Genomic DNA, 72089 nt, shown 5'->3' with positions numbered 1-72089 from the left:
GGTATTAGCTGTCAACTTGGGAGCTGAAATGGAATCCTGTCCCATTCTGTGTGCCGTGTGGTCTCCAATGCATCCTCGAATTTTCGTTTTTCTTCTTGAGCCTATATTCTGTTCACAAGCGGGGTTAGCTCATCTCAATAGGTTGTGCCGTTCTGCTCTGTCAAAGGTCCGATCTGGATGCAGTCGCGAGGCTTTCAAATCACCATGCAACATATCAAACCACCGTTGGCTTGTCTTCTACCTATGTCGTGTCTGACAACTCCGTGTCTGATACGAAACGCCTGTTGTTGGATAGTATGAATACTCTCATAGTAAATGTATAGAAGAATTCTTTTCTATCTGACTCGTTCAGTGCTGGATACGCTATCATGCTTGATTAAGCATCCCTGAATCTGAACATGCCTTACCCGCTTGCTAATCAATTTAACGGTTACTTCCACCGAGAAGTATATAATAACGATCTGTGGACCTCCCTACATTTTCATAACCCTTTTTATGACACTCTTTTCTACACCGCTAAGAACAGATTGTTCTTTTACCCCAACACGATTGTTAGCTAATGCTTTCGGGTTTTCACCTACACTTGAACTCCCAACACCTTGCTGTCAAGGCTGTCCTTCAACTTCTCGCTGGATTTATTTAAGTCCAGCATCAGGTTCCCTCTTACGTTACGGTACACACTATCAGTCAATGGGTGGGCTAATGAGTGTTAGATCCTTCCACGCTTGCCGCCTCTCTAGAAAGAATCAACTTTGGTAGGTATTTTTACCAACTGAACCTGCTTGGAAAAAAAGGGGTTTTCGTTCTTTTAAGTTGTTCTGCGTTTCTTTCTTTATTCGTTAAGGCGCTTTTCTCCATCGGTGTCTTAATACAACACAACTTGATCCCGTCTATTAGAGTCTGGATGTGTTGGTAGAGCCCTAGTACTATCAGTATCCAAAGTGAAGAAAGAGAGGCTGGACCCTCACCTGTAAACATAACTATTGAACAACCTGTGCAGCCGATACCTCAGATGACTCGTTCTGTTCCTCTAATCTCGAGCGCGTTTTATCAAGTTAACCAAACATCAGCACCGCAGCCCCAGGCGCCAGCACCGCAGCGCCAGACGTTAGCATCACTCCCACAGCCACCATCGTTGCCGCCGCAGCCGCAGCCATCACCATCTCAAACGTAGCTGACACCAGCATTATTGCCGTATCAGAAATTCAACGAGCGCGACCACCTTTCAACATTGGCAGCAGCAACTTAGGTTATAGATTATTTGGCAATCAATCTTCAAATTTAATTGTTAAATGTTAAAATTGTGATAATATTTCAATAATAATAATTGAAAATCGCTGTAAGAGACGGCGTTAGGTGTTTCACATCGCGGGTTCTCCGTTTCCTTGGTGGTGTTTTTGGTCTGCGCTGGAGAGCGTCCGCTTCGGTCGTCATTTCTCTGTTTGTGCGTTCATTTGTGGGTGCGGCCTGCCGTGTCGGAGCAAAATTCACCGCGTTTCATCATAAACTAACCGGGTGTTCATTGAAAACTATTACTTTTTTTTGTTGTTACTCGAGATGTCGTTTGACAGTAAAGACGCGGCAGGCCCATCGGACCCGCAAGTGACCGCCCTCGCCGTACGCGTTCCTCCGTTTTGGCGGCGGAACCCGGAGCTGTGGTTCGTGCATTTAGAAGCGCAGTTCCAAATGTCCGGCATCACATCGGACGCGACCCGCTTCAACTACGCGGTGGTCGGCCTGGACGAAGAGTCCATTCTTCTGGTGTCCGACGTAGTGAAGTCGGCATCGTACACACAGCTCAAGAGCGAGTTGATCAGGCGCCTGTCGGCAAGCGAGTCGGCAAAATTAGACCACTTGCTGGCGAGTTTAACGTTGGGTGATCGAACTCCCAGCCAATTGCTTCGCGAAATGAGGCAATTGGGTGGGAGCAAAATTGGCGATGACCTGATCAAGTCGCTCTGGCTGCGTCTCCGGTTCCTTGGAGGAACTGGCAGCGACGGCCGACCAGGTGCAGGAGGTGTACGCACGCCCAACCTTGGCGGCCGTTCAACCACCGTCGGATGAGGTGGGTGACTTGAGGCGCGAGATAGCCGCTTTAACAGCCAGTGTGGCCGAGATGCGGGCGACGTTGGACGCTCAGCGTTCGGGCACCAGATCGCGAGCACGCTCGCGGTCTGCCACCCGAAAAGGGCGATCAGGTAGCAGGTCGTCAGGACAGTCCGCGGACCGAGGGATTAGCTGGTACCACCGCAGATTCGGGGATAAAGCGACAAGATGTACGCTACCGTGTAGATTCTCTCCTACCGCAAAAAACTAGGTCCGCGGGGGGTCCTGGCGACGGCCACCCAGAACGCAGCGCCACGTCGCCTAACTATTTTCGACCCCCTCAGCAGGCGCAGCTACCTCATCGATACTGGTGCGGAGGTTTCGGTTCTTCCCGTACTTCGGCAACATCAACTTTTCCCAAAACCACTCAAACTTGCGGCAGCAAATTCCTCCCGCATAAACACGTACGGGTATAGGCAAGTGGACGTGAGTCTTGGCTTGCGTAGGATGCTTTCCTGGCGTTTCATCCTGGCGGATGTCAGCTTCCCCATGTTAGGCGCAGACTTCTTGTGTCACTATGGATTGCTGGTGGACTTGCAAAATAAGTCCCTTATAGAACCCACGACCAACCTTAATTCGTCGGCACAAATGGTATCTCACCCAGGCAATAATCTTTCCGTTCTTTTGGAAGATGTTACCGACTCTCGTGTTCGGGCACTTCTCCAAAAGTTCAGCCAGATTACTACCAAGTGTAGTCTCTCCAAACCAGTGAAGCACAATGTGCAGCACCACATTATCACTACTGGTTCCCCGATCTTCTTGAAGGTGCGTCCTCTACCATCCCAGAAACTGGCTATTGCACGGAAAGAGTTTGAACAACTCGTTCAACAGGGTATCTGCAGGCCCTCAAACAGCTGTTGGTCTTCCCCACTGCATATGGTCCCTAAGCCAAACGGCGAATGGCGCCCATGTGGGGATTACAGAAGGCTAAATGCACAGACTGTTCCTGACCGATATCCAATTCCACTCATCCACGACTTTGCGCATCACCTCGCGAATTGCCGCATCTTTTCGACCTTGGACTTAACCAAGGCTTATCATCAAATCCCAGTAGCTCCTGAAGACATTCCAAAGACGGCAATATGCACACCCTTTGGACTCTTCGAGTTCACCCGGATGACTTTCGGATTGTGCAATGCGGCGCAAACCTTTCAAAGGTTCATTCACTCAGTCCTGCGAAACCTCGAGTTCTGTTTCGTATATTTGGATGATGTTTTGGTCGCTTCTTCCACTGAGTCTGAGCACTTAGCCCATCTCGAGTGCATTTTTCAGCGTCTCCTTGAGGCCGGTTTAGTCCTAAACGTTGAGAAATGCAAATTTCTTCAACAACAGGTGAGATTCCTCGGCCACTCCATTTCCTCTGAAGGAATATAGCCCGACCCAGACAAGGTGCAAGCAATTACATGCTTCCCGCCTCCGAAAACAGTGAGGGAGTTGAGGAGGTTCTTGGGCATGCTAAACTTCTACCGTCGTTTCCTGCCCAAGGCCGCCCATCACCAGTCCGGTTTGAACGCGTACTTGTCTGGCCCCAAAACTAAGGACACACGAGAGATCGTGTGGTCTGAAGAGGCTATCTGCGCGTTTGACAAATCCCGTCAACAATTGGCCGACGCTACACTCTTGGCATTCCCTCTGCAAGATGCACCCCTAGCCGTTTTTGTTGATGCCTCTGACATCGCAGTAGGTGCTGCCGTTCACCAAAAGGTGGATCAAGTTTGGCAGCCGTTGAGCTTCTTCTCGAAGCAGTTGAATTCCGCTCAACGGAACTACAGTACCTACGATCGCGAACTGCTCGCCGCGGATTTGAGCATCAAATACTTCCGTTTCTCCCTAGAAGGCAGGCCGTTCACAGTGTTCACGGACCATAAGCCTCTCACGTATGCTTTGAAACAGAAGCCCGACAAAGCGTTCCCTCGTCAGCTTCGTCATCTGAGCTTCATAAGCCAGTTTACGTCAGACATCCAGCATGTGTCCGGCAAGGACAACATAGTTGCTGACGCTTTGTCTCGTGTCTGCGAGGTTAACATCCCCGCCTCACTCGATTTCTCGGCTATTGCCAAGGCGCAGGAGGATGACGCAGCATTTCAGAGCCTCAAATCCAACCCCAAATACAAATTTCGGGAGTTGCCCATCTTCGCCTCAAACCTCTCTCTCTGCTGCGAAGACTCGGAAAAGGGACCTCGGCCATACATTCCGGCCACATTTCGCAAGGAAGTGTTCCACGCAGTTCACGACTTGGTGCATCCCGGCATCAAACCGGTTAGTCACCGGAAAATACTTCTGGCCCTCCATGAACAAGGATATCAATTCCTGGGCTAGAGAGTACATCGCATGCCAAAAGTGTAAAGTCTCTAGGCATGTAAGGAAAGAAGTGGGCTCATTCCCCCGCACTACCAAGCGTTTCCACACGATACACCTCGACATAGTAGGGCCTTTGCGAGACTCGCACGGTTATAGGTATTGTCTCACAATCATCGACAGGTTTACGCGGTGGCCTGAGGCAATACCTCTGAAAGACATTACGGCGCCATCATGTGCCGAAGCCCTCTGTCGAGAGTGGATACCTCGCTTTGGCGTCCCTGCAGTGGTCATCACTGACCAGGGAATGCAATTTGAGTCCACCCTTTTCTCCGAGTTAGGCAAACTCCTTGGTTTTAAACGCCAGCGGACTACTGCATACCACCCGCAATCCAATGGGATGCTAGAACGTTGGCACCGGACGCTGAAAGCCGCCATTATGACACGCGACGATCCGTCCTGGTCCCAAGTCTTGCCTCTCGTCCTACTCGGCCTACATACAACCCGACGAGAGGAATTTGCTGCCAGCCCCGCAGAGCTGGTATACGGGGAGAACCCAAGACTCCCAAGCGATCCGGTCTTCGACAAGAGATCGGGTCTCACGGAGTCGGGGTTGGTGCGCCTGCTGAGGGACAATCTCCGACGCATCAAAGCGCCACCACCCACTCGACACTCGTCCATACCTGCTTGTTCGCCCAAGGAACTGGACACATGCACGCACGTGCTGATCAGGACGGATGCCGTCCGGAAGCCGCTGCAGCCTCCATATGAGGGCCCGTACCGCGTTCTCGAGCGGGGAGAACATTTCTTCCAGCTCGAGATCGGGGGACACAGGAAGGCGGTTTCTCTGTCCAGGCTGAAACCCGTGTCCGCCCCGAAGCAGCGTCGTGTCCGTTTTGTGGATTGACGGCGAACGAAGTTCCGGGATCAGTCGCCGAAACCCATAGGTTTCATCTGGGGGCGGAGTGATGTGGCGCGGCAGGATTCGCAGCATTCGAAATTTATTTCGAACGTTGCGAATGCGAACGAATAGATGGCGCGGATCTATCCACTTTGCGGAGCTCGCCACGGGAGTGGAGGATCGGCGAGAAAAGTGTGCCATGAGTTAGGGGCAGAAAACAAACACTTGAAGCAAGAGACTCTCTTCTGCCTCTAACGAGCAAACAGTCACAGTCACACAAATTATTTAATAAAGTCTAATCGCTAAATCTATCGAGTATTGATTGTAAAAACCAGTCTATGTTCCGGTGTACCTAAAAGTGTGGTTTGCAAAGAAATTAATATTAAAGTTAAACCCTTTCCAGCAGAAGAGTGTTGACAATGCCATTTCGACTTCTACAAAAGTGATAACATTGTCAACCGTCCCCTTATAGTAATCACCGTAATTTTTCGATTGCAGGTGGTGCAGGTAAGACCGAATATAGCCATGCCTATTCAGTAGTTGGGTTAGATAATAATCAATCCCATCGTTACTCCTACTGCACCACCACACCTAATATAACCTTACTCTTTCAGTCTAAAAAGAAGCTCAGCGCCTCGAAAGAATGACATCCATACTTCAAGCAGAAACGTGCGCAGAGGTAGTGGTCAAAGGGTAGTATAGGTCCCGTGGGTAGGTACCCATGATGGAGCATAAAACCTGGGGTACGCCTGCAACACCAACAGCTCTACTACCAAATCCTATCTCCAGCTCCACGTGGTGACCGCTTGAAGCTTTTTCTTAATGAAAAGCTGCAGACGGAAAAGGATGAAGGCAAGTCTCCCGCACCTAAAAACGGGACAATTTGTACCAAATGGTGCTCCAGGTTGGGGATTGGACAAGGCTGACAAACTTATAATGAAAACAACCCGTTACGAAGCCACAAAAGGAGTCTCGGACTGGATTGACCAGACAACAACGAACCCAGCAACGAATATGGAATAACGATTAGCAGTGTCACACAAAATGGTTGTTTAAAGTACCTGGTTTGCGCGGAAAGCGGTCCACAAATAAACCTGGACCTCTCCAGACGGGACCATTTTGATGTGTTGATCAAACGCCGTCACCTCTCAGCCTTGATGAATGTCATATAGGGGGGCAATACAGACTCGGATCACTATCTCCAGTGCATAGTGCTCCGAACTCGAATAACAACACCACCCAGAATCCTCTCTAACAATCAGGTAAGAGTTGGCACTGAAGCCATCGACAAGACAGCCCTCTGCAACACCTATAAAGGGAAATGGATGCCGCAATAACCACAGTCAACAGAGAACCTGGGGATGAAGCATTAACAAATGATCTTCACAATCATCTGAAGAACGTTATCATAAATACGTTCACAAACGTACTTACCGAATATTGTTGCACATCCTATACCGAGTATTGTTGCATTCTCTAAGGATGGTGGCACGCACAGACTTATCACGAACTACGGCGAGCGGAGAAGCGACTTCACAGACGGAAAAAGAAAGCCTGGGAGAACCAACAGGTATGTGAACTCGAAAAGTACAGGGAGCTACCGCACCAGGCGCGCAAGTTTTACCAACAAGTCAGCAGGATGAAGCCTTATACACCTCGATGTAAATCCTACCGAGACAAAGAGGGAAATCTGATTTCCGACACAATGGACATATTTTAGCAATGAGTTGAGTATTTTGATGAACTGCTGAACAACGAGAATATCGGTCACTTGGAGGTCCCGCCATCTGAAGACGACGGACAAATACTGCTACCACCAAGCATAGAAGAAACAGTCCGTGCAATTCATCGGCTTAAAAACCATAATTCGCCGATAGCCGATGGAATTACAGCTGACCGAATTGGTTGAATGTGGAGGCCACCAACTACACCAAGCGGTTCATCAATTAATGCTCAAGGTATGGGACAGCGAATTAATGCCCGACGACTGGTAACGAGGCATTATCTGTCTCATACATAAAAAGGGAGATACCACGCAGTGGAGCAATTATAGAGGTATCACGTTGCTGAGTACCATCTATAAGATATTCTCCTCCATCTTCCTAGGTCGGACAGCCCCATACGCCCAGAACATCATTGGCCCATACCAAAGAGGCTTCACTCCAGACAAGTCAGCAACAGATCAGATTTTCTCTCTGCGGCAAGTGATGGAAAAACTGTTGGAATATGGACATCAGTTGCACCATCTTCCTATCGACTTTATGAACTCCTATGATAGCATAGCCAGGGTAAAATTGCACACGACCATGAGAGAATTCGGTATCCCAACGAAATTGATAAGACTGACTAGGCTGACCCTGACCAATGTGCGAGGCCAGATAAAAGCAACAGGATCACTCTCAAGACCATTCGACTTCAACAACGGTCAACGACAAGGGGATGCTCTATCATGCTTGCTCTTTAACCTGGCCCTCGAGAAAGTGATCGGTAATGCTGAGGTAAATGCAAGAGGTAAGATCCTCTTTCAGTCCAACCAAATATTGGCCTATGCTGACGATATCGACATCATGGGAAGAACCACCCTAGACGTACAAACTGCCTTCATCCAAATCAAGCAGGCGGCGCGAGATCTTGGGCTGCACATCAATGAAGGCAAGACAAAATATATGGTACCAACGTCAGCACCAAAAGCCAAAAAACCAACAACATCAAACCGCACTGGTCAAACGAATACAATAAAGATAAAAGACTACAACTTTGAGGCCGCTGAAAATTTCTCCTGTCTAAAGTCGAAAATTGCAACCGATAATAGTTACTATGACGAAATCCGCGCACGGTTGTTAGCCAACAGAGCCTATTTCAGCTTGCAAAAACTGTTCCGCTCGAAACGTCTCACCATAGGGTCAAAGCTCTTACTCTACAAGACAATGATCTTGCCAGTCTTCATGTATTCCTCGGAAACTTGGGTTCTTAGCAAGAAAAATTGCAAACTCTTGGCCGCGTTCAAGAGAAGAATCATGTGAAGAATTTTTGGTACCCTACATGAGGATGGACGATTCCGAAGTCTACATAACGACGAAATCTATGAGCGATACCATGACCGTCTGGTTGTGGATAAAATCTGACTCAATAGATTGTGGTGGGCGGGTCATTTAATCCGTATGGATGAAGATGATCCAGCCCAGAAAGCCCATAAGGGTAATATCTATTGTAGAAAAAGAAGTCGAGGCAGACCCTGCCTGAGATGGAACGATATCGTGGGCCGTACCCCAGACAGCTTTTAGGGATGTCGAATTGGGGGATCTCGACGCAAAACCGGGATATCTCGAGTTCTTTTGTGCCGTCGATGATAATGATGCACAATAGATCGAGGAATCGAGCCAACGTTTCGGTGTATTGGCGTTCTGGAAATTAATCTTAAAAACTTTCCGATGTACGTTAGAAAGGTAGGCTCTCAGAACCAAGGTATCTCCAGCAGGAAATATATATCATTTTCTTGCCAGCAGAAAAATATCTGCTCCAAATAGTCGTGGTTGCACTATTCGAATCTATTCCAACAATATCAAGCCAGTTAGTAAACAACTGCCACATGCTGCTGCTGATATGCGCTTGTAGCCTTGAAATAACAATGGTGATCATATTCCATATAGTGCTTCCAACGAACAACAAAAAGGAAAAGAATTGTCTGTCACAATCACAATTTTATGTTTGTGCTGAGATCCTGCTTTAATTTATTAGATTTGAGACAGGGCAGCAAAGGCAGAGTTATTGTTGTTAATGTATCGCTACTACTCCCATATAACACAAAGAACACTAGAACAGAACAGTCTCAACTTGAATTGGTGTTGAAATAACTGCTTCCAGGTTTTAGACAAGGCAATCAAAGCGGATCTATCGCTGTTAATACGTCGGGCAACATACAGTTCGGTGCCGCTTCGGCAAAAACCACGTTTCCTAAATGTATAAATGATCAACCCTTTTGATGATTTGCCCATTAATGCGGATAGGGAGTCTGACTCATCAGACTGAAAATCTTGGTTCTGTGGATGTTTATCTTCAGTTCAACTCTACTTGCCTCTCTTTCCAAATCCAGAGCCATGTAGCCAAGTTTCATGACACAGTGAGAGAGCAAACAGATGCCCAGATAGTCGGGGTGTTTAGGAAAAGATGCCGCGGTCCATTGAACTCCTCCACTTCTTGCGGACAAGCTAGCGATAACAAGAAGAAATAATATCGGTGATCAATTGTGGACCTCAACATCCTATGAGATTTTACCTGAATACAACACGTGGCATTTTCTGCGATTGCTACCATGATAGCTTTTAGTTTGTCCGGAATTCCCTTTTGGGTAAAGCACTCTAGATGTACTCGTTGTTCACACTTCCGAAAGCCTTATCATCATCGACGAAAAGCAGGTGAAGCGAAGATCTAAGCTTCGCCCACTGTTCCAAAATGTTCCGTATTGTGCTGATGTGGTCAACGTAGGAGCATCCACAGCGAAAACCAGCCTAATTTCTATCGATCAAATTTTCGAGGTCTCCGTTGATGCATTCCAGGATTATTTTTACTAGTATCTTTGCGACGGCAGGGAGTATGCAGATCCCCTGCTTCTTTCACTCTCAAGATTTCCACGCGAGTAGAAGTAGCAGATCTGCTGTAATTCCAGGTGCAGGGGTAAATAAAACTACAGGGAGACCGTCAAATCCAGCGGCTTCTTCAGTTGCTCGTCATCGTGAAATAGCAGTCGATCGTTAGTGTCTTTGAAAAATTTGCAATTTCTTTTGCAATGCGGTATACACTTCTGCCCTTCCATGGCCAGCGCAATAACAAATTCCATTTGATTGCGGCGCACATTACGCTGAACCTCCCAGGATTTTGCTCGATATCGAAGTTCGAGCGCGTCGCAACCGCATACCACCTGCAGGGGTCAATAGAGCTTTCAACCAATTCCGTTCATCGATCCGCTTCCACGATTTCGCAGTCAGCCAGATCTTATAATACCCTTTCGGGGCGTCGCCAAGCTGGTTTACTGAGAATCTCAGATTAATCACTGACTTTCCACGCTGAAATCTTCCCTTATATTCGCCAATAACATTTTTGAGAAGGTTCCGCACACTTTTTCAACTATTCTTGTCAGTGTAGAAATGTACGTTATGATTAAGTTATGTATTAAGATACGTTGGTCGGATGAATAATTATTTATTTGAAAGAAGGTTCAAAAAAATAGTAATAAAAAATAACCTAACCAACAAATTGAATCACAAAGAAAAAATATTTCCGAAAAAGTGATAAGTGCATATTTACTCTATTTTGGGCGTGCTATTAATCAAGATGAACCAGGGAAACCACAGTTTTTTTGTATTTCATGCTATGCTATTCTTCATATCTTGGCTTAAATGGAACTTCAGAGCATAAAAGAAAAAACTAAAATTTCAAGATATTCTGGGTTTAAATTTTATGAACCGAGTTTCATTGTATTTTTTATGCCAAAATGTTAAAAATAAACTTGATTAATGTAAAAAATGCTGGTCAATTTTATAAGATTTCTTTAAATTATGTTTGGGCCTCTTAATTTTTAATAAAATTTGGCACATCCTCATGGAAGGACAATTCGGAATACCGGAAGCTGGACGCTTCGACTTTGTGTTTGTATTTCCAAATTCCAACTGCGTCTTTCATTTGAGTTCATTTATGTGATGATGACGTCATACACGTCTTAGAGTGTGATAAATTCGGGTGAAATACACAATTTTGACTTTCTATAACTTTGTTAATAATAGTTGCACTTTTATTAAACTTTCCAAAATTCTGCATTATATTATTACTCATAACCGTACCAACTTTTTTAATTTAGTACTTCTAGGATAAAGTTAAGGGGGCTATGGTTGTTTTCGAGAAAATTTCTAAAATATGGTAATATACTATTATGACTATTATGCAGACATTTTGAGGCCTAGATTTCATGTGGATGCACTATTGTGATTTTTTTGTTAATTTTTCGGTTGGATCGGGTTCTAAGAACAAGACCTGTTACACTTTTTGGGGCACACATTTTAAACCCTCACTCCCCATGTTACACCTAGTATGTCTCTCAAAATTGTCGTTTAATCTGCAAATTTCTTCATTGTGGTGCTTGCACTTCTTCTTTCTGCAGATCTTGTCAACGATGTTTGCAGTGCAGTGCAGAAGTTGCGACGTTCATGTAATAATAGGCAAACTGGGAAAGCTTTCAAAACAATATTTCTCTAATGGCAACTTTTTCTACTGTCTAAACACAAAGCAGTCCAAAAACCACCCTTTTTAAAGACTGTTGACTGCCTGTCTGTCGATTCATTCTGTGCAAATAGAGTTAATAATATTAAAAAGATGGTAATATTTTCAAATTTTACTGGAATTGCGAAATTTAAAAAAAAAAACGTAAAGCGCGGTATAATTGGGGCTATTATACTATTATTAGCAAATATATAGTATATATAATTTTGTCTGTTCCGTCTGAATTAAACTATAATAAATAGTCTTACAAATTACAATACAAACTCATATACTCTATGAGCTACTGGTATATACAAATGAAATCACAGTATAACAAAACATTCTTTTGCAATACACAAAACCTCTCACGATCTAAGTTTAAGCTTCCGGTTTCCGACTTGTTTTACTTTACTTCATTACTCTTGTATTTTTCTGGTTAACTTTGGGACCCAATGCTATCGCTACACTGTCAAAGATCCAGATTCGCTCTGCGCCCAAAAAAGATCTTAACAAAATGTTCATATTGTCGGCATTCACTACAATCTGCTCCTAATAAGGTAATATTGGCCCGTTTATTTGTTTCAATTCTTTTCAAAATAAAAATGGGATGCACTAAAGGGGAGATATCTGTAACTAGTTAAAAAAACCTGCGATTTTTCTCATAAAAAGTGCCCCTAATCTTCCGTATAACAAACCCTGAAAGTTTCAAAATGACACTCAAAATGATCTGATGATGTATAGCCTGTAATGGCATGATTAATTGGACGATGGTCCAGGGAGAGCTATACCCAAAGTCTAAAAAGAATGCTAGAATTAATCGTTAAGATCCACCCATAAATACATACTGAAGCTCTACTGATGTGGTCCGTCCACGCATGGTTGTACGCCCCCTTTTGGACACTTCACTTCTTCACTTGTCAATAATAAAATATTAACGTATCATTTATTCGATGCCTGAGACCGCACGGGAACTTGGAAAACAAACGGGGATTATCTTGGGGAGCTAACTAAAGGCACACGTGAAGCGAAAACTAAAAACAAAATAAAAATATACCTGTTGACAATGCCTACCCGAACAAGTTCGGAAACTGCAAGCTGAACGCTCCAGGTACGAAAGGTTTTGTGTACCTCTTATAAGAACATATTTGAGTCAATATTCGTTCCATTTATACCCAGCACGCAATGTATAAGCATATTTTGCATCAGAATACTCACTTTAGTGTGATACTTAGATCTGCTATGAGTTTGTTGATAATAGTGCGATTTTCACCAAATTTATAAAAAGTGGCGATCATAATGCATGATCTACCAAATTTGGTAAAGCGGAAGGGGGTTTACACACAAATAACTGAAAATCATAGTAATAGGTGTATTATTATTAGCTTTTTTTGAACAGATATGGATATGTAAGCTATTTCGGAGCCTAGGTGCCATATAGTGCAGATTGTTTCAGTTCGGTTGGTTCTGAGAATCGGTCCGTGAAAGAAATGCCCACTTTCCAGCGCTCGTCCTTTCACCTTTTGCATGTCAAAACTGAGGCCATCATTGAAAAGTACTAATCGGTACCTTCCATTTGATACCCACATGAGTATCTTTAATGAAAAAGATTTTACACCCTCCTTTGCATGTATAGAGACTGCCTTAAATTCTACATAGAAAGATGTTACTGACTGCATGCGCACAGTTCCCAGCTTCCCATTAAATTTGACGTGAATCGGAAAGATTTCTGAGAGAAGTTTGTGTTGCAAACAGACATTGTAATGGTCATTATCTCGAAAATATTCTCACCAAATTTCATAACGATCGGTGTACTAGGTCCGAAGTCATGGCTATGAATAACGTATTACCCCGCCGCTCCTGCGTAGATGTACATATAATTTCGAACCTTCATTACGGCATACAATAATAATAATCCTTGGCGCCACAATCCAATTGGATCAGAGCCTTGAACTGTGTACAGGGATACAGTACTCTGTAGGAGGCAATGTAGTCGGCATAGCGCTCGCCCGAGATGATTACCCTGATTTCACTCAGGTACTCATTCGCAGCGGCGTTTTGTTTTCACAGATCGCGATTCTCAGCTGGCAGCAGCGTACTTCAAATTGAATTAAAAAGTCATTGTCCAAAAACCCGCTAACCGAACCAAAAGCGCAAAACAAAAGAAAAGTTTTATTCCCGTTGTTCGTCTAAGAACGAATGAAAAGTCCTGCACCCGTAGTTGCACACTTCCACGGTACACCTCCAAAACACCAAGGAAAAATTTCACACCTTCTGAATTGTTCTCATCTTCCAAAAAACCAAGAAATCAGAGGAAAGAAAAGCCTGAGGAGGTTCTTCCCGCGAAAACGCACAACCACAATATTAATCCCCCCGCCCCACCGCAGTAATACATTAGCCCGAGAAAAAGGCCAAATAAGCGTTTTGCGAATAGACAGCATGACCAAGTATATGGCGGAGAATGCTTATTTTTGAATAATCTGAAATTGATTAATAAATAAAACAAATATATTTAAACAAATTTTAAAGTTTCGAAAAATTTAAAAGGTGAGAGGGCCTAGTGATAGAAATGTTTTCGGTACACTGTGATTTCGGGATGGGAACTAGGAAATCGCCATTTTAAAGAAGGAAAGTTATTATTTCCAAACTCCAACTACGTCGTTCATATGACTTCACTTTAGATGATGATGACAGCATTCACATCTTAGAGTCCGGCAAATTCACGCAAAACACGCAATTTTGACTTTCTATAACTTTGTTAATAATAGTTGGTTTTGTGTGAAACTTTCCAGAATTATGCATTGGGTATGTATTATGTGTTTCTAGTATGAATTTAAGGGGGTTCGGGTAAATTTTTGAAATATGGTAATATACTATTATTAACTTTATTTAAGCAGATATCGGAATGGGATGTACTTTTAGGCCTACATTTCGTATGAATGCACCATTGTGATTTTGTCAGATTTTTCTTCTGTCTGTTGTGAGAACGAGACCTGTTACCATTTTTGTTACCCCTATGTTTCACCCGGTAAAAATATCATTATTTTCGAAAACTACTAATTGAGCCCTTTCATTTGATCTCCCAACACGACAATATTTTGTGCAAACAAATTGACAAAATTAACAAAAATCAGGTGTGACAGACAGATATACTTCGAATCGATTCTAATAAGGTTTTGTTTTACACAAAATCCTGAAAATGGAAATTTATAAAATTGTACAAAGTAAAAAGTAGTGTTTAACGTTCATGATGGTAAACCGATACCTACAGTTGGCCAAGTTGAAGGAAGGAAGCCGACATGCTGTGAAAAAATCCACAGGCTTCCACTATATGATGCCTAGGCTCCAAAATACCTTCCATGCCGATATCTGTTCAAATAAAGTTAATAATAGTATATTACTATAATTTTCAGTAATTGACTGCAAAACCCCACTTAAGTTCATCCTCACACCAACATAGAGCATGATCGCACCAAGTTACCAGTACCAAATCGTACTATCACTTACTTCTTTGCAAATTCAAGACTTTGAATGTCAATATCACCCGAATATTACGTGCTACCTACCAATGAGAAAAATGCACACTCAAATGTTTTTATAAAAGAACTACACCAAACCTTTCATACCAGAAGCGTCCATCTTCTGGTTTCCGGTCTTGTTTTCTTTTTGTAGTAGCTTTTGCCTCTCCAATTAGCGCAATAACAAATTCCCCTTTGTTACGACGCACTGCTAGGCTGCACCTGTCTATATAAACTTAAACGCATCACGTTCGCCCCTGCTTTTGGCATCTCAATAGCCGGCCAGGTTTTATGAAGTTCCTTCGAGATTTGGCAAACAACTTCACTTTTGCTGAAGAGATAAGCACTTTTGACGGCGGCCCAGTGGTCATCAATATTCTCAGGTGAGCTTTTCAAGACATATATCGTAGCAAGATAGTTTTTCCACCACCGAATGGCATCCATCACGCAGTGCAGCAATTATAGAGGTATCACGTTCCTGAGTACCATCAATAAGATATTCTCCGTTATCTTGCTAAGCCGGATAGCCCCATACACCCACAACACCATTGACTCATATCAAAGAGGCTTCACTCCAGGCAAATCAACAACAGATCAGATTTTCTCTCTACGGCAAGCAATGGAAAAACTGTTGGAATATGGCCATTAGTTACACCATCTTTTCTTCAACTTTAAAGCATAGCCAGGGTAAAACTGTACACGGCCATGAGAGAATACGGTATCCCAACGAAATTGGTAAGACTGACTAGGCTGACCCTGACCAAAGTGCGGGGCCAGATAAAAAAGCAGCAGGATTACTCTCGAGACCATTCAAAATCAACAACAGTCTAAGACAAGAGGATGCCCTATCATGCGTCCTCTTCAACCTGGCCCTGGAGAAAGAGATTCCCGATGCCAATCTAAAGTCAGCTACCGGTCTACACTGACGATACCGACATCATGGGAAGAACAATCCAAGATGTACAGTCTACCTTCATCCAGTCCGAGCAGGCGGCGCGAGGTTTTGGGCTGCACATTAATTAAGGCAAGACGAAGAACGTGGTGGCAACGTCAGCGCCAAAACCAACGGAACGAGCAGCATCGAATCGCATGGGTCACACGAAAACAATGAAGATAGGAGACTACAACTTTGAGACCATTGAAAATTTCTCCTATCTAGGGTCAAGAATCACAACCGATAACAGCTACGACGATGAAATCCGCGCACGGTTGTTGGCTGCCGACAGAGCCTATTTCAGCTTACAAAAACTGTTTCGCTCAAAACGTCTTACCATAGGGTCAAAGCTCTTACTGTACTTACTGTACAAGACTATGATCTTGCTAGTCCTTATGTATTCTTCGGAAGCTTGGGTTCTTAGCAAAAAAGATTGCGAACTCTTGACCGCATTCGAGAGAAGAATCCTCCGAAAAATGTTTGGCCCCCTAACACGTTGTGGTGAGCGGGCCACTTAATCCGTATGGATGAGGATGATCCCACCCGGAAAGTCTATAAGGACAATATCTATGGTAGAAAAAAAGACGAGGCAGACCCTGCCTGAGATGGAGCGATGGTGTAGGTCAGGACGTCAGACAGCTTTTAGGGATATCGAATTGGTGGACCTCGGCGCAAAACCGGGATGTCTGGAGTTCCTTATTAAGGCAGGCCTAGACCGGGTACCGGTTGTTGCGCCGTTGATGATGATGATGATGGCAGCCGCGGCCTGTAAGCGATCCCTTTTGAGATTGGGGGGGGGGGGTTGAAGCATCCCACCCGGGCGTAATATGCAAGCAAATGCAAATGATGAGCGCGCTCGAGCCCTATGTCAGCGCCTCCTTTGTTTCCCACATCCGAAAGACAACTTGTAATTCAAGTGCTGATCACTATATGGGCGATTTCATTAGATGTATTCTACTGATGACTTCAAACCAAACTAACCTTATGATAGCCTCTGTGCTCGAAAAATATGTCACTAATTACGAGGCAGTGGAAGCTGCAAGCCTGAGTTTTATGTACATACGTATATATTACAGATAAGTCATCGTAATTTTTTTATTGTTTAAGTTCTTTACTACTCTGTATATGTATGTTAATTGAACTCTTTCAGCATGCTTTAAGAAAAAATATACCTTCCTCTTTCGATTATGTGGCAAACCGTTTTAAATGATGCCACACCCTGTGAATAAGGATATCTGAGTGTCACAAACAGGCAGGGGGCCGACAGACATGGAATGAACTTACAAAGATTTTGTTTTGTACAAAACCCGTGAAATTGTCCTTGCAGTGGTTAATAGATCACACTTCCCTCCTTCTAATCTGTAAAATGAACCACTGATTTTGGAGAGGCATCATCAGTGGAGTGTGGCAAGAACTTTGCACATGTAGGTCTAAGCAACTTCAAGTTTATTTCTATTTAGAAGTATTAAGTTAAGATGAACTTTCATACTTGATTCTTTGTTGACCCCCAACAACGTAAGGCGTCAATAAAGAACCATGTTGATAGTGTCGTTGAGAGCCTGAATAAATAAATGATTTTCTAATTAACCCATTGCCAAGTTGGGAAAGCCGAAACCAAGAAAAATACAGGAAACCCTCCTTGCAACATCTAGTCGGATTCATTTACTTGAAGGTGTGGATTATAGAGAAATTCCTTCAATCTGTTACTCCTTGCATTGGGCGAAGACGTTATTCCCAACCATCGTCCCATTTAGTCCACTCACGTCGGCAACATTCCACACAAGTGTTTATTCAACTGTGCTCTCACGGGCTTTGTTTTCTTTTGTCCTCTTTGCAGTAGTGAGTCATGGCAAACTCGCAGTACACTCAAACGAGACCACTTTATCGGATAATCTTATTTCAATCTAGTTACACCTGAATAAGTTGGGAAAAACTAACCCAGTGGTCAGTTGAGAAAAACAACAAGGTGGGGGAGGCACTTGCAGCACCCGTCAAGTAAGGCTCGTCGCTCCGTCCATGAGCGATGCTTGGGTCAGGGTATAAATCCGCTACCCACACATGTACCGTATATGATTAATCATGTTCCTCATGCGAAAATCTAACCCCTGTATCCGCTTCTAAAGTATGCAGATATGTGTTTGGGGCAAATATTACTCGTTTTTCTAGAAAAAATCCCCACAGTCAGGACGTGTTTCATCTTCCAAGGACGTTTAGTTGCTTACATTTAACGAATAAATGGATCGGGTTATAAAGATTCGATAAATTGCTTTCATCCCCGGCTCGACCTTTTAGTAATCGATATCCAAAGATAATGTTATCCCTTGGCAATTCGAAAATTCGTTCATATTTCTTTTGAGTGGAAATGGCATCCACTGAATTGAACTACCAACTCCAGGAAAACGGCGAGGCAAGGAAATGGAATTATTTTTCTTCGGGAAGAAGGAGTCATCCAATCTGCGAAAGCAGAAGGGAGGACACCTTATCTTGCTTTTTAAACATCGGAAAATCCTCATGAATGCAATTTGTAAAAATTTCGAGAAGATTCGAGTATTAGAAGACGTAGTGAATCCACCTTTGTACGGAATGGTTGAATGGTCCTTTCTCGGGCAGACATCCGCCGATAAGCATTTCAAATATTCAGAGCAATTAGGTATTTTCTATGGTTGAGGTTGCATGTGCCCGTTTCAGGGCTCCTGTCCCAGCATTCGCTATTATTATATGGTATTTATACTTTAGATTGAAAAACCGCTTACGTTTCCTGCAGCACCGAATTTCAAATTGAAGATGGTACGTTACGTTTTTCATTGTTGCAGACATTCACGTGTTCGTCATAAATATTTCGATGTCTACCTTCTTTCTGATTTAGGTCAGAGCTCAAGTACAAGCTCTAGTGCAGGCACAAAGAGAATATGAAGTGGACACGAAATACCTAGAAAGGTTATATTATACTTGCAGTTACGCTTTTGGTGGTACACGTTCTGATGAATGAAACATTAATCAGAATCAAAGTGGCACATGAAGTAATGGTCCACAAAAGAGGTCAGTAGTTAATTCAAAGCTCCGCGCCAAAGCTATATCTCTGAGGACTCAAATGCAACCCTCCCTGCCGACAGGACAACCACTCCGCACTGCTATTATTGAAAAAGGACTAAGCTTTTTCATTCAAGCGTACTTATTCGTGAACGCAAAAGAGTCAAATTAGGGTCTTACCTAGCCTTTCAAGCCATTCGTGTAGAATCTGGAACACAATAATTTTTTTTTATTTTCGAAATTCTACTACTCAGCAAATACATAATAAGTGAAGGATTAATTTCTTAGAGGGCTACTTTGAACAGGCTACGGGACATTTCAAAGAATTAATAAAAATATCTCAAACGGCGCTCGCTTTTTACGTAACAATGACTCGGAGATCGGAATCTGGTCCGTCCAGCAATTAAAGGTTTTATTTAAATATCTATATCTTGCAAGGTCTTGCATCGAAGCAGGGAATAAACAAATCGGAAGCCGGTAGCTCGGAGTTTCAGTTATAAAAGGCAGAGCTATCAAATTTGTACGAAGCTCGTGAAGTGTATGTGTATTTAGCATGCCAAACTGCTTACTTTATTGTAATACAGATATTTAGTATTTCCTGTGTGGAGTTCCCAAATCTCCCATCAGGCGCGTCCCTTCGTGCGGATAAGAGAATGCTCGGCGAATGTGTCATGGCCAAGCACATGCACGCATCCGGAGATGTGCGTGTATGGGCATGTTAATATCAGGCCGGGTAGGTGGGAAGTAAACGGCCACCCGTGGATAAAAATTGGCTATGGGAAGGATACCCAGAAATAAAACCAAACATGGAGGAGCAGAAGAAGAATGAAGTTAGGGTGCAGGGCTTCGGAAACCCAGTACCGGCGGTTTTTGAGAGTGAGCGAGCGGGCTCCCGGCCTTCGATATCCAACGACCGCAGTATCTCAGTATTGGGAACCTTGGCTACTGTGGCATCTGATGTTACAAGCGTACGGGAGGAACTTGAACTGGCTCCAGTGATAGATCCGTTCAGAAGGAGCTCGATTTTTCCCCCCCGCCCGTGGGAAGCGTATAGCGGGAGTCTTCGATGAGGAAGAATCACTGACGCCGATTCACCCGAGCGATGTTTTGGGCAATGATCAGTCTGGAGCTGCCTTTACTGCCCTCGGTAAAAAGACCATGGAGCTGTGTGAGTTTATAAAGGAGCGCAGGAACATTCACCAAAATATAAGGGCCATGATAAGAGGCATCCCTTTGACGTACGGCATGGCCCAGGATGAACGAGTAGGGAAGTCGTCGATTGGAAAAGTGAACCAGGCAACTCAAGTAACGCCGGTTCAAAACACAAAAGAGGAGAAACCGGGGAAGAGGCTGCGCGAGAAGCTGAATGACTCAACAGGCCAGCAAACCCCGAAAAGAAAAAAGGACTCAACTCCCAAAAAGGCGGAGTTCATGAAAAGTACGTCTGAAGCTGCCAGTGAAAATACTACAGTGGCTACCTCGAGAAAAGGGATCAAACCTTCAAAGGCGGATGCGGAAGCTTGGAGGAAGGTAGAACCGCGGAAAAGAAATTATCGGAGGAAGATTAGACCGGAGGTGATTTTTATTTCCAAACGGGGCGAAGGGTCATACGCCGACATTCTCAGGAAAGTGAAGGCAGACCCCGAACTGATCAATTTGGGAGACAACGTCAGCCGCATTAGACGGTCCAAGAAGGGAGATCTTATATTGGAACTTAAGAAATCCAAGGATGTAACAGCGGACAAATTCTTAAGCCAAATCGGGAAGACTTTAGGGCAGGAAGCCGACATAAGAGCTAGCAGGCCGGATCGGCCAGATCACTATAATCTGCAAAGATATAGATGAAATCACGACGAAGGAGGAGGTTCGCGAAGCGTTGGAGAAACAGTTCGATCTTGCCGGACTACAAGAGTCAGTGGTGAAAACGCTAAGGAAAGCCTATGGGGGAACACAAACCGCCATCATCAGCCTACCAGTGGAGAACGCACTCAAACTGTTAGCAGCAGGGAGAGTGAGAATAGGCTGGGTTATGTGTCGCCTTAGGAAACAGGTGGCGTTAAAACGGTGCTTTAGATGCCTTGGCTTTGGTCACATTGCGAAGGCATGCACTAACCCAAATGACAGGTCAAAGCAATGCAGAAGATGCGGAGTGGAAGGCCATATTAGCAAGGACTGCGGAGATGACCCAAATTGTCTACTGTGCCAAGGAAAGGAGGGTGTGGACCATCGGCACATTGCGGGCAGCAGCAGGTGCCCGAAATACAGGAGAGCCCTTAGCACAAATCGCAGATGAGGTTGATACAAATCAACCTGAACCACTGCGAAGCGGCGAGAAAAACATCGATGTGGCCATACTAAGTGAACCATACCGAAACCACGGTGGTAGCGTTTAGGTCAAAGACCAAACGGGCCAAGCAGCGCTGTGGACTTGTAGAGAACAAGCCTTCCTGGAAATAATGGAGCACCCGCAGGAGGGCTTCATCAGAGCGAAGGTGAAGGGCATCCACATCTACAGCTGCTATGCTCCACCCAGCGCTACACTCGTCGAGTATGAGCGGATGCTTGCTGCTCTTGTTTTGGATGCAAGAGGACGTTGGCCGATCATAATAGGAGGCGATTTCAATGCGTGGGCTCTTGAATGGCGCAGCCGGATAACTAATGTCAGGGGACGTGTTCTCCTCGAAGCATTCGCGGAGCTGGACGTGGTACTGGCGAATGTTGGGTCTTCGTACACTTTCCTGGGGTCTATAGTGTACCTGACATACGTGAGTGCCACTTTAGCCAGTAAAATCGCTTGGCATGTCAGTGAGGATTATACTCACAGCGACCACCAGGCAATCTGCATAGAGATCAAGGGCGGGTCGAGCTCGAAAAAGAGTTTTCGCAGAATGCCCGGTGGTATGCTTGGCTGGACAGTGAAAGCTTTCGAGGAGGACACGTTTTCCGCGGTGCTCAAATCCGACATATCCCTGAATGCTACGGCTGGAGAGAAAGCCACCCAGATCACTCGATGGATGACGGAAGCATGCGATGCTACTATGCCCAGAAGTCGATTGCTCCCCAGTAGGCAACCCAACTACTGGTGGAACAACGAAATCGCAAGTTTGCGAGCCGCATGTTTTCGGGCAAGGGGGCTTTGCCAGAGGCTCAGGGGAAAAGCCGGTGGCGACGACCGAGAGGAGGCACCCAAGCAATTGCGTGGCCGCCTAAAGAAAGCCATTCGGAGGAGCAAAAAGAACTGCTTCAAACAGCTGTGCGACCATGCCGACATAAACCCTTCGGGCGAGGCTTACAGAGTGGTGATGAAAAGGCTGCGGCTCCTGAAACAGATTGTTACCACTCTGTTCCCTCACCACGAAAATAGGGGAAGGCAAATTTTTGTCCAGCTAAATGACGGCATAATACCGCCTGTAACTGTGGAGGAGCTGCGGGAAATATGTGGTAGGTTCGGTGACAACAAGGCCCCAGGTTTGGATGGCATCCCCAACCGAGCTTTGAAACTGGCAGTGAATACTAGGCCCGACCTTTTCGCCAACACCTTCGAGGCGTGCCTAAAAGAAGGAATATTCCCTGCCCAGTGGAAAAAGCATAAGTTGGTGTTGCTTCCGAAGCCTGGCAAGCCCCCTGGAAACCCAGCGTCGTATCGTCCTATCTGCCTATTGGATACAATGGGGAAGATGATGGAGAGAGTCATCTACAACAGACTCCTGCCCATCGTAGAAGCCAGCAATGGTTTGTCGGAACGCCAGTTTGGTTTCCGACGCGCCCACTCTACGGTGGACGCAATTGGCATGGTGGTAAACCTGGCAAAAGGTGCACTGATTTCTGGCGGCTGCTGTGCCGTGGTGGCGTTGGATGCCAAAAACGCATTCAACTCGGCCAACTGGAATAGAATTAAAGGGGCGTTGGCTGACATAAGTGTCCCCGGATACGAATTTGGCGGAAAACTACCTCTCAGAGAGGACTCTCTGGTACGGGACGGATGAGGGCCCCAAAGAGTACATTGTCACAGCCGGGGTACCACAGGGATCGGTACTTGGTCCCCTGTTGTGGAATATCATGTATAATGGGGTGCTTGCTCTTCCCGTCCCAGAGGCGACTACGATTGCCGACTTTGCTGATGACTTAGCTGTGGTTGTTGCAGCAAAACACCCAGAAGATGTGGAGGTTTACGTAACGGAAACAATGAGAGCGGTAAAGTCCTGGCTAGAAAAGGCCGGGCTGACCTTGGCGGACGCGAAAACGGAAGCGGTCTTAATAACGAAACGCAGGAAAAATAACACTGTAAAAGTGGAGGTCGGTGGACATACGGTCGTATCAAAGCCGGCTATCAAATACCTGGGAGTAATAATTGATACCAAATTGAGTTTTAGGGAACACCTAGAGTATGCATGCCAAAAGGCAGCCAGTGCCACCACGGCACTTGCAAAAATGTTGCCAAATATTGTTGGACCGAAACATTGCCAGAGGTTGGTGCTAGCCGGAGTAGTGCGCTCCATCCTGCTCTACTCGTCGCCTGTGTGGGCAGAGACGCTTGCAAACTGTCAGAGACGGAAGCAGATGAACTCGGTTTACCGGCGGATGGCTTTGAGGGTTTGCAGTGTTTTTAGAACCACATCAGATGAGGCAGTATTGGTGGTGGCAGGCATGAACCCGGTTGACATTCTGGCCAAAGAAATGAGTGTCCTGTACAATGCAAGACAAACATGGGGAGACCAACAACCACATTACCCAGTTCCTCACGGGAGACGGTGGTTGCTACAGGCAGTATCTGCACCGCTTTGCGTTGGATGATTCTCCGGACTGTCCCAGATGCGATGGCATACCGGAGGATCCAGAGCATGTGATGTTTCACTGCCCACGATTTGCGATGGAGAGAAGGAGCTTAAACCAGGTGCTGGGCAGGAGCGGTACCCCGGAGAGCTTGGATACTGAGATGCTGGAGTCCGAGAAGAGGTGGCTTTCGGTTGGCTCCACAATCATCCAAATGCAGGAGGAGTTGCTGAAGGAACAAAAAATGAGGAAAGCTGCAAATAGGAGAAGGATGAGTGCCTAAGAGCAAACCTACTCCGCGAAGTAATACCTCAATGGTGGTCCCGCGGGGCTGGGGCTGGAGGCACCGGGGGTGGTTTTTAGTGGGTGTGAATCCCTCACGCGCCCGCTGTAGTTCCGCCGTTCGGGCGGCAGAGCGGCGGCGGACGTGTCTTTCTAAGATTTTCCACCTCCGTGTACGCACAAAAAACAAAAAAAAACAAGTCGGAATACCGGAAGCTCGTGCTTCGGGTATAAAGGTTTTGTGTTCATCTTATGTAAGAAATTTCAACGCACACTTTTTTATTCCGTATATAGCTACAAATCCAAAATCCTTCATATTTTTCCAAACTACGCTCACGCTCACCCTAAACAAACAAACTGCCTATTTGCGAATACCGTACACATATATGCACGTATATAAATTGATCGTACCCATATTTCCGATTTACTTCTTATATCTATCGCCTAAAAACGGGACAAATTGTACCAACTGGTCCTCCAGGTTGGGGGTTGGGTAGGGCTGACAACCCTACACGGAAAACAACCGTTACGAAGCCACAACAGGAGCCTCGGATAGGACGGATATTAAAACGACGGACCCGGCAACGACAAAGGAACAACGATTTGCGCATTTTCTCATGGAACGTGCGCTCCCTGTACAGAGATGAAGCTGATAAGCAGCTAGCCGATACCCTGTCCCAATATAGGGCTGATGTAACAGCGTTGCAAGAGATGCGATGGACAGGGACCGGTTTCCTGGAGAAGAGCCGCTACACCATATATTATAGCGGCCATCCAGTAAACCATGTGCTCGGAGTAGGTTTCTTAGTCAACCAAAAAATGAAACCTGCTGTTATCGGCTTTGAAAGTATAAGCGAACGGCTATGCACTCTGCGCTTGCGAGGCAAGTTTAGAAATATAAGCCTCATAAACGTTCACGCCCCTACAGAGGAGACTGCAGAGTCGGAGAAGGATACCTTCTACGAAGCAGTAGAAAGAACCCTCGAAGCCTGTCCCAGATATGATATCAAAATCATACTTGGCGATTTTAACAGCCAAGTAGGGAAGGAGCCCGTATTCAGGCGATACGTTGGCTCCCATAGCTTACACGAAAAAACAAATGATAACGGACTGCGGACTATTCAATTAGCAGGGTCACACGAAATGGTTGTTGGAAGTACCTGGTTTGCGCGGAAAGCGGTCCACAAACATACGTGGGCCTCTCCAGACGGGACCACTTTCAACCAAATTGACCACGTGTTGATCGAACGCCGCCACCTCTCAGCCTTGATGAATGTCAGAACATATAGGGGGGCCAATATAGACTCGGATCACTATCTCGTTGGCATGGTGCTCCGAGCTCGAATAACAATACCACCTAGAATCCCCTCTGACAATCAGGTGAGAGTGAACACTGAAGCCATCCACAACACAACCCTCCGCGACACCTATAAGAGGGAAATGGATGCCGCAATAACCGCAGTCAATAGAGGACCTGGAGATGAAGCATCAACTAATGATCTTCACAACCACCTGAAGAACGTTATCATGGATACGGCCACAAATATACTTGGCCCCAGCCGCAAAAGGAGTCGGAACGGCTGGTTTGACGATGAATGTAAGCTAGCAACGGAACGGAAGAATGCCGCATACCGAGTAATGTTGCATTCTCAAAGAACGCGGGCACGCGCAGAGACTTATCACGAACTCCGTCGAGCGGAGAAGCGACTTCACAGACGGAAAAAGGAAGCCTGGGAGAACCAACAAGTCTGTGAACTAGAAAAGTACAGGGAGCAACCGCACCAGGCGCGGAAGTTTTACCAACAAGTCAGCAGGATGAAGCCTTATACACCTCGATGCTCATCCTGCCGAGACAAAGAGGGAAATCTGATTTCCGACAGAATGGGCATATTAGAGCGATGGGTTGAGTACTTTGATGAGCTACTAAACAACCAGAACATCGGCGAGTTGGAGGTCCCGCCAACTGAAGACGACGGACAAATACTGCCACCACCAAGTTTAGGAGAAACAGTCCGTGCAATTCATCGGCTAAAAAATCATAAGTCGCCAGGAGCCGATGGAATTACAGCCGAATTGGTTAAATATGGAGGCGACCAGTTACACCAAGTGGTTCATCAACTTGTGCTCAAGGTATGGGACAGCGAATCAATGCCTGACGATTGGCAGCGAGGCATAATCTGTCTCATACATAAAAAGGGAGATATCACACAGTGCAGCAATTATAGAGGTATCACGTTGCTGAGTACCATCTATAAGATATTCTCCACTATCTTGCTAGGCCGGATAGCCCCATACGCCCAGAACATCATTGGCCCATACCAAAGAGGCTTCACTCCAGGCAAATCAGCAACAGATCAGATTTTCTCTCTGCGGCAGGCGATGGAAAAACTGTTGGAATATGGACAACAGTTGCACCATCTGTTCATCGACTTTAAAGCCGGAGGCCATGAGGGAATTCGGTATCCCGACGAAATTAATAAGACTGACTAGGCTGACCCTGACCAATGTGCGAGGCCAGATAAAAGCAGCAGGATCACTCTCAAGACCATTCGACATCAACAACGGTCTACGACAAGGGGATGCGCTATCATGCGTCCTCTTTAACCTGGCCCTCGGGAAGGTGATCCGTGATGCTGAGGTGAATGCAAGAGGTACGATCCTCTTCAAGTCCACCCAACTACTGGCCTATGCTGACGATATCGACATCATGGGAAGAACCACCCGAGACGTTCAAACTGCCTTCATCCAGATCGAGCAGGCGGCGCGAGATCTTGGGCTGCACATCAATGAAGGCAAGACAAAATACATGGTGGCAACGTCAGCACCGAAGACGAATCAACCAACAACATCAAACCGCACTGGTCAAACACAAGCACGAACAAGAATAAGGATAGGGGAATACAACTTTGAGACCGTTGACAATTTCTCCTATCTAGGGTCGAAAATCACAACCGATAACAAATACGATGATGAAATCCGCGCACGGTTGTTGTCAGCCAACAGAGCCTATTTCAGCTTACAAAGACTGTTCCGCTCGAAGCGTCTCACCATAGTGTCAAAGCTCTTACTGTACAAGACTATGATCTTGCCAGTCCTCATGTATTCCTCGGAAACTTGGGTTGAACTCTTGGCCGCGTTCGAGAGAAGAATCCTCCGAAGAATGTTTGGCCCCCTACATGAGGATGGACGATTCCGTAGCCTACACAATGACGAAATCTATGAGCGATACCATGACCGTCCGGTTGTGGATAAAATCCGGCTCAATAGGTTACGGTGGGCGGGTCACTTAATCCGTATGGATGAAGATGATCCCACCCGGAAAGTCTATAAGGGCAATATCTATGGTAGGAAAAGAAGATGAGGCAGACCCTGCCTAAGATGGAGCGATGGCGTGGGCCAGGACGCCAGACAGCTTTTAGGGATATCGAATTGGTGGACCTCGGCGCAAAACCGGGATGTCTGGAGTTCCTTATTAAGGCAGGCCTAGACCGGATACCGGTTGTTGCGCCGTTGATGATGATGATCTATCTGAATTAAGCACTACCCGCGAAGTTCATTAGCACGCATATACTATATACCTACATACACACATGTCTGGTTGACAAATAACTAAAAAACTAAAACAAAATAATTCTCTGCGACCCAATTCATAAGAACTCATTTCGTTGTGGTATTGACGAATTGATATGTGATGATGACGTCATGCAGGTTATAGAGTGCACAAAATTCACAAAAAAATGTGAAGTTTCACCCCCTATAACTTTGTTAATAATAGTTGGATTTTTCAAACTTGACCAACTTGTGCCTTATGTTCTTCCTTATACGCATGCTAAATTTTGTAATTCTGGGATGAATATAAGGGGGGTGCCGGGTGAATTCCTAAAATGTGGAAATATACTATTATTAACTTTATTTGTGCAGATATCGAAACCGGATATATTTTGAGGCCTAGATTTTGTAGAGATGCACCACTGCGATTTTTTTCAGATTTTTCGGTTGGATAGGTTCTGAGAACGAGACGTGTTACACTTTTTGGGGGTCATATTTTGAGCCCTCACTCCCCTATGTTTCACCCAATATCAAATACCCCACATGGCTACATTCTGTGAAAAAAAAATTTGCACCTTCCATTCACATGTATGGGAGCTCCCCTCAAACTTAACACAAGATGGCGCCACTTACTGCATGTAAAGGGAACACTAGATTACATACTTCCACCGATTTTCGTGACAAACGGTCCAGCGGTTTCCGAATAAATCGGGTGTGACAGACAGACAGACTGTGCGGAGTTGCCAAATCTCCCATCAGGCGCGTCCCTTCGTGCCGATAAGGGAATGCTCGGCGGATGCGTAGGAATATGCACATATACGCATTTGGAGGTGTGCGTGTATGGGCACGCTTATGCACAGGCCGGGTAGGTGGGAAGTAAACGCCCGCCCGTAGATAAAAATTGGCTATGGGAAGGATACCCAGAAATAAAACCAAACATGGAGGAACAGAAGGAGAATAAAGTTACGGTGCAGGGCTTCGGAAACCCAGTACCGGCGGCTTTTGGGAGTGGGCAAGCAGGCTCCCGGCCGTCGATATCCTTCGACTGCAGTGCCTCGGTGGTGGATTACTTGGCCACCGTTGCATCAAATACTACAAGTATCCTGGAAAAAGAGGCTTTTAAAAGGAGTACATCACTCCCTAGAACGCCTGTTCAAAACCCAAGAAAAGATGGGGCACAAACTGGTCAGTTATTAGCCCATAGCGGGGCAACTACACCTGGTCGAAACATGTCGCAGGACTTAGTGGTTGATCGTGCGATCTCCTCCGAAATCAACCTTGATGAAGGAAGGAAATCAGGGAAGCTCCCGGAAGGCTAATAAGTACATAAGTGCCCAATGTGAAAACCAAGCGGAGGAGCTATGTCAGAGTCCGGAAGAATCATCGTTTGCCCTACTCGGAGGTAAAATAGTAGAGTTGTCTGAATTTATTAAGGACAAACACAACGTGCACCAGGCCATCAAAAACATGGTCCGTACCATTCGGGTACTATACAATGGTGCCAAGGAAGAAAAAAACGCCTCGAAGAAATCAAGCGTCACCCAGGCAACACAAGTGACACCCCGTCAACATCCAAAGGGCGGTAAACTTGAAAAGAGGAGTAGAGAGTGCGCGAACGATTCTTTCGGATCCTCACAGGACGCGAAAAGGCAAAAAGGCCTCTCACCGGCAAAAGGCAAGGGAAACAAAGTTACCAACATCGTGGAAACTGCGGCGCCGGCTCCAATTGACCCAAGGGAGGCAAAGCCTCAAAAAGGGACCAAGGAAGCATGGACCAAGGTTGGTGGAAGGAAAAATACGACGCAGAAAAGAAGATTACGGCCCGAATTAATCATCATCTCCAAAAAAGGGGATATGACTTACGCCGATATCCTTAGGAAGGTCAAATCCGATCCTGAGCTGATGGACCTTGGAGAAAACGTCAGCCGAATCAGACGCTCGCGGAAAGGAGACTTGATGCTGGAGCTGAAGAAGTCTCCGGGCAAAACGGTGGAAAATTTCCTCGGCAAGGTGGAGAAGTCCTTAGGAGAAGAAGCTCAAGTACGGGCCAGAAAGCAGGAGCTTGTCATAGAATGTAAGGACATTGACGAAATCACGACCAAGGAGGATATCCGTGACGCCCTAGAAAAGCAGTTCGGACCACTTGGCTTGCAAGATTCCGCAATCAGGGGACTGAGGAAGGCATACGGAGGCACGCAAACGGCAACTATAAGCTTACCAACTGAAGCAGCGTTCAAACTGCTGGCGGCTGGGAAAGTAAAAATAGGTTGGGTCGCTTGCCGACTCAGGGAGCAGGTATCCCTTAAGCGCTGCTTTAGATGCCTGGAATTCGGCCACATAGCGGCGAAATGCACCGGTGACTGTGACAGGTCAAAATGTTGCAAAAAATGTGGGGGAGAAGGCCATATGTTCAGGGAATGCAAGGCTGAGCCTGAATGCATGCTCTGCAAGCAAAAAAAGGGCGTCGACTGTCGGCACGTTGCAGGCAGCAGCAGATGCCCAGTGTTTAGGCGAACCTTGAATGCAGTAAAAAAATGAGGTTGATACAAATCAACCTCAACCACTGCGAGGCAGCGCAAGACCTTCTCTCGCAGACCAAAAAAAAACACTCCTGTGAGGAGTGGCCAGATCTCCCATCAAGCGCGACCCCAGCTGGCGGATTGGGGCATACCTATTGATGTGTAAATATGTGTTCATGCACTTTTCTTTTCTGACTGTGTATGGGCTAGTGTTTGCTCATCTCTGGTGCGCGGACCACCATGGAAGACGAGAGAAGGAGGAAACTTACGGTGCAGGGGCTCGGAACCCCAGTACCGGCGGCTTTTGGGAGTGAGCAAGCGGGCTCCCGGTCGTCGATATCCCTCGACCGCAGTGCCTCGGTGGTGGACAACTTAGCCACCTTGGCATATAATGCTACAAGTGATTTGGATCTGGAGAAGGAGGTATTCAAGCGAAGTACGACTTTACCGAGAACACCAATAACAAGACCAAACCAAGATGAACTAAAAGCAGCTTTTTGGACAACAAAAACCGTGACAACACCCAGCGCACATGTTCAAGATGCTCGACAGCAGGAGGTGCTCCAGGAACAAGGAAGAGACCCATTCAAAAGAAGTTCATCAACTTTGAGATCTCCACCAATGCCAAAGACGATGAAGGACAAAGTACAGGCAAGGTCAATAAACGCCAAAAGTGAAGGACCGTGTAAAAGGGGTAACCCTGCCGGGACTTATAGGGAACAGAGTCCCGATCTGGAGGAATTACCCTTCACCCAGCTTGGGGCAAAAATAGTTGAGCTGTCCGAGTTTATCAAGAACAAGCACAACGTGCACCAAGCCATAAAGAATATGGTGAGGGCTATTCGAGTGCTCTACAATAGATCACAGATGGAGGAAAAGAATAATAAGGACACGCCGAACCCCGCTGTGCCAACAGTATCACAAGCGACCCAAGTGACGCCTAACCGTACTACCATCGAATTCCAGCGAAATAAGCGAGTACGTGAAAAAGAGGGGGATCCTTTAAATAATCAGCAGGCGCCTAAGAGAAAAAAAGGCGGACAGGACATCCTGAAAACCAACACCAACAGGTCAGAAGGAGGAAACCGTATAGCAAATCTAGGAAACTCGACCAGCGTTGCGAAGCCCAAGACCAGCAAAAACGATGGATGGACTAAAGTTACCAACAAAAAAGCGGAACGAAAAGCAAAATTGCGAACTCGTCCATATGTAATTGTTATCTCCAGTAAGGGCAATCTGTCCTACGCGGAGATACTCAAAAATGTCAAAGCGGATCCCGACCTAAAAGATCTGAGCGGAAATGTAAACCGAATCCGAAGAAACCAGAAAGGGGATCTCATGTTCGAGCTGAAAAGATCCAGTGTGGGCAAAACTGATGACTTTCGCACTCAAGTGAAAAACTCGCTTGGGGAGAATGCCGCAGTGCGTGCCCAAAAACATGAGATCTATATACAATGTAAGGATATCGATGAAGTGACATCGAAAGGAGAAATTTGTACTGCTCTGAAAGAGCAATTCAAATTGAAAGAACTCACCGAGGAGTCAGTTGTGGGCTTGCGAAAAGCCTATGGTAGCACTCAAACGGCCACAATACGAGTACCAGCGGAGGCAGCGCAGATGTTGTTGGCTGCCGGAAGGGTTCGGATTGGATGGGTTGTCTGCCGTTTAAGGGAACAAATTTCACTGAAGAGGTGATTTAAATGCCTTATGTTTGGGCACTTCGCGAAGGCATGCACCAGCAGCATTGATCGATCCGATCGATGCAGAAGGTGTGGGGAGAAAGGCCATATTGCCAGAGAGTGCAATAGGGACCCCAAATGCCTATTGTGCGAAGTAAAAGAGGGACAGGATAACCGGCATATTGCCGGAAGTGGTAAATGTCCGGAATTTAGGAAGGCGCTCACTGCAATGAGAAAATGAGATTTATCCAAATAAACCTCAATCATTGCAGGGTCGCTCAGGATTTACTTGAGCAGGCCACGTTCGAATCTGAGATGGAAATCGCCATCATAAGCGAACCGTATAGACACCGTCACGGTGGCATATGGGTCAAAGATTCGACTGGTGGAGCGGCGATATGGGCTTGCGGTCGACAGGCCATACAATGTACTGCAAGTCAGGCAAGCAGTGGCTTCGTGTGGGCGAAAATAAGTGGTGTATATGTATACAGCTGCTACGCCCGCCAAGTTTGACACTGTCTGAATTCGAGCAAATGCTTGATAATCTTGTTCTCGACGCGAGGGGACGAAGTCCAAAGGTGATTGCTGGTGATTTCAATGCTTGGGCCCTAGAGTGGGGTAGTAGGGAATCAAATGCTAGGGGGCGCAGTTTATTAGAAGCTTTTGCGCAGATGGACATAGTTTTGGCTAACGAAGGTGCTGTAAACACCTTCCAGAAATGGGGGTCAGGCTCAGGTAGACCTGACCTTTGTCAGCCATTCGCTGGCGCATGGTATGTCCTGGTGCGTCAGTGAACGCTACACCCACAGCAATCACCAGGCAATCTTCTTTGAGACATGTGTCGAGCCACAGGCCAAAGAGGTATTATGCCCGAAACCGAAAAAGATTTCAGGCTGGTCTGCAAAATCTTTGGATGAGGAGACCTTCATAGAGGTGTGGTTAGATCAGCCTGATAAAGCGGGCACCTCTACGGAAAGAGCGGTCCATCCCTAGAAGGTGTTCATTCCCCAGTAAAAGACCAAACTACTGGTGGAATGATGAACTGACCGGCCTTCGATCAGCCTGCCACCGAGCCAGAAGAGTGGCTCAGACGGCGGTAGGTAGAGTCGAACAGGGACAAAAAGAGCTCGCCTATAAGGCAGCCCGCAAAAACCTCAAGCTCGCCATCGAGCGAAGCAAGAGGGAGTGCTTTAAGGAGCTCTGCTCAGAAGCGAACATAAACCCGTGGGGGAATGCCTACAGAATCGCAATGGGACGATTCAGAGGCCGTTCATCTCTGCAGATTACGCGCCCCACCCTCTTGCTAAAAATCATCCAGGGGTTATTCCCCCAGCAAGAGGAGAGCACCGACATATTCCAACCACCTCTGAATGCAGCGGCAATTCCGTCAGTCACCAGAGACGAGCTGTTGGATATCTGCGGTAGAACAACAAAACAACAAGGCGCCGGGCCTGGACGGAGTACCGAATAAGGCCCTTAAGCTTGCCGTGAAATCCAGACCGGACATGTTCGCTGAGTTGTTCGAAGCGTGCATGTCCGAGGGGATATTTCCAGTGGCATGGAAGCGGCAGAAGTTGGTACTTCTGCCTAAACCAGGTAAACCTCCAGGTGAACCATCGTCATATCGACCCATATGTCTCCTGGACACGGTGGGGAAAATGCTAGAGCGGGTAATCTATAATAGATTACTCCCGGTTGTTGAGAGCCAAGGCGGCCTTTCGGATCGGCAGTATGGGTTCCGTAAAGCCAGATCAACCATTGATGCCATCAAATTGGTTACTGGCTTGGCCGAAGATGCAATTCACGGAAAGGGTAGTACCAGCAAATATTGCGTGGTAGTAACCCTGGACGTGAAAAATGCATTCAATTCGGCCAATTGGAATCTAATACGGAAATCTTTAGCGAAGGTTGGTATTCCCGCCTATCTCGCTGCTATCGTCGATAGTTATTTAACTGAAAGGAGGCTCTGGTATGACACCGATGACGGACCCCAGGAGTACGTTGTTTCCGCGTGTGTCCCGCAGGGCTCCGTATTGGGCCCGCTGCTGTGAAACATCATGTACAACGATGTATTTAATCTTCCCCTTCCGGGGGAGGCCACAGTGGTGGGTTACGCTGACGATATAGCGCTGATTGTTGTCGCAAAGCATCTCGAAGATGCTGAGTTATACTCAAGTGAGGCAATCGGTGCTGTTAAAAGTTAGCTAAAGAGCTCTGGTCTGACACTTGCGGAGGAAAAAACGGAAGCGGTCCTCATCACTAAGCGCCGGAAGAGAAATTACGCCTGTATTAGAATCGGGAATCATATCATCACTTCCAAGCCGACCATCAAATACTTGGGAGTGGTGATAGACAGGAAGCTTAGCTATAAGCAACATGTGCGGTATGTTTGCGACAAATCGTCCACTGCCAGTATGGCCCTGGCAAGGATGATGTCGAACATTGGAGGGCCACGGCATACCTCTAGGTTGGTTATAGCCAGGGTGGTGACCTCGATCATGCTCTATGCAACCCCAGTTTGGAGGGAGGCGTTGTGGATGTCAGGGAACGCTACCAAACTGAGTTCAGTCTACAGGAGGACAGCCCTGAGGGTATGCTCTGCCTTCAGGACTGTCTCAGATGATGCAGCATTCGTCATCTCTGGAATGATGCCGATTGACATCTTGGCAGATGAGATGGCCAACATATACAATGCAAAGCCAACCTCCTCGTCATCGCGGACGAAGAAGACTGAAAGGGAGAGATCCATCAATAGATGGCAAGAGCGGTGGGAACGCTCGGGAAAGGGCCGGTGGACGCACAGGCTCATTCCTGCCATCAAGGAGTGGTTGGAGAGACGAGATGGTGAGATTAATTATAATCTCACCCAGTTTCTCACGGGGCACGAAGGATATCTCCAATACCTTCACAGGTTTAAATTGGAGACCTCACCCGACTGTCCAAATTGCAATGGAGTTCCAGAGGACCCAGAGCATTTATTCTTCCACTGTCCGAGATTTGTGGAAGAAAGGAGGAATCTAGAGGAGACTCTAGGGGAGGTGCTGGTACCAGAAAATCTGGTGCCGAAAATGCTAGCACATCAAGAGAATTGGGATGCGGTAAACTCCATGATCGCATCTATCCAAAATAAACTGCGAAAAGCAGAGGAGAGGATAAAAACGCGGTCACGTGCGCCGCGTATAGAAGAAAGGTGACAAAGCTAGAGTGAGCTGACTCCGCCCCGTGATGTAATACCTTATGGTGGTTCCGCGGGGCAGGGAGGGAGTCGGGGGTGGTTTTAGTGGGTAAAAATCCCACACGCTGGTGTGTCCAGACCAGTGTCTTTTTGAAAATTTCCACCTCCTCAACAAAAAAAAAAAGACAGACACCGTCTCGATTCTAATAAGGTTTTGTTTCACACAAAACCTTAAAAAGATATTTAGTATTTTGAGTTGCAGTGAATTTATACAAAAAAGAAAAATTTGAGTTGCTGAAATAGTACGATTTTAATGAAACTTGGAGATATCATGCCTTATACTATAGTATATATCACTGAACATTTTTAAAGCCCTAGAAGAAACCCCTTATTCTAGTCAATATCGCAATAAAATAGTAACATACTATTATTAACATAACTGGTGTAGATATCGATATAGGAATATTTTGAGACCTAAGCACCATATAGAGGCAGCATGATTATTTTTTCTCTCTGTCTCATGTCTTATTGTTTCATCTTCCTACATTTTATATAGGGAACAGTAAAACGCAAATTGACTATATTCTCATAAGACCCCGACATTTTACCACCGTCACTGATTACAAAGCCGTTCCCTATGAAACCATTGCACACAACATCGGCCGTTGATTGCCGTCCTGCGAAACCAGTCATCGGTAAAACAGCGTGAAGAACGCATTTGCCCGCCGCACATTAAATTGTGGCGATTTCCTGAGAAGAAAGAAGAAAGTCTCACTTACGGGATTACCAACCATTACGAATGTGAAAGAATCGTAAAACCAAATTAAAGACACGATCCACAAAGCGTCCTCTGCAACCCTCGGAGCCACCGAGCCGGGTAAGCGGTACATATACCGAGATACTCGACTTTGCAATTACAATGTTCAAATGAAGTTCCGTGAAAAGAAAAGCCTCTACCACAAGTTTCGCAAATTTATAAAAATACCGACCGATAAGCAAAGAAAGCGATCGCTGTCACCCGAGCGATCCATTACAAAAATCTTTACGATAAACTGGGCACTTGGGACGGCGAGAGAGATTTGTATCGACATGCTAAAAGCCGAAACGAACACATACAGGCTATCGAAAAGAACGGTACACTGCTTACCACCCGTCGAGCCGCGGAGGATAGATGGCGAGAATATTTCGAGCAGATTTCAATCAAAAAATTTTCTCATCCTCCACTTTCAGAATCATTGCCGGCATTTGGAGCAGTTCCATCTGTCAGCCCAACTGGTGCTCAGAGGTGGCGGCGAGGAAGATGGGGCGGCAACCTTATCGGCCAAACCAAACCAAAAGTGGCGAGGATAACCTCCATAGTGTCCTCCATAGAACCTCCCGAGTCTGCACGGGGACTCATCTGAAGTGGCAAATTGGTCACGAAACCTTACCAGGGGTATACTGGTACCATGGGAACCGGGAAAGCCCCTGGACTCACATACTTCGGGTGAACTCCTGTTGTATGTGAGGATAGCTCGGTTATTTGCGGTTGGCCCCCCTAGTGGGAGTTTCATGGTGGTTGTGGTTGTGCTCAAGCGAGAAGAGACCTTCGGGCCTCGACGTGGTGTTGCGTATCAACACGGGTGCCGTACTCCATAGTTCGGTAGAGATTTCGGTAATTCTTGCATCCACCAATATGAATGCTAAGCCATGCACTTGGTATAGACTGGTACCGTTATTGCTTGTCTCAGCGGGGCTCTGATTGTGGTCACAAAATCAATCCGTGTCTTAAGAGGACCGTAGGATTAAGTCTCACGACAGGTGCCTACGTAAAATACTATGGGCTTCACTGTCAGCCCAACTGGTGCTCAGAGGTGGCGTTGAGGAAGATGGGGCGGCAACCGTATCAGCCAAACCAAAACCAAGTCGCCGAGGGGAACCTCCACAGTGGTGCCACCGGGAGACGCTGTATTCGCTTTGGTTTGCCGGCCGTGATGCAGTAGGCGAATGCTCCAAAGGCCTAATTAGGGCGATCAGACCCGAGTCTGCATGGGGACTCATCTGAAGTGGCAAATTGGTCACGAAACCTTACCAGGAGTATACTGGTACCATGAGAACCGGAAAAGCCCCTGGACTCACATACTTCGGGTGAACTCCCGTTGTATGTGAGTACAGCTCGGTTATTTGCGGTTGGCCCCCCTAGTGGGAGTTTCATGGTGGTTGTGGTTGTGCTCAAGCGAGAAGAGACCTTCGGGCCTCGACGTGGTGTTGCGTATCAACACGGTTGCCGTACTCCATAGTTCGATAGAGATTTAGATAATTCTTGCATCCACCAGTATGAATGCTAAGCCATACACTTGGTATAGACTGGTACCGTTGTTGCTTGTCTCAGCGGGGCTCTGATTGTGGTCACAAAATCAATCCGTGTCTGAAGAGGACCGTAGTATTAAGTCTCACGACAGGCACCTACGTTAAACACCATGGACGTAACTGTCAGCCCAACTGGTGCTCAGAGGTAACGGGGAGGAAGATGGAGCGGCAACCCTGTCGGCCGAACCAAAACCAAGTGGAGGAAAACCTCCATAGTGGTGGCACCGGGAGACGCTGTATCGCATTGGCTTGCCAGCCGTGATGCAGTAGACAAATGCTCCAAAGGCCTAATTAGGGCGATCAGACCCGAGTCTGCGCGGGGACTCATCAGAAATGGCAATAGTCACGAAAACTTACCAGGGGTATATGGTACCATGGGAACCGGGATAGCCCCTGAATCACATACGTCAGGTGAACTCCTGTTGTATGTGCGTTCAGTTCGGTTGTTTACAGTTGGCCCTCTAGTGGGAGCTTCATGGGGGTTGTAATTGCATTCAAGCGAACAGAGACCTTCGGGTCTCAGCTTAATGTTGCGTTGCAAGACGGGTGCCGTACTCCTTAGTTCGGTAGAGATTTTGGTAGGTCTTGCATCCACCAGTATGAATGCTGAGCCATGCACTCGGTATAGACTGGTACCGTCATAGCTTGCTGCAGCGGGGCTCTGATTGTGGTCACAACATCAATCCGTGTCTTAAAAAAACCGTGGGATTAAGTCCACGAGATAGATACTCACATAAAACCCCCCAGGAATCTCGTGTCAGGGCAACTGTACTCGAAGAAGCAATAAAACGAATGAAATCGGGGAAAGTAACAGCATCTGACGACATCGCAACTGAGCTCTTGAAAGCGAAGAGTTTGGACCCAACATTGTGTTTCAGTGAATTCTTTAATCGACTTATTGACAGTTGACAACTGTATTCGCGAAATCGTTGAAATAACCGTGAATCAAGCCGGGTTTGAAAGGGTGAAAGTACTGATGCAATACACACTACGCGGTTACTCATGGAGAAACACCGTGGAAAGAATCACCCTCTTTATATTGCATTCCATCTAGGAAAGCGTTTCACCGTATGTGAAACGAACTCATCTGGTATGCTCTACGACAACACTTAGTGCCAGAAGAACTCCTGCACTGGTTTCAATTGCTCTACCAGCTCGAAGTGTGGCGAGTGTATCAAAACCACTTCGTGTCTCTGTTGCTGTTCATCAAGGAAGCGCCCTCTCAACACACCATCACACGGAATTTCCAACGTCCAGCGCCCTACACACTTCTTTATGCCGATGATGTTTTCCTATCGTCTCATAGCAAAAATGATCCCGAGCAACTTGGCCAAAAATGGAATGATCCCCTCATGCAACACGATCTCAGATTGAATCTGAATAAAACTGAATTTTTGACGTTTTCATAGCATCTGATAGCAAAAATGATCTCAAACAACTGGTTCAAAAATGAAGTGATCGCCTCATGCAACACGGTCTCAGATTGAATTTAAACAAAACTGAATTTTTGCCGACCGATCCCCATGAAACAGGCACAATCACTGCCAGCGGCAGTGATCTACCCAGAACTGAGCGATTTAAATATATCGGGTCAATGCTATCAGCCAATGGAGAACTGTATTATGAAATTGCTTCCACAACGCAACCTGGATGAACTAGCATTCCACAACTGGTGTTCTTCGTGATCGATGTATCAACGAACGTCTCAAATCTAAAAGTTACCCCAATGTCGTCCGTCCTGTCGCTCTCTATGGTTCTGAGTGTTGGCCGACTATAAACGACAATGAACGACGTCTTGCGGCAATGGAGACGAAGATGTTGCGTTGGATTAGTGGCGTGGCACGTTTTGACCACATTCGAAATGGGGTGCTCAGAGGTGGCGGTGAGGAAGACGGGGCGGCATCCCTGTCGGCCAAACCAAAACCGTGGCCGAGAAGAACCTCCATAGTGGTGCCACCGGGAGACGCTGTACTCACTTTGGTTTGTCGCCCGTGATGCAGTAGGCGAATGCTCCAAAGGCCTAATTAGGGCGATCAGACCCGAGTCTGCACGGGGAGTCATCTGAAGTGGCAAATTGGTCACGAAACCTTACCAGGGGTGTACTGGTACCATGGGAACCGAGAAAGCCCCTGGACTCCCATACTTCGGGTGAACTCCCGTTGTATGTGAGTACAGCTCGGTTATTTGCGATTGGCCTCCTAGTGGGAGTTTCATGGTGGTTGTGGTTGTGCTCAAGCGAGAAGAGACCTTCGGGCCTCGGCGTGGTGTTACGTTTCAACGCGGGTGCCGTACTCCTTAGTTCGGTAGAGATTTAGGTAATTCTTGCATCCACCAATATGAATGCTAAGCCATGCACTTGGTATAGACTGGTACCGTTGTTGCTTGTCTCAGCGGGGCTCTGATTGTGGTCACAAAATCAATCTGTGTCTTAAGAGGACCGTAGGATTAAGTCTCACGACAGGTACCTACGTTAAACACCATGGGCTTAACACCCGAAATGAGGATATCTGCAATCGATATGGGGTTGCACCGATCGTAGAAAAACTGCGAGAGAGGTATCTTCGATGGTATGATCACTTAATTCGTGCCAACGAGAATTCGCTTTCCAAGATTGATCTGAACATCAAAGTCGATGGTAAGCGACCAAAAGGCCGACCGAAACAACGGTGAATGGCGATTTGAAAGCTTCACGATTGCACCCAGATCAGGCATTTGATAAAACAAAATAACAAAACCGATCACGATGAGCCGACTCCGCTTGTGAATGGGACAAAGGCTAAAAAAAAGAAAATCATGATTTTTACAGATTTTTCCGTTGGATGGCTTCTCAGAATCCGTTGAGGAAATCATCACTTTCGACCCCCCGCATCCACCGCCTTTCCAACAAATGTTAAAAAAACTGGCTTCGAGAAGTCCCAATACAGACTTTGCATTTGCACTCCACATAACTACACATTGTGAAATACCCTTCCCACTCTTTTGAATGTATGAAGACCACCCCTTAAAATCAATTTAGAAAGATATTGCGCTGTCTGCGCTTTCATAGTATCCACCTTTTCACCATTGTACTCGATTCCTCCATCTAATAGAATATTCTGGATTCGTTTATGTATTGCAGGATTTCCGTTAGTAGATGTGATGCTACCCGCTGTAGTTGAACCACATCAGCACATCTGATTCATCGATGGACAGAACACTCGCATAGAAAATATTCCGTCGATCCTGTTTCCTCATTACAGGATGGGCTAATAAGTTATGGGGAATGGCTAATAAGTTATGGCCAGTGAGAATGCCCACAATGCTTCTGGAAGTCTTCCGGCTTTCGACAGGATGAACTTTAACGTTTGTGCATTCGCCCCAGTTTTGCCTTTGTTTCAAGATAACTTCATATCTTTTACCAAACAGATGTATAGCGATTTTCTAATGCTCTGTGCCCCCAAGTTCCCTGCCTCCTCATAGATCTAATCGAATTAGTCTATGAGCCGCTCTCATCGCAGTGCTCTGCATAAACAAATCCACGGGCTGCAAATTGTATTCACAGCTGCCCCGGATGTCGTGCTCCTGGCACCGGTAATACTCAGACACACAGTTCATTACAATGTGGCTAGTTTACAGCGAAAACTGTTGTCGTTGTTGTTCCACGTTAACCCACTACACTGCGGATGCATAAGCGAACATCGGCCTAATGATATATCCACATTACTATATGAGACTGAAATCCCCATGTCTAGATTCCATGCCCACCTCTCGAAGCACATCTGTCAGCTGCAGGAGCTCATTTCATTTTTACCTTTACAGGTTCGTTCCAAAGAAGTTTCTCATCTAGAATGATTCCCAGATATTTCACTTCTTCTTCTTCTTCATTTCATCCGCATAAACTTGAACGTCTAGTGGTCGATTTTGTAGTTCGCATAGTAGTGTGTCGATCAACAAATTCCATAATTCTACAGAAGTGTTGACACCACACCTGCTTGAGGGCAGGCTTTCATCGCTTCTGTTGTTATGTACCGATCAACACCCACTTTAACACACAGCAGCCTCTGCGTTAGCATAGCATGGGTTCACTTAACTGAAGTTTCCTCAGCAGTATGCTCTCTGGCGACATCAAAAAGTTTTTGGAAAGGCGCATAATCAAACGTCCTTTCAATGTCCATGGACACCCCATTGCCTACTCGCTTTTCAGAATTTCGTCTTATTTCTTGGAAACCAAAGTAACCAAAGAGCGAAGAACAGAATTTACACGTTGGTAAGCATGTTAATAATAATAATAACTCCACTGTAACCGGTGCCAAGCCCGGTTGTGAAAGGAGGAGGGATAGATCAGTCTGAATGGCTGTACGGCGCCACAGCGTCTTAGCGAGTAGGTGACGAAAGTGAAGGAACTTTGCAGTTTGCAGATTAGCGTTTCGCGCAATTCGCGCACGTGACTGTGCAGCGAATCGCAGACCAATGCCGCTTTATGTCTCGCAACGACACAATTCCTGCAATAATTAGGAAACGTGTAACGGTAATCGTGGAAACAGGTGACCAACAGTCGATGGGGGCAGAGGCGGCGGCATCGACAACACCTCAGGTAACTGTTTCAATACTCGCCGAAGCACTCTTCTTCACCGTCCAACTGAAGTCTCCGCTGAAGTTTGAAGCGAATTCCAAAGAGCGTGTATAGAATTCTCGAAAATGAATCCTTTGAGTAAACCAGGTATTATCAGGTTCTATGCATCTCCAGAAACTTCGAGAATCCTTCCTCAAATCAATTATGAGATTGCATCTCGACTGTGTGCTAAAATGTCGCGCAACAGTCACTTGCGAATTGTGGTGAAGTTACGGCTGTCAGATTGCACGGGCAGAAGACTCGCTTTCGCTTTTGCTTTCGATCCATCAACATTTACTAAGGCAGGACATTGCTAGACTGATTCAAATCAGCACTGACAATGCCAGCAGACGGGTGAGAAATAAAGTGCAGAACGTTTACAGGAACTATGCCATTCGCAGTGAAACACCCGTAGTTGAAATGCTGAACACAATAAAGTAGAAACTTTCTGTCTTATGCAGTCGGTTGCGACAGTATGGCGGAAGTTACTCCAAACGTATTTAGAATGCAACGTTCGCGAAGAACCAGCGGAGTTTTTTTCAGATCACTCAACGAATCCCCACATTGTTTTCAGACAGTACAGTTTTCGGTAACGGAACGAAAGACTTCCGGGACTAGCCGTCCGCATGCTGAGTGAATCACTGTTGAAGGCACCCACTATGCCGAGCATGAATTTTGCGGATGTTACCGTAGACGAGGTTCGACGAGCCATAAAAAGCTCGAAGACCTGCACGGGCCCCAAGTCTTCCGGTACAAAAAGTTCACCAGTATACACAGTCGGTTGGCGCACAGCATAAATCAGGTCGGCCGGAAGAATTTCCACTCTTCATCACTACGGGAATTACCTACCTTGTCCCGAAAAAGACACGATACAGGACCCCGCGGATACAAGACCGATTACTTGCTTACTAACCTGCTACAAATTCATAACCATTATTAGTGGAAGGATCAATGCCCACTTCGAGATTAACAACATTCTCTTCGAGGAGCAGAAAGGCTGCCTATTTGGATCAATGTGTTGCAAAAAGCAACTCGTTATCGATTCGGTAGTTGTAAGACAAGCAAATAGAGGCCCAAAAAAACTCTTCTGTTGCTATGTCGCTTACGGCAAAGCTTCCGATGCTAACCGATGCTCAACGTCTATATCGCATTGATCCTAAACTAACAAAATTTTCAATGACAGTCTTGAAATGGCATTGGAATGAAGCTGCCGATTCCCAACATTCTATCCATATACTGACGGGAATCTTGAAAACTGCAGACGGAGAAGGATGAAGGCGAGAAACGCCACAAATTATACCAACTGGTCCTCCAGGTTGGGGTTGGCTACTGCTAACAGCCCTGCAGGGAAAACTGATGTTACGAAGCCACAAAAGGAGCCTTCGATAGGACTATAAAATGACGAGCCCGGCAACGACAACGGAATAACGATTTGTGCATTTTCTCATGGAACGTGCAGACCGATGTTGCTCAGGAACCAGCCGATACCCTGCCTCAATATAAGGCTAATGAGATAGCGCTGATAGCATAGCCAGGGTAAAACTGTACACGACCATGAGAGAATTCGCTATCCCAACGAAATTAATAAGACTGACTAGGCTAACCCTGACCAATGTGCGAGGCCAGATAAAAGCAGCAGGGGCACTCTCGAGACCATTCAACATCTACAACGGTCTACGACAAGTGGATGCCCTATCATGTGTCCTCTTTATCCTGGCTCTGGAGAAAGTGATTCACGATGCAGATGTAAATGCAAGAGCCACCATCCTCTTTAAGTCCACCCAACTACTGGCCTATACGGACGATATTGACATTATGGGAAGAAGAATCCGAGATGTACAATCTACCTTCAGTCAGATCGAGCAGGCGGCGCAAGATCTTGGGCTGTACATTAATGACGGCCACACGAAGTACATAGTGGCATTATCTTATCTAGGGTCGAAAATCACAACTGATAACAGCTATGACGATTGTTAGCTGCCAACAGAGCCTATTTCAGCATACAAAAACTGTTTTGCTCGAAACGTTTCACCACAGGGTCAAGGCTTTTACTGCACGAGACTATGATCTTACCAGTCCTCATGTATTCCTCGGAGACCTGGGTTCTTAGCGAAAAAACTGCGAACACTTGGCCACCTTCGAAAGAAGAATCCTCCGAAAAATGTTTGGCCCCCTACATGAGGATGGACGATTCCGTAGCCTACATAACGACGAAATCTATGAGCTATACCATGACCATCAAGTTGTGGATAAAATCCGGCTCAATAGATTACGGTGGGCGGGTCACTTAATCCGTATGGATGAGGATGATCCAACCCGAAAGTCTATAAGGGTAATATCTATTGTAGAAGAAAAGACGAGGCAGACTCAGCCTGAGATGGAGCGATGTCGTAAATCAGGACGCCAAACAACGTTAAGGGTAATCGAAATGGTGAACTTCGGCGCAAAACCGGGGTGTTCCTTATTAAGGCAGGCCTAGACCGAATACCGATTGTTGCACCATTGGTGATGATCTTACAGGGCGATTCGTTGAATCTTCTTTGGTTTTGCGTGGCTTTGAACCTGCTTTCATGGCTACTAAATAATCCTAGAGGATATGGTTTTGCAATCAAATATGGCCTACGTGCTAAATGCGAGCTGACACATTTGATGTACTTAAATGACACCTTAGAAGCCTGTTGCGAATAGTACACATGTTTAGCCGTGATATTCGGATGCAACTCATCCGCAGAGTCAACACGAGCCGCATACCAGACATAGCATTGCTGATCTCCACATCCAAGCTATTCTGCAAGGAATCCATGGTCGAGTTGTTACTCTCAAGGACGCTTTGCTGTCCGGATTCCTACGACGTGTAAAGCGGTACTGAAATCGCATCTCTCTGAGAAGAATCAAATAAGTCCATCGAATGTATGCTATCACTTCACTGGCTTATGCATTCGGAATATTGCCATGGACGAAAGCCGATCTGCAAAACGTTTAACGGCGGATATAGACTACAATATCCAAGCTCCGAATGCATCATCCAAACTCTGCGTGCAGCGGATGAACCTGTCTCATGACACCGGAGGCAGAGGCGTGATTCACGTGCCGGTACAACATCACCGCCAAGTCGACTTGCTGCGCGCTTATTTTTACAGCAAAGACCAGGCGAGTCGTTTACATGCAGCTGTTTGTAAGGCAGACTGTGGGCTGGCACCACTTAACTTGAAGGATCGACCTTTTAATCCTCTAAGTGGGGTAACGTCAGACCAAGAGCGGATGGATGAATAGAAATCGAAAGCAATGCACGGTATACATGTGAATTGTCTCTGGTAGCCATTTGTCGATTAACATTTGTCGAACAGATGATTATATGCTGGGGAGCTCTTTTCTGAGGAGGAGGGATTTATGTGTGCCATGCAGTGCAGAATTTATGGTTTGACGTTAGAGACGTGGCACCGGTGCAATACACGAACAGCGATAATGCTGTATTTTAGATGATTCATCAAAAGTTTGCATACAAACATGGGCTAATAACGGGAACATGGCCGATTTACTGATTTGAGCCGGAGACAGTACTTGATAGTTCTGCTTACACCATGTATGGAGACCGCACAGCAAGCGTGACGTGCTCCATAATAGCAACATTGCACAGAAATTCGTAAAGAAGGAGGTGAACTGTTAGCCACTCGATCGGGAGATCAAAGAAATTTGACTTCTGGAGAAAGTGGTTATAGTTCCCATTACATTGGCCGCTACAGGTATTGTACCTAAATCTTTTAAGTTGGTAGGACCGTTCCAACCTAAACGCTTGGCACTTTGTGCTAGTACTAGATCAAATCCGGCATCCGCCGAGATTGTATTAACTCGGAAAATAATACAACTGCTGGCGCAACAATCCATATTGGATCAGGGTGTTAGAGTAGTGTTGGAGTACTCCATTCAAGACCGTAACGGTACACTGCAGTACACTGTAGGATCGGATGTGGTCAGCATGGCGCCCACCCGTGATTATTATCTTGATTGGACTCAGTTAGTCATTCCCAGCTGAGTCGACTGGTATGCGACATTCAGTCATAATAACAAATCGCTTTGCCACTAATGATATTTGAACCGCAACCTGCCGCTACAACATCCCCGAGGTAAGGATGTTGTTGTTCATTTAGCGACCTAAGCGCCTTCCATTTCAGCGAAAAATATATTGAGCTGATTTGTCCCAGGCGTGGGTATGAAAACTGCCTTGGCCTTCTACCAATAGTAAGGCTTTGAATTGGTCATAGGGTATTATAGCAGCTTTCGCCTTATCATTGATAACAACCGCTCTCGCAGTGAGAGTCCAACTTGGCCGACTCATCCGTTCTAAGGATTCGGCACAGCCTGGAAGTCTCCCTTTCACAATCCAGTTCTTTACACTAACTATTTTGAAATCAGGCCGGTCTCGAGCATTTCTCATCGAAGAAGATCCTAATCCCCTTGACTGATCTAATACAACAGATTTTGTTAACATGAACCCAATGCTTTTGAACCAGAAATATATAAGGACATTTTGTCAGCCTTGCTGCCGGTAGGAAGAGGCCATCGCAGACGGCAAGTTAATTTGACTGACTTTTATGATAATAAATTTTTTGCGTCCGATTTCTCTGGGACACTTGGTGGTGTATTAACACCCTTCTCTTGTGCGGCTGAAGTTTCCTTCCGCCGAGCCTTCCTCTCCCATTTTTTGGAAGAGTTAGGAAACAGTGTCATCGACAAGCCGGCAGTAATCAGGTTTCCCGTTCCTCTTGTGGCGCGGCAGGATTCGCAGCATTCGAAATTTATTTCGAATGTTGCGAATGCGAACGAATAGATGGCGCGGATCTATCCACTTTGCGGAGCTCGCCACGGGAGTGGAGGACCGGCGAGAAAAGTGTACCATGAGTTAGGGGCAGAAAAGAAACACATGAAGCGAGACTCTCTTCTGCCTCTAACGAGCATACGGTGACACAAAATATTAAAGTTAAAATACAAAAGTCTAAATATTACGCGCATGCAAATGATCAAAGTTCACTTAAAGAAATTCTATTAAAATGATTCATGTTCACAATGTTTGGCTTAATAATTCTCATAGGTATTAACTGTAAAGAAAGTTAAATTGGTGACCCCGGAGCGAACATCGCAGCAAGGAGCCAGCGTGTCCAGCCCCGCTCCGCAGTCTATAACGCCAATCGTTAGCGTGAACCAATCAAGCGGGCAGATCATCGCACAAAACGTGAACATTGCCTCCTCCGCGACTATCGTTCCACTGGCTATTCCGTCGCAAACTCCAAATATGATTACCAGCAGAGCCAGGGCACGCACTGGTTCAGCCAAAGTTAACCAAACATCAGCACCGCAGCCCGAGACGCCAGCACCGCAGCGCTAGACGTTAGCATCACTGCCGCAGCCACCATCAATTCAACGAGCGCGACCACCTTTCAACATCGACAACGCAGCAACGGCGGAAGCATTCAAAATCCCATCGAGGTACAACAATATCAGCCTCAAGCTCAACAACATCATAATCAACAGCAGCAACAACAGCCACCACAAAATCAGCAGTTCGCTTCAATCAACTCGCAGGTTTAGTTTGAGTTTGGTGCCATCGTATCGTTCCCTGCAATTGAGTGCTCGTGCCAAATGAACTAGACGCCGCATCGCAACCCATCAGCGCTACGATCCGACGACATTATCATTAGTTTTGAATTTGTGCACTAATTGTTTATTATAGTATTAAAATTTAAAAATTGTGATAATAATAATCGAAAATCGCTGCAAGAGACGGCGTTAGGTGTTTCACATCGCGGGTTCTCCGTTTCCTTGGTGGTGTTTTTGGTCTGCGCTGGAGAGCGTCCGCTTCGGTCGTCATTTATCTGTTCGTGCGTGCATTTGTGGGTGCGGCCTGCCGTGTCGGAGCAAAATTCACCGCGTTTAGGATTCGCAGCATTTCATCATAAACTCACCGGGTGTTCATTACTTTACTTACTTTTGTATTACTTTTTTTTTTGTTACTCGAGATGTCGTTTGACAGTAAAGACGCGGCAGGCCCATCGGACCCGCAAGTGACCGCCCTCGCCGTACGCGTTCCTCCGTTTTGGCGGCGGAACCCGGAGCTGTGGTTCGTGCATTTGGAAGCGCAGTTCCAAATGTCCGGCATCACATCGAACGCGACCCGCTTCAACTACGCGGTGGTCGGCCTGGACGAGGAGTCTATTCTTCTGGTGTCCGACGTAGTGAAGTCGGCATCGTACTCGCAGCTCAAGAGCGAGTTGATCAGGCGCCTGTCGGCAAGCGAGTCGGCAAAATTAGACCACTTGCTGGCGGGTTTAACGTTGGGTGATCGAACTCCCAGCCAATTGCTTCGCGAAATGAGGCAATTGGGTGGGAACAAGATTGGCGATGACCTGATCAAGTCGCTCTGGCTGCGACGGCTCCCGGAGGGCACCCAGGCGATCCTCGCTTGCGTCTCCGGTTCCTTGGAGAAACTGGCAGCGACGGCCGACCAGGTGCAGGAGGTGTACGTACGCCCAACCTTGGCGGCCGTTCAACCACCGTCGGATGAGGTGGGTGACTTGAGGCGCGAGATAGCCGCTTTAACAGCCAGTGTGGCCGAGATGCGGGCGACGTTGGACGCTCAGCGTTCGGGCGCCAGATCGCGAGCACGCTCGCGGTCTGCCCCCCGAAAAGGGCGATCAGGTAGCAGGTCGTCAGGACAGTCCGCGGACCGAGGGATTTGCTGGTACCACCGCAGATTCGGGGATAAAGCGACAAGATGTACGCTACCGTGTAGATTCTCTCCTACCGCAAAAAACTAGGTCCGCGGGGGGTCTTGGCGACGGCCACCCAGAACGCAGCGCCACGTCGCCTAACTATTTTCGACCCCCTCAGCGGGCGCAGCTACCTCATCGATACTGGTGCGGAGGTTTCGGTTCTTCCCGTACCTCGGCAACATCAACTTTTCCCACAACCGCTCAAACTTGCGGCAGCAAATTCCTCCCGCATAAACACGTACGGGTATAGGCAAGTGGACGTGAGTCTTGGCTTGCGTAGGACGTTTCCGTGGCGTTTCATCCTGGCGGATGTCAGCTTCCCCATACTAGGCGCAGACTTCCTGTGTCACTATGGATTGCTGGTGGACTTGCAAAACAAGTCGCTTATAAATTCCACGACCAACCTTAATTCGTCGGGACATATGGTATCTCACCCAGGCAATAATCTTTCCGTTCTTTTGGAAGACATTACCGACTCTCGTGTTCGGGCACTTCTCCAAAAGTTCAGCCAGATTACTACCAAGTGTAGTCTCTCCAAACCAGTGAAGCACAATGTGCAGCACCACATTATCACTACTGGTTCCCCGATCTTCTCGAAGGTGCGTCCTCTACCATCCCAGAAACTGGCAATTGCATGGAAAGAGTTTGAACAACTCGTTCAACAGGGTATCTGCAGGCCCTCAAACAGCTGTTGGTCTTCCCCATTGCATATGGTCCCTAAGCCAAACGGCGAATGGCGCCCATGTGGGGATTACAGAAGGCTAAATGCACAGACTGTTCCTGACCGATATCCAATTCCACTCATCCACGACTTTGCGCATCACCTCACGAATTGCCGCATCTTTTCGATCTTGGACTTAACCAAGGCTTATCACCAAATCCCAGTAGCTCCTGAAGACATTCCAAAGACGGCAATATGCACACCCTTTGGACTCTTCAAGTTCACCCGGATGACTTTCGGATTGTGCAATGCGGCGCAAACCTTTCAAAGGTTCATTCACTCAGTCCTGCGAAACCTCGATTTCTGTTTCGTCTATTTGGATGATGTTTTGGTCGCTTCTTCCACTGAGTCTGAGCACTTAGCCCATCTCGAGTGCATTTTTCAACGTCTCCTTGAGGCCGGTTTAGTCCTAAACGTTGAGAAATGCAAATTCCTTCAACAACAATTGAGATTCCTCGGCCATTTCATTTCCCCTGAAGGAATACAGCCCGACCCAGACAAGGTGCAAGCGATAACAAGCTTCCCGCGTCCAAAGACAGTGAGGGAGTTGAGGAGGTTCTTGGGCATGCTGAACTTCTACCGTCGTTTCCTGCCCAAGGCCGCCCATTTCCAGTCCATTTTGAACGCGTACTTGTCTGGCCCCAAAACTAAGGACACACGAGAGATCGTGTGGTCTGAAGAGGCTATCTGCGCGTTTGACAAATCCCGTCAACAATTGGCCGACGCTACACTCTTGGCATTCCCTCTGCAAGATGCACCCCTAGCCGTTTTTGTTGATGCCTCTGACATCGCAGTAGGTGCTGCCCTTCACCAAAAGGTGGATCAAGTTTGGCAGCCGTTGAGCTTCTTCTCGAAGCAGTTGAATTCCGCTCAACGGAACTACAGTACCTACGATCGCGAACTGCTCGCCGCGTATTTGAGCATCAAATACTTCCGTTTCTCCCTAGAAGGCAGGCCGTTCACAGTGTTCACGGACCATAAGCCTCTCACGTATGCTTTGAAACAGAAGCCCGACAAAGCGTCCCCTCGTCAACTTCGTCATCTGAGCTTTATAAGCCAGTTTACGTCAGACATCCAGCACGTGTCCGGCAAGGACAACATAGTTGCTGACGCTTTGTCTCGTGTCTCCGAGGTTAACATCCCCGCCTCACTCGATTTCTCGGCTATTGCCAAGGCGCAGGAGGATGACGCAGCATTTCAGAGCCTAAAATCCAACCCCAAATACAAATTTCGGGAGTTGCCCATCTTCGGCTCAAACCTCTCTCTCTGCTGCGAAGACTCGGAAAAGGGACCTCGGCCATACATTCCGGCCACATTTCGCAAGGAAGTGTTCCACGCAGTTCACGACTTGGCGCATCCCGGCATCAGGACAACAAACCGGTTAGTCACCGTAAAATACTTCTGGCCCTCCATGAACAAGGATATCAATTCCTGGGCCAGAGAGTGCATCGCATGCCAAAAGTGTAAAGTCTCCAGGCATGTAAGGAAAGAAGTAGGCTCATTCCCCCACACTACCAAGCGTTTCCACACGATACACCTCGACATAGTAGGGCCTTTGCGAGACTCGCACGGTTATAGGTATTGTCTCACAATCATCGACAGGTTTACGCGGTGGCCTGAGGCAATACCTCTGAAAGACATTACGGCGCAATCATGTGCTGAAGCCCTCTGTCGAGAGTGGATACCTCGCTTTGGCGTCCCTGCAGTGGTCATCACTGACCAGGGAATGTAATTTGAGTCCACCCTTTTCTCCGAGTTAGGCAAACTCCTTGGTTTTAAACGCCAGCGGACTACTGCATACCACCCGCAATCCAATGGGATGCTAGCACGTTGGCACCGGACGCTGAAAGCCGCCATTATGGCACGTGACGATCCGTCCTGGTCCCAAGTCTTGCCTCTCGTCCTACTCGGCCTGCGTACAACCCGACGAGAGGAATTTGCTGCCAGCCCCGCAGAGCTGGTATACGGGGAGAACCCAAGACTCCCAAGCGATCCGGTCTTCGACAAGAGATCGGGTCTCACGGAGTCGGGGTTGGTGCGTCTGCTGAGGGACAATCTCCGACGCATCAAAGCGCCACCACCCACTCGACACTCGTCCATACCTGCTTGTTCGCCCAAGGAACTGGACACATGCACGCACGTGCTGATCAGGACGGATGCCGTCCGGAAGCCGCTGCAGCCTCCATATGAGGGCCCGTACCGCGTTCTCGAGCGGGGAGAACATTTCTTCCAGCTCGAGATCGGTGGACGCAGGAAGGCGGTCTCTCTGTCCAGGCTGAAACCCGTGTCCGCCCCGAAGCAGCGTCGTGTCCGTTTTGTGGATTGACGGCGAACGAAGTTCCGGGATCAGTCGCCGAAACCCCTAGGTTTCATCTGGGGGCGGAGTGATGTGGCGCGGCAGGATTCGCAGCATTCGAAATTTATTTCGAATGTTGCGAATGCGAACGAATAGATGGCGCGGATCTATCCACTTTGCGGAGCTCGCCACGGGAGTGGAGGACCGGCGAGAAAAGTGTGCCATGAGTTAGGGGCAGAAAAGAAACACATGAAGCGAGACTCTCTTCTGCCTCTAACGAGCATACGGTGACACAAAATGTTAAAGTTAAAATACAAAAGTCTAAATATTACGCGCATGCAAATGATCAAAGTTCACTTAAAGAAATTCTATTAAAATGATTCATGTTCACAATGTTTGGCTTAATAATTCTCATAGGAATTAACTGTAAAGAAAGTTAAACTCTCATTAAGGGAGTTGCTGAACTATCCTTTCTGGCTGACCGCGCCGTAGGCACTGGGTGTAGGTTTTCCACTGAAGTGGAGGGCCTGTCTTTCAATATCCGTGCCTTGGCTACGACTTGATTTCTTATGGGTTATTTCGAAGTCTATGATTTCTTACAAGTTGGAGAGTTACAATCCTTTGCTTCCACCTTTATTTGTTTTTGAACAAAACAATCACCCGAACCTGCCAATAAAAAAAACAAACATCCAGACCTGCCAATAAAACACATTGGTGCCAGCGAGCAACAACAGCAAAGTTGGCGCTTCAGATACAAACGTTTTACGGATCTTTAATGTAAAAATATAATATTTTGGATGTTTGATTATTCTATTTGCACTAAGTTCGTATATACGTACTAAATATGTCAGACTATTTATTTTGATGCGATACCGATATTGTTAGTACATTTGATGCCTGTAGCACATACGATTTTTTAAATTTATTGATAAATTTACGGAAAAAAAAACAGTTTTCGTCTAGTATACTAGTACACACGATAATAGTCAGTTTTTTTACACATACAGTTATATCATACAACCCAGTGCAGATAAACAGATAATATGTACATTCAGGATTTAGATCGTGTCGAAGCTAAACCTTTCAGGTTTTATGAATTTTCTATGTAGGAATACTAGACTTTACATTTGCCCAATTTGCACCTAGCTCGTAACGTTCAATATGTCTGACTATTCACTCTAATGTATTATTGGCATTCAGTTTTAGAATGCAGTAAATTTGCAGAAAAGAGACAACTGTAACTTATTATAACTTTTTCCCCACAAACTTGGTTGTATCACGCTCTATGTTATCACCTATATTACTGCGAAACTTGATGATTGTAAGACTTAAGGGGGTTTTCAGCCAATATCTTAAAAATTATAATAATATACTATTCTTAGCTTCATTGAAACAGGTGTGGGGGAAGTATCTTAGGGGTCAGACCCCATACAATGGCAGTTTCCTGATTTTTTCAGATTTTTCGACTACTATTTCTGGGAATGGATCCGCGAAAGAAATTATCAATTTATAGCCTCCGCACTTCCGCCTATCCAGCAAATGTCAAACTACGTGCGGGCCTCAGAAATTACTAAATGCGCCCTTTCATTTGATACCCACATAACTATACTCGGTGAAAAAAAAAATTACACACTCTTTTACATGTATGGGAACCACCCTTAAACTGAACCTAGAACGATGCTACTCATTGCTTGCAAGGAGATTAACAATACATGAAGTGATAAATTCGCGGACTGCCATTTATAGGTTTTGCAAGTCGAATTCGAAAAGTCAAAGTCAAATTGAAAGTAATAGTAACACCACAATTTAAAGTTTAGTAGACACTAATGAGGTTCGACATGAAACGACGGTATTATTTGCAGTCACAAGTACACGATTTTATATCTAGAGGTCACGAAAAACAAAGGAGGGAAAACAAATAAATTGATAGCTCATCTAGTTTAAATATTTTTGAAAGAACCGGAGCTTCATTCTTATCCAGCGAGGCAAAGTTGGTATAAAACTTATGGAGAAACACCGTGAGAAGCATCGCCCTCTTTACATTGCCTTTCTGGATCTAGAGAAAGCGTTTGACCGTGTACCACACGAACTAATCTGGTATGCTTTACGCCAACACTTAGTGCCAGAAGAACTGGTGCGCTGGGTTCAATTGCTCTACCATGATCCGAAAAGTAAAGTTCGAAGTATAGCGGGTGTATCAAAACCGCTTCGTGTCTCTGTTGGTTTTCATCAAGAAAGCGCCCTCTCACCACTCCTCTTTGTTCTTGTTATGGACACCGTCACACGGGATATCCACCGTCCAGCGCCCTACACACTGCTTTATGCCGACGATGTTTTCTTAGCATCTGATAGCAAAAATGATCTCGAGCAACTTGTTCAAAAATGGAATGATCGCCTCATGCAACATGGTCTTAGATTGAATTTAAAAAAAAACTGAATTTTTGACGACCGATCCCCATGGAACAGGCACAATCACTGTCAGTGGCAGTGAGCTGCCCAGAACTGGGCGATTTAAATACCTCGGGTCAACGCTATCAGCCAATGGAGAACTGTGTTATGAAATTGCTTCACGCATTAACGCAACCTGGATGAAGTGGCACAACTAGTGTTTTTTGTGATCGACGTATCAACGAACATCTCAAATCTAAACTTTACCGCAATGTCGTCCGTCCAGTCGCTCTCTATGGGTGAGTGTGGGCCGGCTATGAAAGACAATGAACGGCGTCTTGCGGTAATGGAGACGAAGATGTTACGTTGGACTACTGGCGTCACACGCTTTGATCACATCCGAAATGAGGATATCCGCAATTGTTATGGAGTTGTACGGATCGTGGAAAAGTTGCGAGAGAGGCGTCATCGATGGTATGGTCACGCAATTCGTGCTAAGAAGAATTCACTTGCCAAGATTGGTCTGAACATCGAAGTCGATGGTAAACGACCAAAAGGCAGGCCTAAACAACGGTGGCATGATACGCTGGGGATGTAAAAGCCTCGAGATTACACCCAGATCAGGCATTCGATAGAGCCAAATGGCGAAACCGATTACGACGAGCCGACCCCGCTTGTGAACGGGAAAAAAGCTGAAGGAAAAGAAGAAAGAAGAAGTAGAATATTGAAAAAATTCTGAAATGGAAATGGAAATATCTGAATTGGAAATAGAAAATTCGGAAAATGACTTGAAAAAATCTGAAGTTAGTTGGGAAATTTCCGAAACTAGTTTGGAAAATTCTAAACCAGACTTGCAAAACCTATGCATAACATAAATGAATGTCAGTACAAGAAAAAAATCCGTATTGTATTCCAACAGTGCCAACCTTTCGAAGTTTTCTTGTAAACTTTGCCAACAATGTGTCGATTGGATTCAATGATGCACGCATTTATGTGACGCAGCTATCATAAATGTGAAAAATATGGATAAGAAGGAGTTTTGTTTGTTAATTAAATGTTTTCTTCCAATGGCAAATGGCTTGCAAAGTAGTACGGCGAGTCTGCCCCCTCGAAAACAATGATTTGTAAGTAGTTCAATAACTTGAAACATAGTAATATGATATGTGCAGAAGAAATGGGGCTGAAGGTTCTGGAGAGCCCAAAAAAGTGACATTTTGAAAAAATATCAACGAAATCCACTCCATTATTTTAAATAGCTAAAAAGTAAAAGTGCGTTAGAAAGGCGACTTCACAGGCACAGAGCGTGTGCAAAACATGAATATTTGCAAAAGAAAAGAAATGAGAAAATGCGGCAACCAACGCACATTGACTGCCGCATATTCTCATTTTTTTCAGTGACTGATTTCTGAGCAGCATTCGAAAAATCATACATTGACAACATTGATCAATCTAATCTATATATGTATCTGATAACAAAGTCTCAGTACACACCCTCACTTGAGCAGTAGAGATCAACGTAGTATTTCTGAAGAGCGGCAGCACAAGATAATAAAGAATTTCGAAATTGAGAATAGAAGGGTGATTAACGGTTTCGTCCAGGGCCGAGACAACTCATCAGATCAGCTGCCTCGTCTCTGCCTTGGGAGCAGCAAAGTGGCAACAGGTGGAAACCGCTTCTTTTTATATGATCGCAAACACCTCAAGACTGCGAATTATATCCAAGTATAAACAGCCAATAGTTTGAGCCTAAGCTAGGCCAAAGCTAGATTTTGATGTTGGACCGGACCTGGACTAAACCGCAAGTCGTCTGTCTTTTGTATACTTGGGTGCTATGCCTCAAACGAGGGGTCCGTGGATCATAAAAAATGGGAGTAAGTTGCTCTCCATTTGGTCCAGTCTAACATCAAGTAGATGTGACTTAGGATCCCTCATACCCCAAAACACAAATTTAGCTCTGGCCTAGCTTCCGCCATTCCCAAGGTTTCTGTATGAGCGGAAGGAGCCGATCTGCAGTAACGGCAGGTGCAGTGCGAGGAGACCGTCAAGCCCAGCGGCTTTACTCCGTTTGAGTCCATTGATAGAGGAGGAGGGACTTTGAGGCAGGCCCGAACAATGTACCACCACTGATGAGGTTGTGGAATGCAGAGATATAAAAGAACTCCCACCAATATCGTTACGGTCGCCAAGACCATGTTTCCCCCTCCAATTTTCGAACAAGCTATTGTCAGAGCCCGCCTTCCTATTCAAATCACCCATCACAATCACAATGTCACATTTAGGAAGCCGTCCCTAAACCTCGTGCAATTATTCATAGAAAGCATCCTCCTCCATAATGGATCGGAAATTTCCGTTGGTGCATAGCTTGTAAAATTCTGACACTCCTTAACTTGGATCGGAATCTTACCTTGCAGTCAGCGTCAAAAACAACCTTACATTGGATTCGTGTCTGCCATCACTTGGCTTTCCAGAGTACAAAGCACATTGCCACGAGAGGCAGAATACTCTACAAGCCTACTATGATAATAACGCAAAAATAGCGACACAATCACGGATTGAGGGATATGCTGCAAACGATCTTCTTGTAAGTAGAGGAAGTCCTGAATATAGAACTAATCAAATTGATGCAGTATCAATGTATATTATTTAGTTTCTATTCACATACATTTACTAGCGTATCATTCCCCCATAAGCCAAATGAATATTTGCTGACGGAGGTGTACACGAAAAAAGTGCGTGTCAGAAAAATCTACAGAGGACATAAAGTGCACTTTTTGCCTGTCAGGCGACATTAAAAGCTATGGCATTACCCCAAACTTTATCTAAACTGCCACATGAATGAAAGCAAAACCAAGGCAGCCACAGGCGAGAAGCCGTTAAATCAGATAACAGCGCAAAGGTATTAATGGCATTGAAAGGACAGATGCACTTGCAAGAAAGGCATCCCAAATACCATTTGCGGGACCAAAGTCTGAACCTGGAATCAGCAAAGCAGCAGCTATAGCGTATTTGGATGGACGGTGCATTCAAATAATATGACGCTGATATATCTAATAACGGATCAGTGCCCTCCACGGAAACATTTGCGCAGTCTCCCACATCTTATTGGACTGCCCTGCTTTCACGCGGTGGAAATACATCATCTGGGAAGTAACAAACTCAGAAGAAGAACTGGATGAGGTGTACCTAGTAAATTATCTCCCTACCCTGCACACGCAAATGAAACTATAATATTAACACAAATAAACTTTGGTCATATGTATGTATAATATAAATAAGCGAAGATATAAGTAGGCTGACATTTGTAGAGAACGGACGTGTCTACAAATTGATATTATTAATAAAAATAATTTAAAATTGAAATTAAATTAACTTTTATCAAGAATATAAAAAGATACTTATATTACTTAATTAATAATATATAATTTAAAACTTAATTGAAACTAATTTACTTTTGAGTTGTTATCTAAGTTACTTTTCCTTAAAAAGTTTTGAGAAAAAATTCGTTTTTTTTTGGCTTGGCGGGAATAAGCGGCGAGCCGCCGGCGGGTGGCGGACCAGACCGGCCCCCCACCATAAGGCCTAGGGGCACTCGGTTCGGTCGTGGAGTCCGCAACGAGGAGGATCCAGACTTGAAAATAGCCAAAGTGAGGATAGCCAATCTTGAAAGAAGAAATGGCGAGCTGGCGAAGACACTCGAAGATTTCAAAAAGCAAATGACAACATTGATAAAAAAAATGAAAAGCTTACAGAGCAGCTAATGGCTGGGGAGGCGGGCCCGCCGTCTCCAAAGGTAGCCAGAAAAAAGGTTAAGCTATCTTCGACTACTTTTGCAATCATGGAGGAACCGGGCTGCCTTGAGGGCGAACAAGTTCTCGACAGCGAGTCTGTCCGTATGGAGGACATAGAGAGCAGTAAAGCAGACGATACGAGAGTCAGCGACAACGGTGGCGATGGAAATGTCCCAGAAGAGGATGCTAACCAGGCAAGTTGCAATAGTGAAGATGGAAAATTGGGTGAGTTTTCGCTCTATGTTTCCAACAAATTAAAGAAAAAAAACAAAACTCAAGAGAAAATGTTAAATAATGTAAAAAATAATGCAAGTACGAATGAACATTTAAAAAATGGTCCGACTGGGAATACAATTTGCACCCGAAATAAAGAAAAGGGGGAAAGGGTGCCCCCCATTAATGTTTATAAATTAGGTGGTAGAGATTTAGCCACTCTACTTAATAGGAGCGCGGGGCTCTCAAATTTTGTTATTAAAAAGACGGGGGCCGAGAGAGCCCAAGTCAAATGTCCTCGAGCGAGTGAAGGCTCCTCACTTCACCTACACTCCAAAGGAAGAGAAGGTGCAAACCTTTCTTCTGAAAGGCTTGGATGCGGAGGAAGAGCCCGATGAGGTGCTCAAAATGCTCCGAGAGACGGGAACTGAGGTGAAGTTCCTCTCAGTGTCAGGGTTTAGTACGAGGAGATCCGTTTTGGAAAAGCGAATCCTGCCGCACTTCCTCGTGCAAATAAACCCGGAGAGCCGGGGAAGCGATCTGATCGGCATCAGGTCGCTTAATTACCAGGCAATTCGTTTTGAGCGCCTGCTAAGGGGCGAAATAGTCCAGTATCGAAGATGCCAGCGCTATGGTCACTCGGCAGTGAACTGTCAAATGACCTTACGATGTGTAAAGTGCGGGAAAGACCATACCGCAGCTGAATGTTCGCTGACTGACGCAGATGGCAAGGAAAAAACTTTCTGTGTTAACTGCGGAAGCGGAGGGCATCCGGCTTCGTACCGTGGATGTCCTGCATACCGCAATGTTAAGGTCACAAGGCAGTAGGCACCGAGATCGGCCCAAAGAACGAAGGTGTCAGCGGCGTTGGACAGTACCGTCCCTTCGGCACCAATCGTCTTGGGGAGCCCATTTGCAGAAGTAGTTCGACAAGGGGGAGCTAAGAAGCCCCAACAAGATGCAAGTGGCGGAATGAACACTATCCTCAATAAAATACTAACCATGTGTGAAAACATACAGCATACGCTACACGTACACAATACAAAAATAAATAGCATAACAGAATATTTACACAAACAGCATGCCCGCTGCTAGGTCTGCAGTCACAGCGGTACCACTGGATGGTCTCCGGATCATCGCGATTAATGTGAATTCCATTGTAGGAATCCATCGAAGAGCGGAGCTCCTTGATTTCGCTGCCAGACAACAGCCTGACATAGTCTTGATTTCAGAAACCCACCTCAATCCGAGGCATTCGATAACATTCAAGGATTTTGAATTCGTGAGGAACGATAGACGAAATTGTGATGGGGGAGGTGGTGCCGGAATACTTGTGGGTCGCCAATATCGTTTCAGGCATATTAATAGGCCTGAATTTGAAACCTTTGAGTGTATCTAAGTCTCATGTATTCTTTTTTCACTGCCTAGAGGAGGGAATTTATACAGTCTGTCAGTCTATGCAGTGGGAAACAACCGAGCCAAGTTCAGGGAGGAATTCCATTCTCTGTTTACGATACTCGAACTGAATAGGCTGCATAATTACTATATTATAGCTGGCGAATTGAATGCTAAGCATACCTCGTGGCTAAACGCCACAAACAATCCCAGAGGGGTATTCCTCAAATCTTGGATAGAGCAATACCAGATAGAGTATAAATGCGAATTATATGGGTCAAAGAGTCCAACCTGGCCCAGGGCAAATTCCTATCTGGATTTGTGCATTGCTGACGCGCGCTTGAACTTTAATTTTAGGAATCCTCAACGGAAACTAGAGACTCTTCCTTACGATAGCGACCATAACGCTATTCTTATTGAAGTTCTGTTTGATGGACGAAGAGTTCGCCTTCTGCCGATGGACAGTGGCGTCCACAGGCTGAACTTTAAACAAACAAATTGGAAGAAATTCCAAGAGAGGTTTATTCGGGGATATCGAGAGGAATGCCCACCTCTTGATGGGGAAAACGATAGTACAATTGCACCAGGTGACAGGAACTTGAGCAACGAGGAAATACTTCAGTATCTTCTCAAGCTGGAGAACTTGACGCTGGAAACAATTGAACAAGTCGTCCCTAAAATTAAACCTCGCAATAATATGGAAGGATATGAAACTGCAGCCATAAAACGGTTGAAAAAAGTGAAAAGCCTTCTGCTCACTCGCATCAACAAAATCTATCGGAGATATGGGGACTATCATCATCCCATATTGGTTGAGTTCAAATCACTTCTAAAGATCGCGCGGGATCTTATCCGTCAACATTACGTAAATGAAGTGAACTTCCAATGGCGGGAGAAATTAAAGGGTATTTCACCAAGCGATCCAGATTCCATGTTTACTAAGATAAATACGTTATTCCGGAAGAAGTCACGAATAACTGTGCCGAGAATTAAAGTCGGTGGCAGCGAGATACAACACCTTATTGACTCAGGTATAGACACGAATAGTGTAACTGCTGATGCGCAAGGCAATTACATCGTGATGGATGATGCTCTGAAACTCGAACTTATAGGGGAGCACTTTGAATCGGTGCATCGGCCCAGAACGGACTTAGAGCCAACGCGACTTTCGGAGATTGTAGAACGAGATGTCCACAATTTCAAATATAGCCTGAACGGCACCACAGTTCTCCAATTTAGCTCTGCGTTGCAGGCTGATCTCATACCGAGTGATAATCTGCTTGATTACTTTGTCTCATGTGTAGAGTTAACTTCCATATTCAGAAGAGTAAACAATAAGAGATCATCCGGTATGGATGGCATTCCCAACGTGGTCCTCAGGCATTTACCAGACATTGCCATTCGTAATTATTGCATTTTGTTCAATAATTTATTGAACAATTCCTTCTTTCCAGGACAATGGAAGAAAGCCCGAGTATTCCCGATTTTAAAGATAGGGAAGGATTCATCCAGCCCTCGAAGCTACCGCCCAATCAGTTTGCTGCCTAACATCAGCAAGGTGTTTGAGGTTTTGGTATTGAAAGCCTTGAACGGGCATATCAAGAAGAAGGAATTATTGCCGAACGCGCAATTCGGATTTCGATCTGGACATTCGACAATACATGCAATAACGAAGGTAACGTCTGATATTTGCTGGCGGATTAACAATGGTGAGTGCGTAGGCGCTTGCCTTATAGACATGGAGAAAGCCTTTGATACCGTCTGGTTGGATGGACTGATTTTCAGGCTCCTGAAGAATGAGTTTCCCAGTCACCTCGTAGCGATGATGTGTAGTATGCTGTATGGCAAGTGCTTTGTCATTACGGACGGAAATCTCACTACTAACAGAGAATTTCATGTTCTGAATGGATTACAGCAAGGGACAGTGACTGCGCCTACACTTTTTGCGGTATTTGCCGGCGAATTGCTCAATTCTTTCGATTTTAATAAATCTCCTAAAAGGTCGTTGGTTGCCTTTGCTGATCTGATAGCCTACACGGCGCACAAGAAGGTAACTGAGGTGCAAGTTGAACTTCAGAAGATGTTCAATGATATTAAGTTCTTCACGAACAGTTGGCGGATGAAAATCAAGGCGCAAAAGTGTGAAACGATTCTGTTTCGAAATTCCTTGGCGTATGCCAGTAGTAACTTGAAAAGGAATTGGAGAGATTTCCACATTGTCGCGAACGAGGATAGTTCTGAGCGCATTCCTCATAAGAAGTGCGTTAGATACCTGGGTGTGCGTCTTGACGATCGTCTCCAATTTAACGAGCACGTTAAAGTCGCGCTAGAGAACGCTCGCAAGGCATTCATGTCTCTCCGAAGACTCTTTTATGCTCCACATCTTAGCCGGAAGGTTAAGATTATTTGCAATCTTACTTTGGTTAGACCGGTGCTCACCTACGGGTGTGCTATCTGGTTTAATTTGAGTGCTAGCCAAATGGAGAAAATAAGGATCTTTGAAAGGAAATTTCTGCGTGCTTGCACGGGGCTTAATAGGACTGCTTCGTCAAACTATGAGCACTATGTAACTAATGAAGTGATGTATGCAGCTGCTGCTGTGCCAAGAATCGACACAGTTATCGTCAGATTGATTCGGAATCATATAGTACGATCTGCTTCGCATGGTGAGAACCCTTGGGTTTCGCAGCCGTTCTACCCAAATGATGGGTATTTCGAGAAAACTCTCACGACAGGCTTCATTCCTCCCGAAGCTTTCGTGTATCTTGACAGGAATGGTTTAATTCTTGATTCTGCCAGTGATCCGGTTATGTATCATATACATAGACGGGCCACGGACAAAAGGATAGAATACCCCCCGAATTTGACAGTGGGGGCTCCGGGATTCGACTGGAGATACTCCAGAGGGAGAGCAATTGATATTAAGCGGGATGAAAAAGAGAAATCTTGGTACTGGAGGCTGCGGGATGCCGGTTAGCGGTGGCCGTGCTCAGTTCTGCCATTTGTGTCTTGGTGGGGCTTTGTAAATATGTACATATTGAACGGGTGCTGATTTTGTCTCCAGCTGTAACTTATAAATACATACGTTATTATTCTTTGTTTTTTTTTTTTTGTATGGATGATATTGTAAAAAAAAAGAAAAAATATGTAATATAAAATATATAATTATGATAGTTTTAAGGGGGTCATCCCGTGTGAAGGCCGTTTGTTTTGCCTTTTTTTGAAAAATTATTTTGGCGGACTGGATAAAGGTAGAAACGTGATTTTTTCACCATATGTTTATTGATATCTCTAGTATATATGATAAATTTTTCAGCTTGATATCGTAGCTAGTTTTTGGAATACGTGTCAATTTATGCACCCATCTCCAAAAAAAGGTGTTTTTCTGCTGGAGGGCGCTGTGTTCATCTGAAGAAAAAAAACTAAACGGCGTTTTAATGTGGACAATATTCTACGGTCCGCAAACTAGGATAATTAAAAAATATTAAAAGATAAATTTTTGGTGGGCTTTTAAACTTAATTTTTTGGATTTTAGTGTTTTTTTACTGCTTTTTTTATGAATAAAAAAAAACGACCGGTCCGATTGCAATTATCCTAGTTTGCGGACCGTAGAAATATGTATTAAAGAAGTCGTGAAAATTTCAAAGAATTTGGGGAGATAGATTTTGAGCTATGGTGGCAGCCGATTTTCAAGATGCAGTTTCGAGAAAAACGCATTTGAAAATTTAAATGTCATTATCAATAGTAAAATTTTAACTCAGCATTAATCTGCTATACCTGGTCCACAGAGAGTACCCTCCGTTTCTTCAAATAAGTCTTGTAAGGCTGATTGTTGCTCTATGGTTTCAATTCTGGCTCTTTTAGAGAGGTCAGTCGATCGTCGTTCGCACCGCCAAATTCGCGCTTTTTTACGGCGGTCGCCATAAACCTGACATATGTGACCAACTTGACATCCCATTGTCACTAAGATTTTGAGAATGCCATTGAGTCCTTCATTGAAAATAATTACAGCCAGAAAAGTGACTATTTCTACATCCTTGGCCCCAGAATGAGGGTGTTTAGGAGCGAAAGTCCAGATCAATGCATTTAACGACTCATTGTTCCCATTCTTTTCTCGACATGTCCTACCCATTCCTTTTTTACTACTATCTATATTTTATTATTTGCAGAAATTTGCAGAATTACCGGAGAAAACTCCAGGAAAATCCAATATACAATATACAAAACTTGTCGCAATTCGAACATCCATGTTCATGCTTGCTAAAAGTTACTTTGCTAATGTTGATGCGAAGTCCTTTTTCTTCTCTGATAAGTGTCGATTCCCATGAAATACTCGTTTTTCAGTGCGAGCATGACGTTGAATGGTAAAGCAATCTCCCTTCGTACGATCCATTTAAAAAAATCACTGAACACACAAACAGCAGAATACTTACAACAAAATATAACTGAGTATAACTTGAACGCCTTTCAGTGCTCACTCTAGACTGGATTATCCTTTTTATTCCACACAGCAAATAAGTTTAGACAATTGATTGGTTTTCCATCTTTTCATATTCATACCTGTGTTCGAATTTATAAGGCTCAGGTAAAAAACTAACCGGTAAAAAAAGATTCGATGCTCTTTCTCATCGCGTACTCTTGCCGCGGCTGCAAACTCCTTACCTGTTTAACCCTGTAATTTCTGAAGGACTCGGAATATCGGAAAATCCCTTTGCCCACATATTCTCCACTATATATAGATACAATTCATGCAAAAAAAAAAAAAAATCGATTTCTCCAACCCGACACACGGGATGACCCCCTTCATTTAAGTTAAAAGTATTTTTTGAAGCGATCAAATATTTATTATTACTTTTATATTTCTTTATCTGCCACTAAGGCCAAGTGAATTCTGTCGGGTTTTTGACCATTTCCCGACAACTTATTGTAAAATTAAATTTTTATTTCTCACTGTTCTCTCTGTCTGTAAATTGTTATTCGAAAACTTTGAGAGCCCCCAGTGGCCATTAAATTTAAGTTATTTTTATGATTTTAAAGGATTGTTTTTTTTTTATTGTTCATTTTTCCAATCTATATACTATTGTTACCTATTTCTTAAAAATAAAAATGATTTTAAAAACAAAAAAAAAAAAAACAAATAAATAAGCGAACAAACTGCACTAACAGTATACCTATATAGCGAGGATGCATTTTGTTGTAGTTTTCCCACAATTTGATTCCGTTCGACGACTCTTGTCTTCTTTAGTGTTAAAATTCGAAGTCAGGTTTTAATTTAGGAGCTCACTACGGGCGCCGTTAAAAAGCAATCCGTAGTTAGTTCCTTTGAAACGGAAGTAAATTCTAGGAAGGCCAAATAGTTTTTCGCGGTTCCTACAAGTTTCCAACTTAACTGGGACAGGAACAGGACTGTTGCAGTCCAACCACTCAATTATTAATACATCCTCCAAATTTCCCCGGTACTTTAGCGCTCCAATGGGCAGAACCTGGACTCCTTTACCATAACCGGTTTACTTGATTTACATCCGCATGATAAACCTCATTTTGATTCATGCATGTATCATGTAGGAAGGACTCCACATAAACAAAATTTCTGTCTGCCCAGTTTATATTAGATCTTCTCCCTTGGTGGCTCGGTGTCTTTTCAAAAAAGTTGCACTTCGCAATGCTTACCGCACACTTTTACTTCAGTACGAATATTTCTTATTGGAGCTGTACAATCAACTCCCGATGACCCTCGGTCTGTTACTGCACCACTAGCCGAAAAGCTCGTTGAACGTTGAGTAACTAAATCTGCATTCCCTGCCCAATGCCTCCATTCTTCTGGCAGAGATGTCCTCAAGTCTCCCGCCGTTGATCTGTAGTTAAAAATATGATTGCATAATTCGGAAGGAAAGTGTAATTATAAAGCGAATGGGAAAATACCAAGTTGTCATCGATTTTCTCGGCACCTGGTAAGTAAACGCAGTCCATTTGAGAGCAATATACTTTCTCCTTCCAGAAGAACTAGTTCAGTATCACTATCGCATTCGTCGATTTTATCAAGGATTTAAAGGAGACGACGAATCATTTGAATGAAAGACCCAGAGACCCAGAAAATCAAGAAATTCATATTGAGCCCCAGAGCATCATTCATTTTGATAAATTCGCTTTAAAATTTGCATCACGAGATTTAACCATTTTATTGGGCAATATGTTGTGTTTATGGATCCTGCCACTGAAAGATAACAGCAATTGAAACGTGTGTACAACACAATGCAGCTCGTACAGCGTGTCATGGTAATAAATAATAATTCAGACTCAAAGGAGTTCATTATATGTGTAGGCAACTGAACCATGCCTTGAGCCTTCGCCCACTTCTACCTCGGGGGACCTTCCGCTATTGTGTACACTTCCATTCTGTAATATATTAATTTCCTGTACCTTCTCACATCCGAACTGATAAGTAAATACATTTTCATGTCCAATAGTGCTGGACGACATGCTTCTATCTGAGAATCCTCATTCATACGACCGAGCTCACCGAGAAAGGAATCCTAATTCAATTTGCAGGCCAGATATCAGTGAAATTTGCATTGTCATATCAAGGTAGGATCTAAATGCCGGATGAATGTTAGAATTAACAAGAGCCCTTGGTTATGTTATCGCAGTGGCTTAAATGTAACATAAATGCCCTCCTGTGGCTGCATCTAGAGCTTCGAGATCTATCCAGATGCGATGGGTGGTGATAATCAGTTTCAGGTGAGTCGTGCCTTTCAAAATTTAACTAATTAATTATAACAGGTGAATAAATAGGGTTCTGAGCATGCGGGGGGTCAAAGATGGATTGAGGTTAATAAACACTCTGCAGGCGGCTGCAATTTCGAACAATGTTAATGGTAATTCCATTCCGGTCCTGCCTCATCAATAAGCAAATTAGAGCAAATCCTAATCATATTGCGAATAAGCTTATTTTCAACTCAAGTTTCCACGTGTTTCTCAGTTTTCCAATGAAGGGAAATTTCATGGGTGGGAAAAACTATTACTGCATTCCGACTATTAATTTGCCAGCCAGTCCAAGGTCTCTCCGATAATTGGAAAACGCTCCACGGATTGGTCATAAATATTGACTAAAGGCCATTTATTAGAGGAATTTCCTTTTGACTTAAAACTTCACAGCATTTTTTCCAGTGAAGCAAATAATTATAAAACAAAAAGTGGAAAACATAAACACAAGTAAGAGAGGAGAAGCGAGCGTAGAGCGCACACAACTTCAAGAAATATATATATACGGGGATAACTTAGGTCGGAAAGTTTTCCTTTGCGTTGAAACTTTTTACTTACCGTTGCTCCAACTTTTCCTCGGTAATCATTTCCATTTCGTTTCAAAGGGATATTCTTGTCAGCAACAACTCTTTGCTTAACACGTGCATACCTACGTACTTGCCTGTTCCAATCGCAGCCATAAGAACCTCGTTTTTGCCCGTCCTGAAAGGAGTTCGCAATTAGTTTGCATTTTCAAGGCTCACGTCAGTTCTTCCAAATTCGGGGTTAGTATTTCTCTTTCTTTGCATGATTCGTTAGATTTTAGGATACACGGCAGTGTCGCTGGAGAAATACGCTCGTGAAAGTGCCAAAATTATTCAGTTAACGATGGCAAACCGCTTCTCGTTGAATGCCTGAATATATTGTACTTTTCAGAATTCCGAAAGCCTTTGAGGTGAATCTAACCACATTTACATCTTGGTAAGCAGACATGTGAAATGTGCTCACCGCTTTCGAGAACGAACCCTTAGAAGCTGGCAACTAATTAATATGCCCGCGGAAGCTGCTTGAATATTCCTGCGGAAAGAGCAGAGAATCTGAAAGAAAAGCATCACAACTAAGTGGTTGCTCTTTACTGCAATATTAAGGATATTCTGGATCATATTAAAGGACTTGAAGTCAAATCTAGAACAAATAGGCCGTTTCATTGTTTCACGACTTGAGATTGTCGCTTTCCGGGGAAGTACAGTGGGCCAGCCGGGTCGTCCAGTTTTCAACGGCTAACTATCACAAATTCACCCCCTCCAAAGCCTATATCTCACTGCTGCTTGTATTGCGGGAACTTCAATTTTCCTCTCCCATCATTATAATCAACGGCGCAACAATCGGTGTCCGGTCTAGGCCTGCCTTAATAAGGAACTCCATCCCGGTTTTGCGCCGAGGTCCACCAATTCGATATCCCTAAAAGCTGTCTGGGGTCCTGACCTACGAAATGGCTTCATCTTACGCTGGGTCTCCCTTATCTTCTTTTTCTACCATAGATATTCCCCTTATAGACTTTCCGGGTGGGATCATCCTCATCCATACGGAGTGACCTGCCCACCGTAAGCTATTGAGCCGGATTTTATCCACAACCGGGCGGTGATGGTATCGGTCATAGATTTCGTCATTGTGTAGGCTACGGAATCGTCCATCTTCATGTAGGGGGCCAAAATTTCTTCGGAGGATTCTTCTCTCGAACGCGGCCAAAAGTTCGCAATTTTTCTTGCTAAGAATTCAAGTCTCCGAGGAATACATGAGGACTGGCAAGATCATAGTCTAGTATAGTATGAGCTTTGGCCCTATGGTGAGACGTTTCGAGCGGAACAGTCTTTGTAAGCTGAAATAGGCTCTGTTGGCTGACAACAATCGTGCGCGGATTTCATCATCGTAGCTTTTATCGGTTGTGACTTTTGACCCTTGATAGGAGAAATTATCAACAGTCTCAAATTTGTATTCTCCTATCCTTATTCTTCTCGTTTGACCAGTCCGGTTTAATCTCGTTGGTTGGTTCGTCTTCGGTGTTGACGTTGCCACCATATATTTTGCCTTGCCTTCATTGATGTGCAGCCCAAGATCTCGCGCCCATCGCCACCTGCTCGATCTGGATGAAAACAGTTTGTACATCTCGGGTGGTTCTTCCCGTGATATCGATATCGTCAGCATAGGCCAGTAGTTTGGTGGACTTAAAGAGGAACATACCCCTCAGCATCACGGATCACCTTCTCGAGGGCCAGCTTAAAGAGGACATAAGGTAGGGCATTCCCTTGTCATAGACCGTTGTTGATGTCGAATGGTCTTGAGAGTGATCCTGTTGCATTTATCTGGCCTCGCACATAGGTCAAGGTCAACCTAGTCAGTCTTATTAATTTCGTCGGGATACCGAATTCTCTCATGGCCGTGTACAGTTTCACCCTCGCTATGCTATCATAGACGGCTTTAAAGTCGATGAATGAATGTTGCAATTGTTGCCCATATTGCAACAGTTTTTCCATCGCTTGCCGCAGAGAACAAATCTGATCTGCCGCTGATTAGCCTGGAGTGAAGCCTCTTTGGTAAGGGCCGATGGTGTTTTGGGCGTATGGGGTTATCCGGCTTAGCAAGATAGCGCAGAATATCTTATAGATGATACTCAGCAACGTGATACCTATATAATTGCTGCACTGTGTGATATCTCCCTTTTTATGTCTGAGACAGGTAATGCCTCGTTGCCAATCATCAGGCATTAATTCGCTGTCCCATACCTTGAGCACAAGTTGATGAACCACTTGGTGTAACTGGTCGCCTCCATATTTAACCATTTCGGCTGTTATTCCGTCGGCTCCTGGCGACTTATGATTTTTAAGCCGATAAACTGCAAGAACTCTTTCTCCTAAACTTGGTGGTGGCAGTATTGATCCGTCGTCTTCAGTTGGCCGGACCTCCAACTCCCCGAAGTTCTGGTTGTTCAGTAGTTCATCAAAGTACTCAACCCATAGTTCCAATATGCCCATTCTGTCGGAAATCAGATTTCCCTCTTTGTCTCGGCAGGATGAGCATCGCGGTGTATAAGGCTTCATCCTGCTAACTTGTTGGTAAAACTTCCGCGCCTGGTGCGGTTGCACCCTATACTTTTCTTGTTCACAGACTTGTTGGTTCTCCCAGGTTTCCTTTTTCCGTCTGTGAAGTTGCTTCTCCGCTCGACGGAGTTCGTGGTAAATCTCTGCGCGTGCCCGCGTTCTTTGAGAATGCAACATTACTCGGTATGCGGTATTCTTCCCTTCCGTTGCTAGCTTACATTCATCGTCAAACCAGCTGTTGCGACTCTTTTTTGGCGGTTGGGGCCAAGTATGTTTGTGGCCGTATCAATGATAATGTTCTTTAGGTGATTGTGAAGATCATTTGTTGATGCTTCATCTCCAGGTTCTCTGTTGACTGCAGTTATTGCGGCATCCGTTTCCCTCTTATAGGTGTTGCGGAGGGTTGTGTTGTGGATGGCTTCAGTGTTAACTCTCACCTGATTGTCAGAGGGGATTCTGGGTGGTGTTGTTATTCGAGCTTGGAGCACCATGCCAACGAGGTAGTGATCCGAGTCTATATTGGCCTCATATATGTTCTGACAATCATCAAGGCTGAGAGGTGGCGGCATTCGATCAACACGTGGTCAATTTGGTTGAAAATGGTCCCGTCTGGAGAGGCCCATGTATGTGCTTTCAGCGCAAATCAGGTACTTCCAACAACCATTTCGTGTGATACTGCTAATTGAATAACCCGCAGTCCGTTATCATTTGTATTTTGGTGTAAGCTATGGGAGACAACGTATCACCCGAATGCGGGCTCCTTCCCTATTTGGCTGTTGAAATCCCCAAGTATGATTTTGATATCATATCTGGGACAGGCTTCGAGGGTTCGTTCTACTGCCTCGTAGAGGGTATCCTTCTCCGACTTTGCAGTCTCCTCTGTAATGCCGTGAACGTTAATGAGGTTTATAATTCTCAACTTGCCTCGCAAGCGCAGAGTGCATCGCCGTTCGCTTATGCTTTCAAAGCCAATAATACCAGGAGCACATGGTTTACTGGATGGCCACTATAATATATGGTGTAGCGGCTCTTCTCCAACAAACCGGTCTCTGTCCAACGCATCTCCTGTAACGCTGTTACATCAGCCCTATATTGGGACAGGATATCAGCTAGCTGCTCATCAGCTTCATCTCTGTACAGGAAGCGCACGTTCCATGAGAAAATGCGCAAATCGTTATTCTCTTGTCGTTGCCGGGTTCGTCGTTGTATAATCCGTCCAGTGCGAGGCTCCTGTTGTGGCTTCGTAACAGGTTGTTTTCCGTGTAGGGTTGTCAGCCCTACCCAACCCCCAACCTGGAGGACCAGTTGGTACAATTTGTCCCGTTTTTAGGCGCGGGAGACTCGCCTTCATCCTTCTCCGTCTACAGCTTTTCGTTAAGAAAGAACTCGCAGCGGTCACCACGTGGAGGTGGAGATAGGGTTTGGTAGTAGAGCTGTTGGTGTTGGTTCAGCAGGCATTTCCCAGGTTTTATGTTCCATCGTGGGTACAAATCCACGTTTCGCCCTGGGACTTATACTACCCTTTGACCACCCTCTCTCACCCTCTTCATATAACGACTATATTCGAAAGTTACCGGATGTCAGCATATTTAACTGACCGGCACATTGTAGTTTGCTCAGGTTAATGGTCTTGGATAGTAGTGGCCTTAAATTGCTGTTGTACGGAATTTCCCGTTTCATAGCTTCTGAGTTTGGTTCGGTTGGTGAATAATGAATTGTTTTACTCAATAATTTAGCTCTGAATTATGTTTCCATTACATTTAGCATTTATGTTTGTTTGGTTGACGCTTGCACAACAACGATATCTAGTGCCACCCAAATTCGTCCATTGGATTAAACCGTGGTCCAAAAAACTGAATTCGAATTGTGGTAAGCATATCAAAACGCTGCTGTATCTTTGCGGATGTTCACCAAGAAAATACTTTCTCTCCACTGCTCCGTACTTCTGCGCAAAACATTATCACACCAAGCCGCTCAAAACAGTGCATCAAATCCAGAAATTAAACAAGTCGGAAGCTGGAAGTTCGGCGCTTCAGGTGTGAAATGTTTTGCAGATTTTTAGGTAGTAATATTCACTACACGATGATTCCACTTATATATAGATCGTAGTGTCAATGTATATATTGGTTATTGAATTTGATGTAGTACTGACATTTTATCTCCTAGGGAGTAGTAATTTAACGCAAAAAAGGCAACTTTAACCTATTGTACCTTTGTTAATAATAGTAGGATTCCCGCCAAACTTTCCAGTATGATGCTTCCGGTTGAAACCCATCTTACTGCAATTTCGCGGATCTAGGATGAATTTAAGGGAAGTTCACATTAAATTCTCAAAATATGATAATATATAATACAATATACTATTAACTTTATGTGAACAAACATCGACGAAGGAAGAATTCTAAGACCTAGACCTTATATAGACTGCATGATATATATTATAGAATTTTTTGTTTGATCATGTTCTGAGAACGAAATCTACTTCACTTTATGCTGCAAGCATCTTACCGTTACCAGGAAAATAGCAATCGAAAGCCCAATAATAAGATCAGCATTAAAACTTTCCCCGAAGCCCAAATAAAAAAGGGCGAAAATTTCCCGGAAAAAGTACAGACAGGGTTACATTGGTACATCCTAGTCGTCTCCAAACACATGAGGAACCCTACGACGAAAATTGCCAAAACTTTACCAGGTAGCAAACACTTGAAAATCGATTCAGCCTCCTTTGC

The sequence above is a fragment of the Hermetia illucens genome, chromosome 1 (assembly GCF_905115235.1).
Source record: "Hermetia illucens chromosome 1, iHerIll2.2.curated.20191125, whole genome shotgun sequence".
NCBI lineage: Eukaryota > Metazoa > Arthropoda > Insecta > Diptera > Stratiomyidae > Hermetia > Hermetia illucens.
This window is presented reverse-complemented; position numbering follows the sequence as displayed.